General features: G+C 40.5%; 3 protein-coding genes across 3 annotated transcripts in view; 2 read left to right on the top strand and 1 right to left on the bottom strand.

Annotated features, from left to right (window-relative positions):
• The first annotated feature begins 30,938 nt into the window (after positions 1-30,938).
• On the top strand, positions 30,939-52,788 carry LOC101595971 (cysteine-rich secretory protein 3). The gene is made up of 8 exons (XM_004649443.2): positions 30,939-31,012; positions 40,719-40,792; positions 41,625-41,741; positions 42,746-42,833; positions 44,877-45,022; positions 45,586-45,680; positions 48,726-48,814; positions 51,538-52,788. Exons 1-8 carry the CDS (start codon positions 30,982-30,984, stop codon positions 51,663-51,665), a joined length of 768 nt encoding a protein of 255 aa, XP_004649500.2. The 5' UTR covers positions 30,939-30,981; the 3' UTR covers positions 51,666-52,788.
• A 7,662-nt stretch (positions 52,789-60,450) lies between these two features.
• Positions 60,451-61,734, top strand: Pgk2 (phosphoglycerate kinase 2). Its single transcript, XM_004649725.2, has one exon. The coding sequence runs from the start codon at positions 60,451-60,453 to the stop codon at positions 61,732-61,734; it is 1,284 nt and encodes a 427-aa protein (XP_004649782.2).
• Positions 61,735-70,013: 8,279 nt separating this feature from the next.
• LOC101596259 (cysteine-rich secretory protein 2-like) overlaps positions 70,014-72,089 on the bottom strand; it is a 12,672-nt gene continuing 10,596 nt past the window's right edge. Inside the window, exon 7 of the mRNA XM_004649444.2 lies at positions 70,014-70,141. Coding sequence (XP_004649501.2) covers positions 70,014-70,141 — 128 coding nt within the window. The remainder of the gene's footprint in view (positions 70,142-72,089) is intronic.

Genomic DNA, 72,089 nt, shown 5'->3' with positions numbered 1-72,089 from the left:
AACTGCCAATCCTACAAATAACATCTCAATTGACTCTAGATTTAAGGAGTTGAAGAAGGGTTTCTAGTTTTTCTCTTGGATGGCCTCAAGTATCTCTAGCTCTTCAAGAGATTACTGAGGCATAGGCAGGGAATAACTATGAACATTACAGTGGTATCTCATGAAAGTTAAATCCTACTTAAAATGGCCAAAAGCTATAGTTAGGTTCCTTCTGCTATATCAAAACTAAGGCAGGTGAGTCATATAACCATGACTCCTGCACACTGTGGAAAGTCTGTGTTCTCTGAAGATCCTGGGTTCAGTATGTCATTATCATTGTAGTTTTGACCCCACCCTGCCGCGGACTGACTCTCGGGGAGATCAGGACCGAGGGAGAACAAGGGCGAAGGCTCAAGGAGAACCCGGGATTCGGCGAGGAAATGACAGACAGACACACTCTAAGTTGAATATGCTGCTGCAATTTACTGAAGGTTTCATGAAGGTTTTATACAGATTGAACAAGGAAACTTAGCAAGCCAACAAGTGATCTCAGAAATCATTAATCTAAACAATCTTAACTACTTTCCATTCTAAGTATACATTCAGAGATATCAAGGAGGAAATGTCCATTTCTCAAGCACATCTCGCACCACTGACCACAGCAACAGTACAGCAAGGTGAACATTAGGTCACTTGTTTCTCATATGTTTTCTTAGAGCAAGTATTCCTCTTTCCATCATATTAAAATATTCCTCATATTCTTCATAAAACCATTTCCAGCCAGAGGACCACCAATATTTTAATGCTGGTGTAATATTTTCCAAGAAATCCCTTCTTCCCTGTCTAGAGTACAAGCACGAAGGCTTACAAATCCTAGCTAAGCGTTCCATAAATGGAAGAGAATGCCATAGCCTTCGTTTCCCCTCCTAATTCATCATATCTTCCCTCATAAGGGAGTGGACCTAGGTAGTTTCCAGCTCTGGGAGTCCACCTTGGTAGTGTCCACCATCTGCCTTTAATTAAATATTGAATATATCCCCCAGGAAGTTCCCTGGTGGGAATTCCTAGTCTTTGCAATCACTTTTCTGCAGAATCGTCATGCTTTTTATGAATGTTGCCGATTAGCATTTCTACTTTCACCTTCCCCGGTTCAATATCATTTTCATACATCATAAGCTGTTTTTGTTTTATTCCATCCAAAAATTGTCCTAAAGTTATCTTTTTCCTTTTAGTTAAATTATACATCTCTTCCATTGCTCTAATCATAGGAGGAACTCCTTTAATGCTCAAATTGTTCTTTGTACTTTGATTATGGGCACGATTACTAATAATTGCTAAACTAGTCATTCTTTGGCAAGCAATGAAGAGGAAACAGGAAAGAAACAAAGCACAGAAAATAGCCCATTGGCACCAGCAATTAGGTTGTTGAGCCTTCTTATTGGCAGCAGGAACCATCACAGTGGCCGACTGCCATGGGGTCACTGGGGGCATCCCTCCGAGGAGTGCTGGCCCTCTGTCCTCAGCTCTCTTCCAGTGCAGAAGCATCTCTGCTTGCTACATAGGCGAGGTCGCCGTGGACATAGCACCACCCCTTATTGGCTTTCAAGAGGATCTTGAGAAGAAATAACATAAAAAGGAGATCTGGTCTAGTGTAATTTGTGAAGGAAAAGAAGGACCACCAATCTCATGGATATACCACCCACCCCATAATCCATAAAAACATCCCATGAAGTTAACAAATCCAAGCTCTCACTGCTGCTTATTTCTCATCTTAGGTGGATCCCATAGCTTTGGGAGGTATTTTATTTTATTTACTTATTTTGGTATGGGTATCTATGTGTAGAGTAGGTGTGATGCACACGTGCCTGTATGTGAATGTGTGTGTGTGTGTGTGTGTGTATGTGATAAGTTATGTGTGGTGTATTCACATTTCTGTGCAGACATGTCTGCCTTCCACATGCAGAGACCAGAGGAGAACTTCAGATACCCTTCTCTTTTTGCCAACAAGTTATTTCTAATAAATATCCACAGATACTCCTTTTCCCACTCAGTGAAAATGATAATTTGAGGAGGTAAGAAAAAGTACGAGAGACCACCTGAGACCACAGACCCAGCAAAGCAACATCACGTAGTTTTGCAGGAAATTTGAATGATATGAGTCATAATGAAGCCACAGTGTTGGTTCCCAAATTCATAATATTTGAGTTATGAATGTCTAGGAGACTGGTATTTTAGAGCCAGTTCTTATAGCAGCTAATACTCATATGAACAATTTTTTTTCCTGAGGTTAGATCCCACATTCTTGACAAATACACATTGCACTATAATACATATGTATAAAGCTATTGCTGGTTTTATTTCATGCCATTTCCCTTGTGTGAAGACACACATTTCACTAGTAGAAGCAGAACAAACTTGAGGAACCTTTCTGACCATCTGCAAATCAGCTGCACACTGCTTACATGCTTGCACAATGAATTTAAGAAACACAGTATTACTCAAATACAAGAACATCATTATATTAGCCAAGGAATTGTCATTTGCATCTGATTTCAGTATCACTAGGATTACACCCATAAGGCTGGCAGGAAGTTGGTGGCAGAATATCAGTGTCATTGTTTTAAGCAAGATTACTATTTGCAGAATCACAGATAAATTGCAACTATAAGTAGTTGGTATTTAGCTCAACAGAAACAAAACAATTAGTAAGACTTACAGTCATACATAGTGTGCATATCAAATAAGCAGTACCCAAAACATGTGTAAACTTCTTCTCAATCCCCTCACACATGAGAAAATAAAGATGCATAGCATTAACTTTTCAAAGCATGCAGCAGTTATACATGATCAATAATTCCTGACTCTGGTTCAAAGAAGCTTGAGACTTGCCAGCAAAGGAACCTTATCAACAAATGAAACTGGATGGACCCCAGAATCATGTTTACCATAAGGATAAGAGGAGGTCATGAAAATATGCTTCCAGATCTTTAAATTGACCTACATAAACTTTTCACCTATTTACTCACAGAAATTTCCATAATCACAACTAACCAGTGTGTACAGTGCCCAGTTATTTTGGCTTTGAAAGCAAACAAACAAACAAAAAAACTGAGGAATGTTTTTGAATGCTGACTCTGTAACTCTGCTGTCTTTCTGGTCCTACTTGTCACCCAGATAAGGTGTGTAAGAAGATTGGGCAGCAGCATCTTCTGCACAAAATTAACTCACTTTCAAATCTTCCACTCCTTCCAATTCCATTACCACACACAACTGAAAGCTTTCTGGGGTTAAGGGCCATTTTTAATCTCATCATTGTATTTTTCTCATCAGTACAGAAGACATTCCTCTACAGCCAATTTGCCTGCATTCTAATCTATACCACTGTGGCCATTACTTCTTTCTTTCTTTCCTTTTTTAAAGTCTATGGCATTTTCAAATATAATTTGGTTTTGTTTTTTTGAATCCCATCCTTCCTTTCTCCCATCACTTCTTTCAACATGATCTCTGAGGGCATTTTAAATATTGTTTTATTTTGATTCATTTATTCGAGAGAGAGAAAGAGGAAATAAAGATAGAAAGATTGGGCTCACCACAGCCTCCATCCACTGCAAACAAACTCCAGACATGTGCCCAACTTGTGCATCTGGCTTACGGGGGTCCTGGGGAATTGAATTTGGGTTCTTTGGCTTTGCAGGACAAGCTCCTTAATTGCTAAGCCATCTTTCCAGCCCTGCAAGGACATTTTATATACTAGAGGCAGAAAAGGTGTCTCAACATGTGCAAAGATTTCAAGATCCTTCACCAAGTGCATTTATCTCATTTGTGACCAAGCTAAGGTAATGTATGGGTACCAGAACCTCAGAAGTTACCTGTCTGAGTGTGGGCAAGTGCCGCCCAACAACATTGTGGAAGCCAGCTAGTGACTCTTAGAAATCTCATAGAAATCACATAGAAACACAGTTGCACCATGAGATCCACACCATAGCATAAATAATATTTAAAATGCATCTGCACCAAAAAGAAAGCTGAAACTCCTTTTTAATTTATTATTTCAGTGTTTTAATCTTTAATGTCATTAAATCCCCAATTCACTTAAACACTTTTCCATCATTTTATTATCAGACACAGATTATCTCTAGGCGTGTGTGTAGGTGAGTGTATTGTATAAACACACCTACACACACACAAACACACACACGTGCCCGTGCAGCTCTCACCTGCTGTGGTCAGAAGAGGATGTCAGGTGCCCCCCTCCGTTGCTCTTCCGCCTGTCGGGATGGAGCGCAGGTACCATCTCAGGCCTCCCCCAAGCCCTCCTGCTTGCACAGAAAGTGCTCTTAGCCGCTGGGCCATCTCTCTACCTGTTTATGTGTTTGCTTATATCCAACATATTGCATATTGGGTCATATCCCCATCAGATTTACACTCTTATGTTCCCTCTTCCTGACCCCATTCCGGCGAGGACCCTCCTCAATGGGTTATGCGTATTCTCTGTGGAATGATAACACACTAGCCAGTCTCCGTGGGAGGAGCGATGCCACAGGGTACTCCTGCCCGCCCCGTGGCTCTTCACAGGCTTGCCACCTTCTCTTCCACAATGTCTTCGTCCCACTTGTTCCATATCTCTATGTCTTCATTTTCCCATGTCATAACTGCTCAACACATTCCTACTCTCTTAAAAAGCCACTTACAAAAGGAGCTGAAAACACCTGATTATTTCATGAGCTATCTGGTGTTCTCATGTAAAATGGATGCAAATAATTGCAAAGTACATGGATTATGACAAAATGACTCATGCATCTATACTCCCTATGCACCTACCATAAGGGGAGGCAGAGCCAGGACAATGCTCAAGCTTGCAGGCCAGCGGCCCTGGCATTCTTAGCCATCAAAATGAGAAAAACCCTTTGTTAAACATGGTGAAAGGAGAGGACCATCACCCTGAGGTGGATCTCTGACATTCACGAGTGTGCTATGGCACATGCACGCCTGTACACGCACATGCACATCCAACTGTAACATTTTATAAAAGTAAAAGGGACAGGGAGAAGGACTTTTTTTTAAAAGAGAAGAAAAATGGGCTGGGCATGGTAGTTGTTGCAGTCCAGTTCGCACTGCTGGTAGAAATCACCCAACCAAGAGCAGCTTCTGGGAAAAAGAGGTTTATTGTGGCTTACAGGCTCAAGGGGAAGCTCCATGATGGCAGGAAAAACGATGGCATGAGCAGAGGGTGGACATCACCCCCTGGTCAACATAAAGTGGAACACAGCAACAGGAGGGTGTGCCAAACACTGGCATGGGGAAACTGGCTATAACACCCATAAGCCCGCCCCCAACAATGCACCGCCTCCAGGAGGCATTAATTCCCAAATCTCCATCAGCTGGGAACCTAGCATTCAGAACACGTAAGTTTATGGGGGACACCTGAATCAAACCACCATAGTAGTTCACGCCTTTAATCCCAGCACTCAGGAGGCAGAGGTAGAAAAATCACCATAAGTTTGAGGCCACCCTGAGACTCCAGTGAATTCTAAGTCAGCCTGGGCCAGAGTGAGACCATACCTTGAAAAACCAAAAAGAGAGAGAGAGAGAGAGAGAGAGAGAGAGAGATCAGGCTACATATAATGTGATGTTAATTTTCTGAATTTTACTGAAAGCTGAGAAATAAAAAAAATTGAAAAATAAATAAATAACATAAATATAAAAAACAAAAAAGAGATAGGTAATTTTTTTTTTTTTTTTTTTTTTTTTAATTTTCGAGGTAGAGTTTCACTCTAGCCCAGGCTGGCCTGTAATTCACTATGGAGTCTCAGGGTGGCCTTGAACTCACAGCAATCCTCCTACCTCCCAAGTGCTGGGATTAACATGCGCCACCACACCCAGAAAGAAGTAATTTTAAAAAAAGAACAATGTATTGTGTCTGTTGGCTTGAGAAACACTCTTATCAAGCTGAGCACAATGAGGTGTTATTTCTCATTTTCTGAATCTTATTAAAGACTGTGAGAAAGGTCAGAGTGTGGAAAGGAGGTTTCATAGCATAAGGTCACCATGCCGAGCACAATCCTGGCTCTTTCCTTCATATCAGGGTCCCATCAATTCCTTTCCGAAAGGTAATGTGTCTTGGAAACTGACGAATCATCGTGTACTAGGTACTACATTGGCATCTTCCATTAGACCCTAATCTGGTTGGAGACCCTTATACCCAAAATGCCATTTGTATTTTGTATTTGGTCAAAATTTATGTATGTTGTAAATTTTGTAGAAAGTAAAATCTATGAGAAAAAAAAAATCTATGTTTCAGCAATGTAGAATATAGCAGCAAACAATTCCATCGTTGTGATTATTCTAACCGGGCTAAATGGACATATGTTTATTCACACTGAGAGTTTGAGATCACATGATATTTAATGTTCTTTTAATTATTGAAATATGATTCTACTTAGGTTTCAGTATCTCGCTGTCAGACCTTTCCTCTTTGGTCACTTCTGGATGTTATTCAATCACACTGCATCTATTCTAAGAACCCTCATCTGGTACAGAGAACCTCGGAAGAAAAGCATCACATATCAAGCTGCATCCAAACAAAGTGAGAATAAAAAGGAAGACTCCAGTTTTGGAGAAATCAACTATGGAAGTTTCAAAAAATTAATTACAGGAAAAAAATGCTCATATGTTTTATATCTTTAGAATTCTGAGAGAAGAGGTCTTTAATAAACGTGTTTAACAGTACTAATCCTGGTAGAACCCCAATGCCACCACCATAATTACTGCCCACAATGTATTAGAAGATTCTAGGCACGAGGGGGAGGGGCAGAAGCCCCGGCAGGTGTCTAGAGTACTCCCATCAGACCTCTGGCCTTTGCTCCTCTCTCGTGGGTCCCATTCAGTGTGAAGATGGCTGTCCTCATGGTTGGATCTGACTGGGCTTTGCCCAGGTTCCAGGATATGAATCCGAAACTGAACAAATGGTAGAAAGATACACGAATTTATCAGATCAAGAGGTATAGAGTGTACCAAAAAAAAAAAAAGGTGTGCATGGTGGCGCACGCCTTTAATCCCAGCACTTGGAAGGCAGAGGAAGGAGGATCACTGTGAGTTCTAGGCCACCTTGAGACTACACAGTGAATTTCCAGGTCAGACTGGGCTAGAGTGAGAGCCTACCTCGAAAAAAAAAAGGAGGTATAGAGTGACATTTCATTCAGAATTATTTTTGGAGAGGGGGGCTGTGGGGGTGTTCTGAGAGAGGAGTTTTATCCTTGTATGTTACTACCTTCCTCTTCTCAAAGGTAATTCAGCAAAACAATAAAATACTGCAACCATGGTTTTTATTACATCATTTAAAATTAATGATGTGCTTAATAAAAATCCTTTTCAGGTATAAGCAAGAAATTGAGATGTCAATGACTTAATCATGCCAAGACTCACACTATGATGGTATTACACAATTTCTGAGTCACCATGCAGGTCTGTATTTTATATATGTAAAGTAAATGAGTAATGACTGTAATTCGCTGAATTAAATGAATGGCATTGCATCATTCCTAATGCTAGGGATAATGCTTTTGTTTTGTTTTGTTTTGCTTTTTCGAGGTAGGGTCTCACTCTAGCCCAGGCTGACCTGGAAATTCACTGTGTAGTCTCAGGGTGGCCTCAAACTCACGGTGATCCTCCTACCTCTGCCTCCCAAGTGCTGGGATTAAAGGCGTGCACCACCACACCTGGGTGAATTTTCTTTATCTTACTATTTCTTCTCTTTACTATTCTTTTCTCCTCTTAAGAAACAAAATATGTCTATTCCATTTTGCTCCTAGAAGACCAAATCTTGCCTCCTTGTCAATATGTAACTTAATATTCTGAATCACAGGCAGATCAGGAGATATCAGGTCCTAGGTTCAGTCACCAGCACCACAAAATATAAAAATAAAACTGGGTCACAGACAAATGACATTTAAGATTGAGGGCTAGAGAGATGGATCAGTGGTTAAGGTACTTGCCTGCGAAGCCTAAGGACCTAGGTTTGATCCCCTAGCACCCACATACAGCCAGATAAACAAGGTGGTGCATGTATCTGGAGTTTGTTTACAGTGGCTAGAGGCCCTGAATGCCCAATCTCTCTAGCTGCCTCTTTCTATTTCTCAAATAAACAAACAAGTTAATTAAAAAATAAAATTGATGTTTACTGTCAAAGAAAGCAAACATTACTTAGAGATGATGTACTACACATTTCAAATAACTGTAGTTTATTCTAAATGTAAATGTGCCTCATGCTTTCCATAAATGTGAAGTGAAATCTCATTCTGACTTTTCTATGAAGACAAAAAGCAATGGAAATAACAATTTTTATGTATTAAGGTGTGTCTTGTGGGCAGTATTCCATATGTCTACATAGACAGTGTAATATACTCTGTGAAATGTGTCTTATGATCCTCAGTTATGGAAGAGAAAACCGAAGCAGAGCTGTGGCACTTGATGTTGCCACTAGGATGAGGTTAAGTTAAAGACAGGATACAAGGGTGCACAGTTTGTTTGTTTACTAGATAAGAAAAGGCATTTGAATGTCTATAATTCTCTTGTAAATATTTATTTATTTAAGACAGAAGGAAAAAGAATAGACAAGAGGGAGAGGGACAGAGTGAGAGACACAAAAGGTGAGAGAGAATGGGAAGACCAGGGCCTCCTGACACTGCAAATAAACTCCAAATGCATGCATGACTTTGTACGTCTGGCTTTACATGGCTACAGGAAAAGCAAACCCAGGCCATCAGTCTTTGTAAGCAAGAGCCTTTAACCACTAAGACACCTCTTCAGCCCTGAATATACATAATTAGGTTGTCAATTACCTAATGTTGTCACCATTTACCTACACACCTGCAGTCCTCAATATCATATTTAAGTCAGTGAGTGACGAGACATTATAGAGAACAAAACGTTAAATGTGTTGATAAAAATATATTTCCAGGGACTGGAGAGATGGCTTAGTGGTTAAGGCATTTACCTGCAAAGCCAAAGGACCCAGGTTCAATTCCCCAGGACCCATGTTAGCCAGATGCAAAGGAAGCACACATATCTGGAGTTCGTTTGCAGTGGCCGGAGGCTCTGATGTGCCCATTCTCTTTCTCTCTCTCTCTCTCTCTCTCTCTCTCTCTCTCTCTCTCTCTCTCTCTCTCTGTCAAATAAATAAATAAATAGAAATAAAAAATATTTTTTTAAAAAAGAATATATTTCCAAAATTTCCCATATGACTTTGATAAACCATTCCAAGACAAGAAGATAGATGTAATGGAATTTGTCTCTCATAAAAGTTTAAGACAATCAAATACATAATACATGGAGTTAATTTATGAGCTGTTAAGTGCTAAGGAGATGTTAATAATATCCATTTCAATCTTCTAATTTCCTTTGTGTGTGCATTTCCAACACTTTCAGCATTATTTAATTTAATTTTTGTCAAATAAAACTTGTTTAACGTCAGATGCATAGTCATTTGTGCAAGAACTTTTTCTGAGCAACTTGGAGGATTTATGTTTAATAACAATTTCATTGGATTCAGAGACACCTAGACCAACAAATCACACCATTGGGTGTGTCTGTGGAACTGTTTCCAGAGACAATTAACTAAAGGGACGACTCACTGAGTATGGGCAGCACCATCCAACAGTCTGGAAGCCTGCATGAAAGAAGAGGTGGAAGAAAGAAGAAGCAGTGCGGTGCATGTCCCCCTGAGCTGCTGACTCAGCGCCTTGCACCCTCACTCCGTGTTGGCCTTCCCCAGCGTAGCCCAAAGGCTGGAGACAGCCAACCACAGAAAGATGCTTCCAAAACTAGGAGGCGCATAAACCCTGCCTTGAGGAATGCTTTTGTGAGGGGAGGTGGGTGTGAAAATTGATAGTCACAGATTTAGAGGGGCCAGAAAATGCCTCTTAATGTACTATTTTAGCAGAAATTAAAGATTTGGGAGACAGTGATATCTAGTCAGAGCCCAGAAAGCATAAAGCCCCTAGATTAGTGTCTTAGATACTTTCCATTCTCTGGGACTAAATAGTCAGCCAGAAACAGCATGGGGAAGGAACAGGGCTAAACTCAGTTTGCAGTTTCAGAGGGAAGTGTCATGGCTAGGAACTTTTGCCCAGAGCAGAAAACTGGCATCGCATTGCCCCATCAGCAGGGGCTACAGGTAGAGAGAGGGATGAATGCTGCCTGTTTGGTGAGCTTTCTTCCTTTTATACAGTCCAGGAACCCAGTCCGTGTGATGTAACTACCTCACAGTTAAGGTGAGTCCTCTCACCTCAACTAATCGAACCTAGAAAAACCCTCACAGACATGTTCACAGATTTATTTCCATGGTAACACTAAATGTTGTCAAATTGGCAAGCAGAGATTAGCCATCATCATGGAGAACCAGCGTTTCCTGAGAGCCCTTGGGAGATGGTGTTCTGAGGAGAGAATTATTAGGAAAGACTGCATGAGAAACAAGTTCTGGTAGCAGAGAGTAACACTACTGAAGAACGCGTCTGGTAGAAAGTCTAAATACAAATTTTGCCAGCCAATGAAGGTCAGCAATGAGTGAGCTGAAAGCAAACCCAAAAATGATCTTGCAAGCCATCCATATAGGAGTCTTTTCCTTTACAATATTTCCCTGGGTTCAGGAACATTCTTCAAACTATAGGAACCTATGCAAAAATAAGAATATTTTAGCTGGGTGTGGCGGTGCACGCCTTTAATTCCAGCACTTGGGAGGCAGAGGCAGGAGAATCAAGGAGAGTTCAATGCTACCCTAAGACTACATAGAGAATTCTAGGTCAGCCTGAGCAAGAGTGAGGCCCTACCTCAAATAATAATAATAATAATAATAATAATAATAATAATAATAATATTTGCAGATCCAGCACAAGACAAAAGAAGGTGTTGAGACCTGGGGAATAGCATGTGTTTGTTATTCCTCCAAAACTCTGCAATTAGGAAAAGAGGACTGCCTACGTGAACTGTTCCAGGTTCAACATCACTTGAGAATATGATATGATCTAACATCACACAAAGAGAACAGCCTGTATATATTCATAATTATAAATTTGTATTCTAATATAGGCAGGTCATGCAAACCTTTGCTTTTGATCGAAGATTTCAAAAAAGTAAATATGAGTTATTTTTATTTTCACTTAACTTGTAATGAATGAGAAAAATCCCAAATTGGAAGTTAGTAACCTGATGGGGAATCATTTTTTTCTCTCCTCAACTATGGGCTGTCCAGAGAGAATGATTAACCTTTAAAATGTAGAAATACGTGATTGTAGTTATATATACAACTATAAGCTGTGTGCTGAAGCCTAGTGAGGTTTCTTCTTGACTGGGGGTGAAGAAATAGTTTCACAGCTATAATAATGGCCTTATATTGAGTCACCGATGACCTTCAGATACTAGTGAACTAAGTGAACACAAATAATCACATGCCAAAGACATCAAAGAGCCAGCTGAGGCAACAGCCAGATAAATCATAAGGTGATTTCCTTAATGCTGAAGCTTTACTTAAAGGAAGTTAACATTTGCAAAGAACTAAATGTTTTGGAGACAATGAGCCAAATGCCAAAGTAGCCATCAGCTGACCTTTGAGAGAACAGGAAGTGCTCAGGAAGACACATGCTGCAGATTAGTGAGCTCTTTGTAGATCGGAATCCTTCTGTGATGCAGGTGGTGATCCTGTATGGAGCTGGAAACACGCCCAAGGAAGAACAACCCATCAACTGCTGCGAAGTCATGCTTTGTTTTGAGAAAATAAAGGTTGGCACTTACTCGTTCCTGGTATATAGTGCTAAGTTCCTCAAACAGGCATGGATGAATAAAAGGAATCAAAATATTTCTCTTCCTCTGTCTTGTCACCTTACTAAGCAAATACTGGCACCTCCAATGACAAGTGTACTTATTTCCCTCCCAAGTTTTACTTTTGTTATGGAATGGAAACCAACCTCACTGCCATTCTATCCTGTCCACCATTTTCTTCAATGTTGAACTTTAAAAGGCATCTCATGAACACCATCTCAAGTAACTATTTGTTCATTTATGTACTTCTTAAAATAAATATTCTTTTTCTCTTAATATTTTTTAACATCTTCCATGATTATAAAAATTATCCCATGGTAATACCCTCCCTCCCCCCACTTTCCCCTTTAAAAGTCCATTCTCCATCATATTCCCTCCCCATCTCAACCAGTCTCTCTTTCATTTTGATGTCATGATCTTTTCCTCCTTTTATGATGGTCTTGTGTAGGTAGTGTCAGGCACTATGAGGTCATGAATATCCAGGCCATTTTATGTCTGGAGGGAGCACGTTGTAAGGAGTCCTACCTTCCTTTGGCTCTTACATTCTTTCCTCCACCTCTTCAGCATTAGACCCTGAGCCTTCAAAGGTATGATCAAGATGTTACTCAGTACTCCAGTCACTTCTTTCCAGCACCATGATACCTTCTGAGTAGTCCCAAGGTCACTGCCATCTGAAAAGAGAAGATTCTCTACCAAAAGTGAGAGTAGCATTAATATAAGGGTATGAATATTAAGAGAAGTGCTTACTGGGCAGTTTGATAAGCATAGTATATACCTGTATCCAGACATCAGCAGATGTTGCAACCCTAGGGTTCATGACTACCCCTGTTTTAAGTTTTCAGTATCAGGGATGTATTCCCTCCCATGTAGCAGGACTCTAGAAAATAAATATTCTTAATCTATCAATATGCACTATAGAAAACATTAATGAGTAGGAACATATGTGCCCCAAATATTACCATAATTTAGATAAGGAAGCTGTAAGAAGCCCCTTTCAAAAACCACTGATAAGAGGCAAATCTTACATAAAATGGAATCATAACAAAAAGTTCAAATCATCGTCTTAGAGGCTAGAGAAGTCAAACATGTAAAAATATACATTAGGCTCAGTTATAAACAATAAGTAGACTTTGTAAGAAGGCATATGAGAGGAGAGATGGAGAATTAGGCTATTCCATAGATAAGATAAAAAGGAACCTTGGGGGCTGGAGAGATGGCTTAGCGGTTAAGCGCTTGCCTGTGAAGCCTAAGGACCCCGGTTCGAGACTCGGTTCCCCAGGTCCCACATTAGCCAGATGCACAAGGGGGCGCACGCGTCTGGAGTTTGTTTCCAGAGGCTGGAAGCCCTGGCGCGCCCATTCTCTCTCTCTCCCTCTATCTGTCTTTCTCTCTGTGTCTGTCAATCTCAAATAAATAAATAAATAATTTTTTTAAAAAAAACGAACCATGGATTGAAGGATTTTCTTATTCCAAAAAAAGATTCTCAGTGTAGACATTCAACATATTCTATAAGTAGTACAAAACAGGAACTGTTAATTAGACTTTTGTTTTTTTTTTTAGATATTCGCAACAGAGTGGGGTCAACGAGGACACTGCTCTCTCTGTCAGTCTTCATCACAGCCACGCTCATTTGAGGGAAAGCATATGAAATTCCTGAAAGCAGGGGCGAGGGTGGTTTTGGAAGAGGGAAGGAAACTTGAAGGCTTACGACCAGCAACAAATTCCCACTGCTGTGTTTAGCGCATAGTTTTGTTGTGAATAACTTATACAATGACACAGAAGTGGAAGATAGCAGAGACAAAGGGCTCCGGTAGCAGATAACAAGATGTTCCTCTCTGAAATAAGTTCTCCTGTTTCCAGTGATTCAGGGTGTCTTTCAAAAATAGTTTACTTATGTATTTTCAAGAAGAGAGAGCATGGGCCTGCTAGAACCTCCTACCAGTGCGAACAAACTCCAGACGCATGGGCCTCTGTGCATCCGGCTTTCTGTGGATGCTGAAAAAGTGAAGGGGTCAGTCGGGCTTTGCAAAGAACCACCTTTAACCACTGAGAAATCTCTAAAGCCTATCGGAGTTTTTAAATAATATTACAAAGGCCCTGAAAACTCATCCTAACTGTACCTTCTCACTCTCTGCCCTACCCTGATATTCACATCAGAATACGTTGGAGTTCACAGGATGTACAAAGGATAAGGTGGGGATAAAATGGAGATTTTTCAGGCAGAAAAGAGGCTAAGCAAAAGGTTTCCTTGTGATTCTGCATAACTTCAGTATTAAGAAAGAGAGGTACAAACTTGCCTTTGATTGCCACTTCTTTTTCATTTGATTATTTTCCTTTTTAAGTAGAAGGTTGTATGGATACATGTGTTAGTCCCAGCATTTCCTTCCTCAGTGGGATTCCTGGGGTTCATCCTGGGTCTGCGGGTTAGGAGATGAGAGAGCATCAGTCAGTCATCGTAAGGAGAGGGCCAGCACCTTTGGACATGCCCTTCCACTCTGTGGCTCTTCCATTCTTTCCGTCCCCGTCTTCCACAAAATTCCCTGAGCCATGGTGGGTGGGTCTTAGCGTTGAACTCTCAGCAGCTTCTGGGTTTCTGCTTTGGTATGTTCTGAGTAAGGACAGTGTCTGTCTCCATGGTCCTAGCACTGGTTGACAGGCTTTCCATGGAAGCAGCAGTCTTGCTCATGGGGCCAATTCCTGTGTGGGCCCTGGCTGATGTGGTTTATCTCCCGGTTCTAGCTGCCTTCTGAAAAAACAGATTCTCCAAAGAAGACTGAGGTCAGCATAGGTTTCATGGACTATCCATTATTAATCAAGAGAGATTTTGATGGGTGTAGCCTTTCTTTTCGCTAAAGACTAGTGGGAGCTTCCTGTTGGAGTCCATGATTTGGGTCTCCATAGGATTCTGACTTGGTTCCCAGTTCCAGCTAAGGGTTCCCTTCCACTGAGTGGATCTGTTAGCCAATCAGAGAGCCGTTGGTTACCCACCTAGGCTGATTCCCACTTCTTCATGAAAAATAGTATTATTACTCTTCATAGGAAAGTTTCTTTTTTAACCTTTTTTGACATCTTCCATAAGTGAAGACAACAGAAGAGTTTCTTCTTGTGTATTGTTTCCCAGAAATGTTTACATTTTCTGTTTTGATACTACCATATTTTAAACCAAAGCACCTATTTTTAGTAATTTCACTTAGTTTTACAATAACTTGTGCCACTAATAGCATAATTATTACAATAACTGATATATTCAAACACATGATCCAAGCCTTTTTCAATGAATCTTTACCATCCATACTACACTTGCGTATTACCAATGGGATTTTGAAGTCTCACTCATTAATAGGAGAATATTAGGGATTTGCAGCATCAAAATAAAACAACAATAACAAAAAAGAAAAAACATGAGTGAGCCACTTTCCTGGCTCATTTATATTTTCTGAGTTCAACGGAAATATCATCAAACATAATAGTTCCAATTTTATTGAAAGTGCATAATTAAGAAAGTTTTTATAAGATATTTTATCATTTTGACATATGAATTTGTGTTGGAATTATAGTCAACAACTGTGACCTTATATGTGTGAATGAGTGGGACAGAGGATGGGCAGAGTATTTTCCATCCTCCACTAGTGTTCACCTTTGGTATCCCAGTCTTCCTAACATCCTCTATAATGAAGTAAACAATTACTTGTTATGGGTTGGAGAGATGGCTCAGTGGTTAAAGGCATTGCTTGCAAAGCCGACAGCCCAAGTTTGATTCCCCAGTTCCCAAGTAAAGCCAGATGTACAAAGTGGTACATGAGTCTGGAGTTTGTTTTGGAGTGGCAAGAGAGACCCCCTCTCTCTCTTTCCCTCCTCTCTCTTTCTTTCCAAATAAATGAAAATGATGAAAGCATTACTTGTTCTGAATAAATGACTCCTCTGGATCCTAGTCTTTGTGAGGCAGAAGGCACAATTTCTTAGACAGTGCTAGAGAAATTTGCAATTGGACATCCAGCAAGTTAATAACAATAATTATATCACTGTACTGATACCACAACCTACTTCAATAACTTTTTATGATCATAACAATTATTGGGATAATATGCTGTATAAATAGGTTATGTTTAGTAACATATATATTTGCAGTTATAAAACTCAAGCTTTTCAGCACCACTTATCTGTCTGATCCAATAAAACTTCAAGAAGAAAGCACTGAGAGCATAAAGCAATAGCAATGTCATTGAGCATCTCGGGTCTAGAGTTTCATGTGTGCCATAGGAACAAAGAAATCATTGAGGTGGAGAGTGGAATTTCAAAGGGGAAATTCAGGGTGGGAGGGAATTACCATGGAATATTGTCTACAATTATGGAAGTTGTCAATTAAATAAAGAAAAAGAAATATACCTGAATCTAGTTGAGTGGTGCTTTTTCCAACTTGAGAATTTCTGAACTTTAATTTCTTTGACACTTTTTCATGGGGAATTCCATAACTGCAGCACCAGCTCTTTAGTCAAAATAACCCTCAACTCATTTTCATCCAAACCTCATATATTTCTAGTCCTGTGATTTTTCTTTTCAAATATTTTTTAAGCCAAAGAAAGGGTAGGACTCCTTGCAATGCACTCTTCCAGACACAAAATGGCCTAGATATTCATGACCCCGCAGTGCCTGGCACTACCTATACAAGACCATCATAAAAGGAGGAAAAGATGATGACATCAAAATAAAAGAAAGACTGATGGAGAGGAGGAAGGGATATGATGGAGAGTAGAGTTGCAAAAGGAAAGGTGAGGGGGGAGGGAATTGTCACGGTTTATTGTCTGTAATTATGAAAGTCGTCAATAATAAAACATTTTCCCAGCACTCAGGAGGCAGAGGTAGGAGGATCACTGTGAGTTCTAGGCCACCTTGAGACTACATAGTGAATTCCAGGTCAGCCTGGGCTAGGGTGAGACCCTACCTCAGAATAGCAAAAATAATAATAATTTTTAATAAGAGAAAATTAAAAAAGAAATCATTGAGATGAAGAATTGAAAGTAAAGAAGTTGAAAGTGTTGCCTGAGCTGTGTTTCTGTCCTCTTGAAAACAAGTTGGCTCTTCATGACTGTTTTCAAGAAAAATATCATCTTGTGTCTTCATGGCTGCCTATTTAAAATCAATTGTATAAACTCATGCTAAAAAACTTATATGAACTTACTTACATTAGGACTTTAAGACTTATTTAAACATGCTTTCAGAGGAGCTGGGGAGACTGCTGTATGTGTACAGTGCTTATCACAGAAAAATAAGGACATGGGTTCCAATCCCAAGCACCCATGTAAAAATGGCAGATGTGGTATTAAGTGCATGTAATTTTAGTGCTTGGGATGGAGACAGCACCTATGTAAAAGCAAAATATTTTAGCACACATCCAGGTTCACAGAGACAAGAGGATTCCTGAGGCCTGCCTCCAAGCTAGTTCATCTAAGTGAGCCTTTTATTATTTTTTTAATTAGCATAGAAAGTATTAGGTAAATTAGACATTTCCTTAATTTTATTATTTATTTGTATGTGCATGTGTGCTACATATGTATGTATGTGGGTGTATGTATGCACATGCATGCATGTGTGAGAATCAGAGGATAACCTCAAGGTATCTGTGTTCTTCTTACACCTTTTTTCTTTCTTTTTTTTTTAGAGGTAGGGTCTCACCCTAGCCCAGGCTGACCCGGAATTCACTAAGTCGTCTCAGGGTGGCCTTGAACTCATGACAAGCCTCCTACCTCCCAAGAGCTGGGATTAAAGACATGCTCCACCAAGCCCACCCTTATACCTTTTTTGAGACAGGGCCCCTTGCTGCTATAAACAAACATCAGAACCTCCTGTCTCCACCAGCCACTGTTGTAGGCACTTTGGGATGACATCCTCATACACCGCTTTTACCCTGCTTCATGTGGGCGTGTGGAGGGATTAAACTCAGGTCTGCAGGTTTTTCAAACAAGTGCCTTTAAACACTGAGCCACCTTCCCAGCCCCAATTGTAGCATTTCCAAACATGACTTGCTCTACTTGATTCTCCTTTCTCCCTCATCTCCTCTAAACCGATCTTCCTTATGTCCTCCTTCCCCTTTTCATTTACATGGGTCCTTTTGCCCTTGTCCTTCCCTCAACCCTTCACTTACCCTCTCTTGGACTCTTCTAACTTTTCTAGCTTTGTCCACATTTGCCCCCTTATATACATTCATATAAATATTTCAGGTCAGGGTCCACACAAGAGAGACCACACTTGGTCTTCCTGAATTTGGGTCACCTTGCTTAACATAATTTTTTTTTTCCAGATTCATCCACTTTCATGGAAACTTCATAATTTCAGTTTTTCTTCACTGCTTATTGAAATTCTACTGTGCTCCACATTTTCACCACCCGTTATTTGTTGATGGGTGTGCAGGCTGATTCCAGTTTCCAGCTATTATGAATAGACCAGCAATAACCATGAATGTGCATGTACCGGGCATGTGCCCAGGAATAGCAGAGCTGAGTAATGGGGTAGATCTATCTTTGCTTTTATAAGATAGCTCTATACTGATTTCCATAGTGGCTGTGTGAGTCTATACTTCCACCAGCAATGAATAAGTTTTCCCCTTTCATCATACCCTTGACAACATTTGTTATCAGTTTTCTTGATGTTAGCCATTCTGGTTGAAGTGAGTTGACACCACAGTTGATTAGTAAATCATTAGGGGTGTTGAACACTTTTTAAAATACTTACTGCTCATTTATCATTTAGATTATATTTTAGTAACAATGAGACCATGTGACATGACATAAGCATAGGATTTATCAGAAAAATGAATTAATAGGCACAATACTCGTTTCCTAATTAGAAATATTACTGATTAAAATAAGTTTCCAACCATGTAAATCAATGTCAGGTGTTAAACTCATGTTCCTAATAAAGTAAAAATGAGGGCTGGAGAGATAGATGGCTTAGTGGTTAGGTGCTTGCCTGTGAAGCCTAAGGACCCTGGTTCGAGGCTTAATTCCCCAGGACCCACGTTAGCCAGATACACAAGGGGGCACATGCATCTGGAGTTCATTTGCAGTGACTGGAGGCCCTGAAGTGCCCATTCTCTGTCTCTCTCTCTCTACCTGCCTGTTTCTCTGCCACTCTCAAATAAACAAAATTTTTTAAAAAGTAAAAATGACAGATATTTCTCAATAAACATCTCTTCAAATGTGAAATAAGGAAGCAAAGGTGAGTGAGTACATAAAGGAAACACAATGCTCATCATCATTCAAGACTTTTTCATGGTCAAGCATATTGAATTCTTCTTGTTCAGCAACAATAATCAAATATCTCATGAACAATTTTAAAGCAAGCTTTAATGAGAATTACATTACTGTATGTATGTGTAAAAGTAAGCTGGTCAATTATACATTTTCACTGGCAAAGCTCACCGCCATTCTCATGAAAACACTGCCTAAGGGATTATGCACTAATTATTCATCATTAATTTATGATTTTTACATCCTTTTCCCCATGTGCGAGCAAGGCATTATTCATCTGTCAAAGAGAAACTATGTCATCATCAAAAATTATGCTGTCCATCTTTCAACTGCCCAGAGAATTCTCAACCTGTAAACTTCCTGATCAAGTAATAAAAGATATATCTGTTCCTTCCTCATAGTTTCTATGCAGCAACGGAGATTTAGTCTTGCTAATCGCTGACACGCACAAATGCAATTACCTTACATATTTGAAGGAAACAGCATGGATTGAGTCGATATCTGTATCCAGTGGCAGCTGTACAACTCCTTTCAATGATGCTTACATTGACAGCAGGCTTGTATGAAGGAAGCTTCCACATAAGGGTATACCAAGGCCGACATAATTTTTCACAGAACAGTTCTTAATCCTAAATGTTTTATTTCCATCTGTATTTATAATGTTCTGAAATCACAAAGATATACTCAGGTCTGCAAGGTCTTAAATGCCACTCATTTTCATCCTGAAAAAATAAATTCTTCAGAACCATATCCAAAGAATCAAGAGGAAGGTACATTTCATAAATAGTGACATATTCTCATTTTTAGGTTCTCTTTGCCATTATGGTCTCAAGTTGATGACTTCAGTAACGGGGTTTGAATTTCACATATTCCTGTATACTCATACACACGTACACACACAGGTCCCCTACGCAAATAGACGATGCTGTTTCTAGTAGCCCTGGGCTACCAAGCAATAGTTTCAGTACCTGACTTGGGATGCCAGTCTGTCATATGTTGGTCCAGAGGGTCCTCTAAACAATCCAGGCTATTGTCATGTCTCTTTGGTGCCTACTAAATTGAATAGTAACACCCAACTGCTGAAGAAAACACACTATTTGGCTGCAGTATACCGAGAAACCAAGTTGGAGCTAAGTTGGAAGCCTCTTCTGGCTAGCTTTCATGGCTCTCTGCAGGCTGCTGGTAGAGCAAAATCATCAACAACATCACTCAGCAATGAATTCTGCATTCTATAATGACCTATCGGGTGAGACACACCCTCTGGTGCAATAGTGGCATGATTGTCATGAGGGAAACTGTGATAGACAGCTGTCTACTAGGTCCCTGGGATGGAACTTTTAAACCTGGCACAGTTACAGAGGAAGGGATTTATTGAAGCTTACAGATCAAGGAGAAGTTTCATGATGGCAAAAGAAGCTGGCCCACTTTTTCAGGCCCATGCAAAGAGAAAAGCTGCCACCACCCAAACAGCAAGAACACTTTAAGAACTCCAGACCCAGCTCTAGCTCACTGTATATCTTTGGCTGGAAATTTTAGATCTTCTCCATACCTTAAGAGCTGGACCCTAGGATCTGCTTCTCTTGGGTGACATCCATTAAAACTACCCCAGTAACCAACTGCTCTCTAATTGGGATTGAGGCCAAATCCACAAATAATAATTCATACCTTTTGCTGAAGGACAGGTCAAAAGCCCGTTGCTGGGGAAACCATAGGGTATAGGCCCTGCTGTGAAGCCATTATTGTTCTATTGTTGTATTGCTAAAAAGGTGTGTTGCCAAATTGCCTTCTACATGCTTACCTTTATGCTTACATATTAGTTCTGTTATCAGCCCTTGTCAGAAAAGCTTACATGGTTAAGCAAGAGGGGAAAGAAAGTGCTGAAAATATGGGATGAGGATCAGCCCTATACTGGACATACATGTCATTCCCTCCAGGGAACAGAGAACAGCGCTGGAGAGAGGACAGACAGAAAGCTGGTGGGAAAAGAGGAGCATTGTGGAACTCCGTCTTGCAGACACGGTAACACCACTGCATTCATGAACTCACAGCAGGAGTTACCTACGCAAGCCTTCCAAATGATGGGATGGGATAACATTCTGCTGTGGATAGAGGAGGGACTTCTGAGGCCACTCCACTCCTTGAGGAGCCAAGAACAGGTAATGGTTGCCTGGGAGGAAGAGTTCTCTGTGATATAGCCACGGGCAAGTGGTAGAAATAAAATGGGGTGCAGCGGGGCTGTGGGGATAAGGTAGGGCCATGTGGGGTGCGTGTAATCAAAATGTAACATAAATGCATGGAAATACCAAGAGACAACTGAAACAGGTCACATTCAAAATTGAACTGAAAACATAGAGGAGGTAAGATTACTTGATCTGGGTGGTGAGACAGGGAGGGGGGATAAAGCCAGGCTTCCCAAAAAGCAAACGTAACACAGGGAATGAGCCTTCCAGGGTTGCCTCTCCACAAGCAGAAGAGAAAAAGGGCCAAGAGAAGAGAAGAGGCCTTCTCTTCACCCCGAGAGACCAAATCTACAGGGCACAGAAAGCTGATACGATGAGGGCTATAATATTAATTTCTATTATGGAAAATTTCACATACAGAAAAAAATCATTTAATGGCAAATTATTTTCAAAGTGCCTGTCATAATTTGTCCTTCAAGTTGATCACATTTCTATGCTGACTTTGGAGAAAATGTCTGATACCTAGGTTTTTTTTTTTTTGGAGGGGGGTTGTTTGTTCATTTGTTTGTTTTTGTTTTTCAAGGTAGGGTTCGACTCTGGCTCAGGCTGACCTGAAATTCACTCTGTAGTCTCAGGGTGGCCTCGAACTCATGGCAATCCTCCTACCTCTGCCTCCTGAGTGCTTGGATTAAAGGCATGTGCCACCACTCCTGGCTTGATACCTAGTTTTTAATAAAAATGCAAAAGCAAATATGTAAAATATAGCAAAAGTATTTAATCTAAGCATTTACTGTTTATGGAAGGTAATATAATAATAAAATTTTTCAAACCAATATTCTTTCAAAGACATTTTCATAGCATGGCCTATGGGATCATAATTATGTAACCATGAGTTTAACTTCCTACCAGATTTATAACTGATGAAATCTGAGCAATTTCCAGGATTACTACTAGCAGAAGAGATTTTGTTTCTACCTGTTCTATCAGTCCCATATTTTACTTGGAATCTTTTGTAAATTTTATTTATTTGAGAAAGAAAGAAAAAGAGGAAGAGAGAAACAGAAAGAGAGAGAATGGTCATACCAGGGCCTCCAGCCACTGCAAACAAACTATAGATGCATGTGCCTCCTCCAGCATCTGGCTTACATGGGTACTGGAGAATCGAACTTGGGTCCTTAGGCTTCACAGGCAAATGTCTTAAGTGCTAAGCCATCTCTCCAGCCCATTTCTTAGAAAATTTTTTCAAGAAATTTATCACTTTTTAAACCAAAATGTGGTAGAGGTAGGGGAGAGGGCTCAGAAGTTGAAAGCATTTGCTTGTAAATTCTATTGGCCAGTGTTCAATTCCCTACCACACATGTAAAGCCACATGGACACTCACTGGTAGTGGCAAGAGACCCTGGCATGCCCCTACCACATATACCCAATTAATAAATATTTTTCAATTCTTTTATTATTACTATTAATATTAATTTTTAAAGATTATATCCTTTCTCCCCCACCCCCATTCCACTGAGGGTCCTCCTCAGCGTGGTAAATAGAAGGTGAGAGGGAAGCATAGAGAATGGGCTTTGCAGTAATGTGGAGCTGAATGCAAGGAGTCAGCATCTTTGCCTTCTACCGTCTAGTACTTTTAAGTATAAAGCTTAAAAATGGGCACAAAACATGCACTGTAGCTAAGATTCTATTAAATAATAAATACTTTTAAGTTCAAAAAAGAAATAATAAATTCCTACTGTGTGCTTCAAATATAGAAATATATACATAGTACAGCTTGTGCTGTGTAGGAAAAGCTAGTGTGAATATTCCAATTGTGAAAAACGTTGCCTCATATATATTGTATTTGTTTACACTATATAGGTGAATATTAAGAGTGGTGGGAGAAAACAACTCTTTTGTCACCAGATTTGGATTTTTTTTTAATTGGATTAGTTTAATCAGTCCAACAGTTGCAGACATGAAAGTCAGGGAAACCAGTAGCTGCTCAGTCCAGGTGGCTGGATGCCTTAGCAGTCCCAATCCAGCACTGAAGGCCTAAAAGCTTTTCAGAGAGTTGCTGGTTTCAGTCCCTGTTGGAAGCCTGAGCAAACTTGGTTCCAATGCCGAGGAAGGACAGTAGAACAGGACAGATGCCCGGGCAAGGGAGGGCGCTCGCCAGCAGCAGCATTGGCAGCCAGGCGGGGACACAAAGAGGTCATTTCCTTTCAGAGCTTTACATACAGTCCACCGCAGCGAGGGCGTCCTGCCCTGGAGGAAGGACTTCCTCCTTCAGCCAGTCCTTCTTGGAAGCAACTCCAAAGAACTGTCATGTTGGTCCCTGCCAGGCTGGAATGAGGGGCAGACTCACTGTGGTGAGTGGGTGTTCTGGCCAGGTCACAGGGTGAAAAGAAAGGAAGAGGGAGCAATGACCCAACCTCCTCTTTATGGGTCAGACACGCAGTCCTGGCAAGCCTCGTTGTCAGACTCTGGTGTGAAAGCAAGATTTGGATATTTCTTTACTAATTACCCTTCTATAGAATTGCAGCTCAGCCAGCTAGCAGAATATCTGTCCATGTGGAATATTGTATAATATTAAGTACATTATTTATTGCTTTATAATGAGAAATATTAACCCCAATATGCACAAAATGAATTTTACAAAATCAAATTCTACATATGAAAGGATATCTTAGCAGAATTTATTATAATCTCACCATTTTACATATGCTCACAAGTGCTAGCATTTATGGGCCAGTTAGTTTTTGTAAAATACTGTCAAAATGAGTGTTGCAGTCCAGTTCACATTGCTGGTAGAAATCACCCAACCAAGAGCAGCTTCTGGGGAAAAAAGGTTTATTTGGTTTACAGGCTCAAGGGGAAGCTCCACGATGGCAGAGGAAAACAATGGCATGAGCAGAGGGTGGACATCATCCCCTGGCCAACATAAGGTCGACAACAGGAACAGGAGGGTGTGCCAAACACTGGCATGGAGAAACTGGCTATAAAGCCCATAAGCCCGCCCCCAACAATACACTCCCTCCAGGAGGCATTAATTCCCAAATATCCATCAGCTGGGAACCTAGCACTCAGAACACCTAAGTTTATGGGGACACCTGAATCAAACCACCACAATGAGTTTAGGCTGATCATACTCATTTGATTCTGACAACCTTTAGTATTATTAGGATGCCTATTATACAAGTGAGGATAGTTAATATTAGATTAAAACTATAACCAGCAATAGTTGGTGACTGAGTAAATGAATTTATCTATCTACTCTCTCATTTTTCAAAGTATATAGGTGAGTCATGTTCAAGACAAATGTCTTAACTATTCGCCACATCACCTTTACGAAATGCAGTATTCAAATGCTATTGTCTGGTAGGTAACACTAAGGTATCACACAGGATCACATGGAGGGGCAGGGACTCTGTGTCCCCAGGGTTGTATACATTGGCTACTAACTTGCCTGCATCTGACCCCATCAAGAGACTGCCCTGGGCCAAAGTGTGTCACCTTCCCAGGAAGTGTCTTTCCCCCCGACTGACATTTATGACTGAATGATTATAGTTTTGAAAATATTAGCTATTCTTTCTTGTGTGTTTTTGCTAACAAAAAAGTCACTGAGGGATGCATTGTTAAATGAGTATAATTATAATTATATAATTTTACCAAATATCTGCCCAGAAATAATGGTGGTGGTTTTTTTGTTTGTTTGTTTTGTAACTGTGTCACAGCATGCCAGGAACTTATTGTAAATCCATGGGTTTTCTGTTCAAATGCATTTTATGTGTATAAAGTGATTAATAGAGGCTGGAAGGGGCAATAAGGTGGGTGGATATTTAGTGCCTACACACAGTTCAAAATGATAAGCTGTGGTCTTCTCCTGAGCCACGATGACCGGTCATATATTTTTGGAATACAGGAGAGGAGCTGGGACGCCAAAAGTATCAAGTAATAATGATTAAGAGATGGAAATGTTAATTCCCCTGACTCAATCAGTACATGGTTTACACATGGACTGAGTTACCCTACTGTACCACATAAATCTCTACAGCTAGAAGGATAATTTTTGAAAAAGGCTGTCTGTCTGGAGCATTTGTTTTGACCAGGCTCAGTAAGACTTAACATGAGACCACATGCTTCCTTAGATTTTTCCCTTCCTTGTATAGTCTCACTCTCTCTCTCTTTTATGGGATATGGTTAAAGTGTGCATCCTCAACAAGTCATAAGAAATCTGGGATGTGTTTCCATCTACTTCTAAGGAATCTGACTTAATGAGACATGTGTCTGTGCTGAGATGTGGGCATAGCTAAATGCATCAAGCACTGATGAACAGAACGTTGCAATAATTTACAAATCAGATATTTTATTCATATAACTAGGTATACAAGTGATAAAAAGGAACTTCCCTTTACCCACAGGACTCCATATCCTACCACAGAGATAGGTGCACACCCATGTTTGTGGTTTATCTATTCACAATAAAAAGAAAATGGAATCCACCTAGACATCCATCAAGAGATGATGGGATCATTAAAATGCAGTACATATACACAATGGGATCTTATTCAATCTCAAGTAAAAATGAAATTATAGAATTTTCAGGAATGTGAGTGAAAGTGGAAAAAATATTAAGTAAAATAGCCCTGCCTCAGAAACACAGATATTGCATCTTAAATCTAGTGTGTGTGTGTGTGTATGTGTGTGTATTTTACCTTTTAATCTGTATACGCATATACTTACACAGGAGTGAGTGTAGGAAGATCTAATGAAACTATAAAAGGGTCTATAAAGGGAGAAAGAGGCTCTAAGGAAAAAGGATAGGGAGGTTAGTGGAACTTATGTGCCATGAAAGTTGGAAGGAGAATATTTGGTGCCAAAGGATACAGGTTACAGGTGGTGATGAATGGGAGAAAAAGAATGGTTTGGGGGAAGATGAACCAACACAAAATATTTTTTTTTAATTTCACAGGGAAACTATTTTGTATGCAACTAAAAATAAAATAAATTTAGCCAAGCATGGTGGCATACACTTTTAATCCCAGCACTTGGGAAGCAGAGATAAGAGTATTGCTGTGAGTTCAAGGCCAGCCTGAGACTACACAGTGAATTCCAGGTCAGCCTGAACTAAAGCAAGACCCAACCTTGAAAAAAAAAAAATTTTAAATAAAGTAAGAGAACAATGTAATGAAATAAATACACAATTTATCATTTCCTTAGAAATCAATTTCAGTACATAAAATTATAATTTTAAAGGACAAACCACCCAAATAATGACTCATTTATAAGCCACTAAGATGAACATAATTTTAATACTAATTCTGAAACACCTATGAGTCCTTGATTCCCTGGTGAGAGAACAGGGGCGCAGAGCAGTCATGTAGCATGACCACTTTTGGAGGGATAAATCTATAGGCACTTGCTCCCATAGGCACAGCACCTCTGAAGGTCTTAAGTCCAATTCCATCAAAGTCCAGCATTGGTAATCAGTGACTCAGTGGTATTTCTTACTCAGCCTGGGTGAGGGGTTGCTTGCAGACACGTGAAGACACCAAGACAGCCTTGGCATCAAGTCTCACCCCAGGATGAATGATGAACTGTGTAGATGGAGCTCCCCGTCCCTTGGTCTTTCGCCCTCTGTCTCACCCTGTGGGGGGGATGGAGTAGTAGAGCTCGTGCATCCCTGCACACAGCCAGCACGAGGGGGAACCTTAGTACCTCAGGTGAGGGTCTCATGGCCTGCCCACGCCCCTCCTTCTATGCGAGAGCATCAACAAACAACCCCGCATCTCTTGCAAGCAGTTGCAGCTATCTCTAACAAAGATGACAATACCTTTCCCCCTCAGAGGACACATCACAGAATAGTCCTTCAGTTACTAAAGTCACCCAGCAGTCTCCCATAGACCTTTACCTGGAGGGCTGGAGAGATTTCTCAATGGTTAAGGAGCTTGCCTGAAAAGCCTAAGGACCCGGGTCACATTCCCCAGTACCCACATAAATCCAGATGTACAAAGTGGCACACGCATCTGCAGTTCGTATGCCCATGCCCATTCTCATTCTGCCTCTCTCTCTCTCTCTCTCTCTCTCTCTCTCTCTCTCTCTCTCTCTCTCTCTCCCTCTGCTTACAAATAAATAAATAAAAGAATTGTACCTTGAATATTTAAATTTTTCATTAAATTATATTGGTTTTCTCTGATGACATGTAAGGGAAGAATGGGTTCTGATAAATACCCCTTGATTTAGAAATTCAATAAAACCAAATAAAAACCAGGATTGAAGGCTGGAGAGATGGCTTAGTTATTAAGGTGCTTGCCTGCAAAGCCTAAGGAGACCTACGTTTGATTCCCCAGTACCCATGTAAGCTAGATGCACAGAGTGGCACATGTGTCTGAAGTCCATTTGTGGTGGCTAGGGGCCCTGGTGAGCCCATTCCCTCTCTCTCTCTCTCTCTCTCTCTCTCTCTCTCTCTCTCTCTCTCTCTCTCTCTTTCCCCTTCTTTCTCTCTCTCTTTAAAAAAAGAAAATTAAATAGGATTGAGGAGTAATAATAGTAATTACATTTATGATCTTATGCCAAGCACTGTACCTTTAAATTATGTACTCACTATATATTTCATAGACACATTCTACATCTCTCAGTCACCCAAACAAATCTGTGATGTGAAAGTCCATAGAAAACTGAAATACATTAGAGTTCCCTGACACGACCATGTCCAATGAGCACACTATTAATCAGTTAGAACTACCGAGTTTACAACTTCAAAATGAAGGTCATAGAAAGCTGAGACATGGAAGACATATTACAGACTGGAATCCTGGCTACCTTTGCAGCAAAAAATAAGGTTGAATGATAGCACACAAATGCCAAAATGTCATTTTGTAGGTGCAAATCTGTCTTAGAATATATAGTTTGTTTTCTCCTGTTGGTTAGAATGTGCTGGACAAGGCTCTGGAATATAAGAATAATTGTGAGACATACTGTCTAACAGCAATGGCCCTATGAGATTCAATGGCATACTTCACTAAAAGATATTTGAAATTGATGTAGTATAGACATAGAAACAAACTATTGCCCATTTAACAGAGCTTAGGTAAAACAAGATTGAACATTTCCAATTCGATAATCAAGAAATGTGAGTTATAGCTGGGTGTGGTGGCACACGCCTTTAATCCTAGCACTCAGGAGACAGAGGTAGGAGGATCATCTCGAGTTTGAGGCCACCCTGAGACCACATAGTGAATTCCAGGTCAGCTTGAGCTAGAGTGAAACCTTACCTCGAAAAACCAAAAAGAAATGTGAGTTATAAAGAACTGACAATGACATACTATATGTCAGTGAAGAAAAGGTGACAGAAAGAAACTAGAAGAGATGAAGATCACTTGGTCACTTGTCTACATGTGTGTTATTATGTGGTCCATGGGGATAATATATTGTTATGTAGCTTAATGATAAAGGTATTGATGTTTACTCAATGAAATGCCTTGTATATTTTGGTTCATTTAATTTTTGTTAAGCATAATTTTTTTTAAGTGAATGAAATATGGCTGTTAAGTTAGAGTTCATTTTCCCTCTCGAAACCATTTCAAGACACCTCTTGTGGGAAGACCTCACAGAGGAACCTACAGAATTAATCAGCCTGCCTTTCATAAAGTTCACACAAAGTTCCACAGTCCACAAGTGGCAGGAGTTGCTTTGTCTAGTCACACAAGAGAGGCTCGCCACATGGGGATATGAGTTCGTGACTTCTTATCACATGGCAAGCAGCTGAAACACAGACTATTATTTTTTCACAATTAAATCAAACAGAATTTCCCATGTAAATATCAAAATATATAAACAGAAAAATAGTTGCCCAATGTACCTCAGTGCACAAATTAAGCTATTATTCATGATGCCAGAAATCTAGAACTTTTAAAAAATATGTATTTATTAATTAATTAATTAATTTAAGAGAAAAAGAGAGGGCTGGAGAGATGGCTTAGCGGTTAAGCGCTTGCCTGTGAAGCTGAAGGACCCCGGTTCGAGGCTCGGTTCCCCAGGTCCCACGTTAGCCAGATGCACAAGGGGGCGCACGCGTCTGGAGTTCGTTTGCAGAGGCTGGAAGCCCTGGCGCGCCCATTCTCTCTCTCCCTCTACCTGTCTTTCTCTCTGTGTCTGTCACTCTCAAATAAATAAATAAAAATTAAAAAAAAAAAAAGAGAAAAAGAGAGACAGAGACAGAGGGGGAGACAGGCAGAAAGAGAATGGGCACACCAGGACCTCTAGCCATATACATCTAGCTCTATGTGGGTACTGGGGAATTGAACCTGGGTCCTTTGACTTTGTAGGCAAGTGCCTTAACCACTAAGCAATCTCTACAGTCATAGACCTTTTTTTTTTTTTACACTATTTTACACAATGAGGCCACAAGGGCACAGGGAGCTCCTGGTTGCAGCCTTGCCCACACGAGCACATTCTCCACACAAAGATGATGATATGAGCATTAGATCCAAGGTACTTCAATCCAAGGATACGATTTATTTACAGAGAGCTCCTCTTTTACTTGTACTTGAAAAAAATACATATATATATATTTTTTTTTTTTTTAAGAGGTGATATGGGCTGGAGAGATGGCTCAGCATTAAGGCATTTGCCTGCAAAGCCAAAGGACCTTGGTTCGAGTCCCCAGGACCCACATAACCCAGATGCACAAGGGAGTGCATGCATCTGGAATTTGTTTGCAGTGGCTGGAGGCCCTGGTGCACCCATCCCCCCTCCCTCTTTGTCTCTCTCAAATAACTAAATAAAAATATATTTTTTAAAAAGAGGTGATGGAAGACATAGCAACAAAAATGGTATTTTTTTATGGTAAAATACACTGTGAGTTATTGGGCTGTAGAGATGGCTTAGCATTTAAAGTGCTTGGCTGTGAAACTGAAGGACCCACATTTGACTCTCCAGGTCCCACATAAGCCAGATGCACATGGTCATATGCATGCATATGGTCACACATGCACACAAGGTGGTGTACCATCTGGAGTTTGATTACAATGGCTAGAAGCCCTGGTGCACCAATTCTGTCTCTCACACTGTCTTTCATTAGAAGTACAGTTTGTTGGGCTTGCCTCGAAAAAAATAAAATGAAATAAAACTAAACCGGGTGTGGTGGTGCATGCCTTTAATCCCAGCACTCAGGAGGCAGAGGCAGGAGGATTGCTGTGAGTTTGAGGCCACCCTGAGAGTACAGAGTGAATTCCAGGTCAACCTGGGCTAGAGTGAAACCCTACCTCAAAAAAAAGAAAAGAAGAGAAAAAGGAAGCTATATTGGACATTCTAAAGCCTTGTGAAAGAATACCTTCATCCCTAGCCATCATGGTAAGAAAACCTTAAATTCTCTGGAGAACATAAAATCTATAAGCTCAGCCCTAGTTGTACAGAAGTAATCCCCAGAATCCTGATGTGATGGAAATGTTTGAGTTAAGATTTCCAAAGTAGTTATTGGCAAAATATGAATAAATCATAAGTCAATGAGCTCCAAAGATCAAAGGTATGTCATTAAAACTTAATAGTAGTTTGTTTTTGATAACCATATAAAGAATAACCAAACCATGTCCAAGCTTCAGTTAGACAATTTAGGAATGAAATCTGAGAGCATTCAAATGACAAACGGTGTGTCAAACCCTGTTGACCAAGACTTACTTGCCCAACCAGATTTTGCCAAATCAGGAAATAGATGGGGCATACATATAAGGCAGCTCTGACCTTCTCTCCTCCTTCACCTTCCTCCTTTCTGCAGATGAATGCATATTCCATCCTGCTTTGGAACCAACAGTGAGTGGCACTCTTGTCTTAAGATGAGTATCTTACAATTCCGATGCATTTTATATCATTTATCAGGGACAGAGTGAAATACTTAATAAATGCACTTACAGTATTCAAATCTCTACTGGTAATTTTATTGAGAATGACTATCAGTTTTTGAGTCAGGTAAAGCGAAATACGTAAGTAGGTCACGTATCCTAGGAAGTACTTTTAGAAAAATGTTAATTTTTTTCATTCTAAATTGGCAGTTATGTCTGCGCCTTCTGAAAATAGTCAAGACCTGTCATTCCTAGAACCATGGTTATATGTGTGCAGTATATTTTATTTCATCTACCTGTACATTTATACAAGGAGTTTTAGAATATGGATGTACTTGCCAATGATTTTAAATTGTTCCAAACATACTTATAGCAGTTACCTTGAGATATATATTATTTTACTGGTGATCAACAGAATGTTTAGTGCCATGAGATGTACTCAAAAAAAGAAAGAAAGAGAGAGAGAGAGAGGGAGAGAGAGAGAAAGAAAGAAAAGAAAGAAAGAGAGAGAGAGAGAGAGAGAGGGAGGGAGGGAGGGAGGGAGGGAGGGAGGGAGGAAGAAAGGAAGGAAGGAGGGAAGGAAGGAAGGAAGGGCCACTTATTTTTAATTCATAGAGAATCTACTCAGGCAGTTATATTATGTTATATATTAAATGTAATATTTGTTGTGTACAAATTTTATATGGGAAGAAAGTTCCACGGAGGACTTTATATTTGGTAGCAGACAAAAAATAATTCTGAGTAATATTTGGATAGCACCAATCTATTTCATATCAACAAGAAAGGGGTTCTATGCCACCAGAGGTAAGACTACTTCCAAAAAATATTATTTACTCATGTTTTCTTCCCTCGTGTTCAATGTCATTCAGGAAGGTCTTGGAATACTTACACTTCTGTCTGAAAAGCCTGGCACTGGTTCTTCGGCAAGTTAATATCTAAACTGAGCATGTCTGCCTGGCTGAGTAAACTTCTGAAGGCAGATCAAAAACAGTTAAGTTGATCACAAGTTCCCAGTCCGGGAGTTATGAGATGGTGAAGTATTGAGAGTCGAATTGTAGTCACAGAATTGAGGGAGCTGACGATTACAGTAAGTGCAAGCAAACTGCAAAAAAAGAGTGTCCAAGGTCTCAAGTAACGTAAAACAAACACAGCTCCGAGCCCCCAAGTAAAACAAAGAAGGGGTGTTTATTCCTGGGAAGAAACAAATAAATAATAGCATTTTTGGGTGTTAGGAAGGCTGCTTTCTTACTTGGTTTCCCAGATTTTGTTCATAATGGATTCTAGAAACTTTATAAATTATATATACTGACATAGGTAGCTTTCTATCTCAATAAAACATGATGGGATCAAAGAAATAAAAATGAATAAGAAGGGCGGGAGAGATTGCTCAGTGCTTAAGGTGCTTTCCTACAAAGCCTGAGGACCTGGGTTTGATTCCCCAGTACCCACATGAAGCCAGATGCAAAAGGGGGTGCATGTATCTGAAGTTTGCTTACAATGGCAAGTGGCCCATTCTTTCTTCTCTCTCTCTCATAAATACATACTTTTTTAAGTGTAGAGGAAATATTATATCTGAAGTTAGAAAGTATTAAATCAGGCAACTTGTGGTGCTGTGACTAGTTAAAATAGTGATTTTCCCTATAATACACACACTTCACACATGCACTGACATTTTAATGGCGTATTTTCTTGTATACATAATCCTTTTACTTCCTTGGCTTCAGAATAGAAGATGTGAAAGCCAAACAGTCTGGGTTTATCACTCAGTTCTCCAGCTTGAGTGCTTATGGCATTGCAGCATGATTAAATCTCTGATAAAAGGACTGCCTGTGGATAAGTTGGAATACTAAGTAATAGTACTTACCTAATGAGGCTCATAGAGAATGACATAGTTTGTCACACAGAACACATAACCATTGCATCTACTTATGTCTAGCAAAACTAGGGCAGGAGCTATGCCCCTGATATGCTCATGTAAATTATTTACACACTTAATCCATCTATATTGGCCTTTACAGGCAATGCTTAGAAAGGATCCAGCTTTATTTCTCTCCATATAAAGGATCAGTTTTCCCTAGCTTAAACATCAGTTCATCTTCTGACACTTTTTTAATTTTAGAGAGCAAGCAAGAGAGAGAGAGAATTGGCATGCCAGGGCCTCAGGCGCTGCGATCAAACTCCAGATGCTTGTGCCCCCTACTGCACCCATGAGACCTTGTGCTTGCCTCACCTTTGTGCATCCGCCTTAGGTCGGATCTGGAGAGAGATAGAACATGGGTTCTTAGGCTTCGCAGGCAAGAGCCTTAACCACGAAGCAATGCCTCCAGCCTCTCTGACAATTTTTAATTCTGCCTAGATTGCTCTGTCTCATTTTCCCATCACCACAACAGCCCACTGGCTTTTTCCTCTTGCTCTACTAACCTTACATTCATCAAGAAATGTAAATTCATCATAGTCACTGGTGTAGAAAGATGCCCCTGTTCATTCTTTGCTTAAAGCTACTCAGTTTTTCTAAAGGCAATCTGAATTTTAATTTTATTATAAATATCACCACATTAGTTTAATGAATATTAATCTTTTTATTTGTGGTAGCAACAGTTAAAAACACAAAGAAAACTCAAATTATGCAGATCTATTGTTGTGTCTTTTACTAGCATTTTAAATTTTTCTCCAAAAAAAAGGATTAGTATATTTTTGGTTGTTTCCTGGATACTTTATAGCTTTTGTTACTCGTGTGTGTGTGTGTGTGTGTGTGTGTGTGTGTGTTTTAATTTATTTCCTACTTGGCTCTTGAGGATATATAGCAATGGAATATTTTGAGTTGATAATCAATCTTAGCTTGATTGTGGTGTGTTATCTATAAAAGACTGCATTACTTTAAAACACTCAGTTTACCTCTTCACTTATAAGACTCACAAATTTCACAATACACATACACATACATTTACAGATTCCTGTGAAGGCTTTGATCAGGAACTCTCCAGAACTATATAAGTAGCAGCATTCATCATTGCTATTTTTGCTGTAAACATACAGTCTATCTTTGTTTGTATCCTGCCAAGCTTTCTACATGCTAGATTAACACTCCACTACTGTGCCAGATCCCTGGCCTAATTATATATTTTTTGCTACCAGATCACTGTTTTTGAAGCTATAGCTATGGATTGAAAATATCTGTGAAGCCTGTTCCTTTCAGTTTATTAATGTGATACGAGTTTTCTGAGATTGAATTATCCTTCCAACACTCGCATAATTACTTGATGATGGCATTGTAAATGTATTTTAATTGATGAGCTTCTTTGTCACCATTTTTGAATTTCATCTAAGAAACAGAACATATCCTTTATAGGCTCCTCTGTATTAGCCTAGGGTGGTTTGCTACATTGAAATGCCTGGAGGCGTCTTCCTCTTTATATGAAAGATTTACTTAGCTCACAGTTTGGAATGTTCCAGGTCATGGTGCTGGTATTAGCTCAGCTCTAGTACAAGCATTCTCCAATGTGTGCCATGATGGTTGGGTAGCAATGGTCAGTGCCCATTCAGCAGTGAGCAATCACATTCCCGGACCAGAGCTAGAGAGTTGGGCAACACCACGCTGGAGCCTGCATAACAACCCTGTCATGAGCACTGGCAAGGAATTGTAAGAGAACCGCTCTCACCTCTTCACTGGAGCCAGTGCTCTCAGACAATCTGAGGACCTCTTGGAGGTGACACCCTATCTCCAACACACCCCAGACAAAGGGTCCACACTCACAGCATGTAAACATTAGGGGCATTAAGCACCATGGAAATAGCAGCATTCAATCTGTTTTAGGAAGTGAACCCACTCTTGTGTGCCAAGCATGGCAGAACATGCCTATAATCCCAGCACTTGGGAGGTAGGGGGAGAAAGGTTCAAGGTTGTCTGTGGCTACATTGCAAGGCCAAAGCCATCCCAGGCTACATAACAGCCTGTCCCATAAGAAAGAGAAAGAAAGAAAGAAAGAAAGAAAGAAAGAAAGAAAGAAAGAAAGAAAGAAAGAAAGAAAGAAAGAAAGAAAGAAAGAAAGAAAGGAGGGAGGGAGGGAGGGAGGGAGGGAGGGAGGGAGGGAGGGAGGGAGGGAGGGAGGGAGGGAGGGAGGGGAAAAGAAAGACACTTGTTTCTACTTGCTGCCACTTCTTTAAAAAACATATTTATTTTTGACATTTTCACACATGTATATACTATATTTTGACCTTGTTCCTCCATGTTATCCTCTCTTATCTCCACTCCCATTAATACCCTTCTTTCCCATCAATCCCCATTTTTCTTTTATGCCTTGTCTTTAAATGCACTGAGTCAAATATTCCTGTGGCTTGCATGATCATGGGTGGAAAGTTACTTATGGTGGTTTGGGCAACTTATCAGTGGCTATACCACTCTTGAACCTGACTCCCCTTCTTTCAATAACCATTAGCTTTCAGAAGCTTCTCTGGGAGGTGTGATCTAACTGAGCTCCCCCCCCCCATCAAATAATTAGCTACTCTGGGAGGTGTGGGGTCTAATGGCCCTTTCTCCCATCAATGGTCGAATGATGTCAGACTCAGTCTTGTGCTGGAAACCACAGTTGTGAATTTAGGTGTGTAAGGGCCAAGTCCATCCAGAAGACAGTGTTTTACAGTCTCTTCACCAACCTCCTGATCTTGGATTCTTTCTGTCTCCCCTTCCAAGAGGTTCCTTGAGTCTTGGAAAGGGCAGTTTAGAAGCCCTGCTTGAGGCAAAGCACACAACAGTCATTTGTTCTCACTTTTAAATTAGCTCAAATACTGTCTCCAGGCACTATTTCATTTTCAAGTGTCACCTCAAGTAAGACTGGTAGCTGGTGAAAATTATTTGGATGAATTTCTAAAACAGACAAAGATAATAGTAAGTAACAGTAGATTCCTTTCTAAAGGAAATACAGATTAATAATTATAGAGTAAATTTTTTTAGCGGCTAGGAGAATTCACCAAGTAACCCTTTCTGCTTGATGTCAAAGGCGGGTTTTTACTGCCTCTACAAAATTAACATTAAAGAAATTAGAGAAACAAGGGGAAAAAAATGAAGTCCAAGAAACAGAAAGAACAAACGTTTAAGAATACATCATTTGTGGCCTATAGTAGTGGGTCTGCAAAGAAAGAGAGAGAGAGACAGACAGTGTGGAAGAGAGAGAGAAAGAGGGAGGCATCTGACGGCAGGAAGTAGTCTAAGGCAATAATGAGGGATGTGATGAAGTCTTTTAGTTCTGCTTTTTTCCCTAAGTACGCTTTTGCTTCCCTTTTATTGCAAAACTATTCAGCAACAGAACAAGTACTTATTCACAAAATCGACCATGTTAGGCAAGAAAGAAGTGCTTGTATAACTTCTAAATATTTTCATCAGTTAGTACACTGTGATATCATGTTACTTAAGAAAATAATGTCTTTTTTTTTTTTTTTTTTTTTTACTGTTGGTAGCACACTGGTCCTCCTAACATCAATGTGAGGGAAGTGTGATGCCACAGCTTAACTCTATGACAGACATAGTTCAGAAAGACAATTGCAATGACATAGTTGTAAACCACCAGTGTTTGATGCTGAAAATCTTTAAAATTCCTTACTTTGTCTTTTCTCTAAGCCCACATGAGGAATGACTAATACCTTGGGATGTCAATGTAGCTATATACAAAAAGGTTAAGCGGACACAAATGGGAGAAATGAGAACCTGCACATCCATGTGAAGATTGAACAGAAACAAATGCTGGCTGTGTGGACTTTAAACTCTTTTCACAAAGGATAAAATTGGTATTGCTAGAAATAGCCTGTGATTTCCTTTTCTTTTATTGGGGGGGGTGAGGGGAAACTTACAGCAATTCTTAAGCAAGTAGCTGTCCTTCGGGTTTATCACCAACCTCATCAGATGCAAAGCGTGACATGATCCAAGCAAGATAAAGACAGGAGACTGTCCTCAGTGCAGTCTGGGAGAAAGGGTACCTGGGAATGACGTCCCAGGTTGCGGTCCTCCAGGCAAGGTTCAGGAACTGTGAGGCCCAGGCGATCTGACCGGAGTCAGGTCCCACCAAAGGGTGGAGTTCATGGAAGCAGCAGTGGGCAAAAGTGGAAATTGCTCAGTGAGGACGGGAGGTTCTCGGGCGTGGCTGCCGTCTCTAGAAGAGGAAAGCGAGCCACAAACGGTACCTGCCACCCTCACTAGAGACAGGATGAGCGCGCTGGCAGGAAACAGGACCCGGGAGATGTCTGCAGCACAGGCCACTCGGGAGGAAAAATAAAATAAAACAAATCACCGAGGGATACTCACGGGTGTCACTGCTGAGGAAACAAGGCAGCAAAGATAGGCTGCAGAGGTGGCTTAGCGGTTAAGGCGCTTGCCAACAAAGCTAGAGGATCCCGGTTCGACTCTCCAGGACCCACGTTAGCCAGATGCACAAGGGGGCGCGTGCTTCTGGAGTTCATTTGCATTGGCTGGAGGCCCTGAAGCACCCATTTTCTCTCTCTCTCTCCCTCCCTCCCTCTGTCTCTCAAATAAATAAATAAATAAAAACATATATTTTTTTAAAAAGCCAGCAAAGATAGTAAAAATAGCTATGCAAATCCCAAGTCTTGTGTGTGTATACCAATTTTCATGCTCTCAAACTTCTTTTACATTACTTGTTTCCTAAAACCGTAGAAAAGTGCTATGGGGTGCCACCATTAATTAATTTTGAAAAGTAAAAAGGTTTCTAACTCCATATAGCTATTTAAAACTGATTTTGGTGCCAGGCGTGGTGGCGCACGCCTTTAATCCCAGCACTCTGGAGGCAGAGGTAGGAGGATCACTGTGAGTACAAGGCCACCCTGAGACTACATAGTGAATTCCAGGTCAGCCTGAGCCAGAGACCATACCTCGAAAAACAAAAACAAACAAAAAAATGATATTGGTAAAAGATCAGCAAAGAACAAACATTTCCCAAATTCTTAACATTGACAGTGATTATTTCCCCCTTATCATACGTGTATATGCCACTCCTTAGATCTTCTCAATACATGACCAGATGTCTCTATAATCCGAATTCTCTCCTTGCAACATTAATCTTACACGCTTGCTTAAACAAAATAAAATAATTGTCTCCTTTTTTCCTTTTAGTTCATTTGATGCTCCTTCCTGTCCCACAGTCTTACAAATAAACTATACCATTGTCAATGATTTCATTATTCCTGTTAGTGAAATCCTGGCAAAAGAGCTGAGCTTTCCAAGATAATGCTAAAACACTTTTTTAATATTATTTATGCTTTAGAGAGAGAGAAAAGAAAGCAGATGAAAGAGAGAGACAGAGAAAAAGAGAGAACGGTCACTCCAGACCCAGGTGCCACCTTGTGCATCTGGCTTATATGGGTACTGCAGAATCAAACCTGGATCCTTGGGCTTTGCAGCCAAGTGCCTTAACTGCTAAGCCATCTTTCCAGCTCCTAAGCCATTTTTTGAAAATATTTTTATTTCTTTGCAAGCAGAAAGATACAGACAGAGAGAGAAAAAGAAGGAGAGCATGCCAGGGCCTCCTGCCACTGCAAAGAGACTCCAGATACATATGCCACTTTGTGCATCTGACTTATGTGGGTCCTGGAGAATTGAACGTGGGTCGTTAGGCTTTTCCCACAAGCACCTTAACCATTGACCATTTTCTCCAGTCCTGAAACACTGTTTTTAAAAAATATTTTTATTTATTTATTTACTTGAGAGAGAGATAGGCAGAGAAAGACAAAGAGAGAGAGAGAGAGAGAATGAGCCTGCCAGGACCTCCAGCCACTGCAAATGAACTCCAGACATATGTGCTTCTGTGCATCTAGTTTATATGAACCTGAAGAGTCGAACTGGATTCTTTGGCTCTGCAGGCAAGCATCTTAACCACTAAGCCATCTCTCCAGCCCCCTAAAACACTTTTATAATTGCTATTTATTTAAGGAATATGATCCCATCAATATCAAAATTCCTATTCCAATTTCTTCCTTTGTATTAAATCTATAATAATTCTTAATTAGAGTGTTTTAGCATTTTATGAAGTTTATAATAGTGTCTAAAATGGGATGGGCTTTTAAATCCAGATAAGCATCTTAAGAAAATATTATATAAGCTCCCAAAGTAAAGGAAGTCTAATTTTTTTAATTTTGTATTTTTTATTTTTATTTACTTGAGAGACAAAGGGAGAGAGAAAGAAAGGCAAAGAGAGAGAGAGAGAGAGAGAGAGAGAGAGAGAGAAAGAAAATGGGTGCACCAGGGCCTCCAACCACTACAAACTCCAGATGCATGTGCCCCCTTGTGCATCTGGCTTACATGGGCCCTGAGGAATCAAAAAGGGATCTTTTGGCTTTGCAGGCAAATGCCTTGACTGCTAAGCCATCTCTCCAGCCCACAGAAGTCTAATTTTATGTTCATAGGACAACAGAAAAAAAAAAAACATAATGACTTTTTTGTTCTCATAAAGCTACCATATAGATATAGACTTTTATAACTAATCTACTCAATAAAAATATGTATCCCAATTTATTTAGATATTCCATTTCCCTATTGTTGGGTATGCAATGAACTTATAGCATATCTACTATTATATATAGCATCATGGTGAAAAATTTAAGATTTAAGAGTTTCAAGCCTGGTACTATGGATCAAGGTTTAAGAGCAAATAAACAAATTGCCTTCCCAGGCAAAGTTGTAAAGAGTGGTCTAAAACCATTAAAAAACTCAGTATAGTGGTGATGGCTGTATCCCAGCATATAGTACTCTGAGGCAAGAAGATTGTAAGTGAGGCAATCCTGAGCTATGGAGTGAGTTTATCATCTCAAAATAACTTGAAATTGATATTTTTAAAGCCCAAACAAATAGCATATCCTCTGTGTGTGTGTGTGTGTGTGTGTGTGTGTGTGTGTGTGTGTGTGTATTTACTTAGGGTTCTAAACATGTCAGCCAATGAGCCTGATCTTGACAGGTGAGACATGTCACATACTAAGTTCTAAATGAAATAACTGTTAATAAGGATGGATTTATAAGGTAGGCAGAGCTTAAAGTACCCAGCAAAAGTTAGTCTGCATAGAAGCCCTGTAATAGTAATTGCTGGGAACTGTTACTATACGCACAATAGAAAGAATACTTAAATTTAAAGAAAGGAGCTTTACCAGTCACAGAGTGGCAAAGGGAAGAAAATGGAGCTGCCCAGAGCTGCATTTTCAGGTGTGTGCTTGGGGGTTTCAGGCAAGCACTTTTCTTTCTTTCTTTTTTTAAATTAATTAATTAATTAGTTATGAGATACAGAGAGAGAGAGGCAGAGAGAGAGAGAGAATGGGCACGCCAGGGCCTCCAGCCACTGCAAACATACTCCAGATGCATGCACCACCTTGTGCATCTGGTCCTGGGGGATTAACCATTGACCATTCTCTCGAACCGGGGTCCTTGGGCTTCACAGGCAAGCGCTTAGCCTCTAAGCCATCTCTCCGGCCCTTCATTTCTTTCTTATTGCACCTACCGGAGGCACACTTCCAGAAGCTGATTTCGCTGCCATTCTGTTGGCACGGTAACATGTCTTCGCTAGTCACATTGTTAGTGAGCATGGGGTATGGAACTCACTACTTGCCCATACCGCCCATGTTATTCAGAAGTCCATCTAGTGAACAGTTGAATACAGGTCTTTCTTCCCTGTTTTGTTTTCCAGAAATGGCATCATCCCAAGTGCTGCTGTTCTTGGCCGCTGTGTTGCTTTCATCCTTTCCTGGCAAGGGGAACGGGGTATGGTTGAAGTTGACTCCCTTTGCAGAATAATCCAGGCAACCATGAAACATAGGAAGTTTCTAGATCAACCATCAGAAATGGAAAAGGGCTGGAGTGTCTGGTATATCTCAAAGTACTCAATGATAGCTCAGAGCAGGTAACAACTGAATCTGTGTTAAGTGTTGAATACTGGGTATGTAGAATGTCTGGATCAAGATAGGCATACATTTAAGATGCTTTGAAGTAATGCAGAAGAGGAGGTGCACACCTCATTAAAAAGTCAATGTTAATAACAAGGACATGTTGTTGTGATATAACACTTCAAAAATAAATATTGTTAATGTGGACCTTTTTATTTTCAATGTGGTCCCTCCAAAGTTAAAAATACATGGGATGCTTAAACTATATTTGCATTGGACAATGCAGGTCTTTGGTTTTGTATTGCATTAAGCCCCTCTTTTCTAAGAACTATTGATTTTATTTAATCCATTTCAATGTGCTCCCCATAGAAAATTAACATGGTTATATAATTTCAAATTAGGGTGGAAATGCTTGAAAACTAATATTGGCTTAAACTGAACCCTGTTTACAAATCACCTTTGTTACTTTGGCATTTTTCTTGCTTTTTTTGTTTGTTTGTTTGTTTGTTTGTTTTTGTTTCTGTTTTGTTTTGTTTTTGTTTTTGAGGTAGGCTCTTACTTTAGCCCAGGCTGACCTGGAACTCACTCTGTAGTCCCAGGCTGGTCTCGAACTCACAGCAACCTCTGCCCTATTCTTTGGAGCTAACCTGTCCGCTGTCACATGCAATCTTCAAATGCGCTAAAATGACGTTTACTTTACTTCCTTTTAGAATGAAGACATTGCGCCTCTGTCAACCACACTGAGGAAAGTTCAGCAGGAGATAGTAAACAAACACAATGCCCTGAGGAGATCCGTTTCTCCAAGTGCCAGCGACATGCTAAAGATGGTAAGAGGCCACAGCGCAGAGGCACGGGGTGGGCTGTGGTGCGACCAGAGAGATGAACGAACGCGCGGACATCTCTTAGGACTTGGTGGCTTCAGTCTGTCTGCTCTGGTCTGTCATCACATTTGAGTGGTGTCATGTTCAGAACGGAATTTATCACTTCCCTTTATCATAACAGTTAAGAAACCCCTCAAACAAGGTCCTGCCTGCCTATCCAGAGAGTGGTGTCCATTAATGGGTCTCCTTTTGTCCAGCAAGCTTTCTTTCTGCAATACATGGAATGCTCATTCTGAATAAAGGTCATTATGCCCCCCCCACCAGCCAAAAAAAGAAACCGCTCAAGTTTCTATAGCGATTTTCCTGACAATGACAGATCCAAACCCAAATCCTTGAACTCTGGCCTCCAGTGCAAAGCCATTGTGTTTGGAGTTCATAATCCTCTCTCTCTCCTGACAATGACACTTAATCAAAATAACATGCCAGGGCCGGGCGTGGTGGCGCACTCCTTTAATCCCAGCACTCGGGAGGCAGAGGTAGGAGGATTGCCATGAGTTCAAGGCCACCCTGAGACTACAGAGTTAATTCCAGGTCAGTCTGGACCAGAGTGAGACCCTACCTTGAAAAAAAATAAAATAAAATAATAATAATAATAACATGCCAGGTAAAATATCTGTTGATTGTGATGAACATTGAAAAGCACTTACAAGTTTTTATATATTTTTATTTGAGACAAAAAGAGGCAGAGAGAGAGAGTATGGGTACACCAGGGCTTCTTGTCACTGTAAACAAAGTCTAGATGCATATGTGCCACTTTGTGCATCTGGCTTTACGTGGGTACTGGGGAACTAAACCCAGGCCATCAGGGTTTGCAAGCAAGTGCCTTTGACCTCCGAGTCATCTCTCCAGCCCAATATCTACAATTTCGTGCTGATGTAAGCCAACCTTGTAAAGACGGGATGGTTTTGAAGTTTGACTTACACAGTTGCTATCTCCTTTCTGTCCTTTAGGAATGGAGCACTGAGTCCGCAGCAAGAGCCCAACAGTGGGCAAACCGGTGCACTTACGGACACAGCAACCGAGAGTTCAGGAAGATCAGTATGTAAACGGAGTCATTTGGTAGATTAATGGGCAAGTGAAATAATAAGGGCTCATTTATGATGTCGTGAAGAAAGTTACAAATCTTATGCTGCCTTTTAGAAGTTAAGTATCTCTGTGTGCCAAGACAGCTCTGAGAAGTACCGCCTTGTAATTCTTGAGCATTTCTAATTTTACAAAAATTGGTCACATTTGCATCTCTTATAACCACACCAAGAGAAAAGCAAGAAGTGGACTGCCGCTCTTTCCCTTTTAAAGATTAGAAAACTAGGCATCTAGAAGGAAAATGACTACTAAATATGGTTATGTAAAGGAAATTTGAGATTAGAATTTATATCTTTTAACAGAGCACATTTCATATCATGTAGCCTACTAGTATTTTAGAAACTTTTTATTTTTAAAAACTGTATTTACTTATTTACATGTGTGTATGGATGGATGTGCCAGGGTTGTTTGCTGCTGCAAACAAATGCCAGATGCTTGTGCCACTTTTTTGCCCATCTGGCTTCATATGGATGGCTTGGGGAGAAAACACAGGCAGGCAGGCTTCGAAAGTAAGTGCTTTTAACAACTGAGCCACTTTCCTAGCCGCCTTTCGCCCCGCCCCCATTTTTTAACTTTATCAAATATATTTAATTTGGCCAAATAGTTTCTCATGTTTCTCAAAAACCACCTTGAATATTTGTACTTAGGCTTACTATTTCCTTTATAATTTCTGGAGGATGATGGAGCTCTTTCTACGTAGCTCACTCAAGCTGCCCTCAAAATTATTGTCCTCCAATTTCCATTTCCTAAGTGTTGAGATTAGAAATGTGAGCCATCATACCCATCTCATTCTTAAGTTTTGATAACAGCCAGTTTTACACGTTTGGAGTTCCTGAAAGACATAGTCTATTGAATTAAATATAAACTATGAGGCAATCCTTACCTCAGTAAATATGAAAATAATGACATAAAATGCATAAAAATAAAATGTAGTGTAAAATGTTTTATTTTATTATGAAAATTATGGTGTCTACACTAATTTGAAACTAATATTACCTGAAGTTAATGTTACCTTATTTTGAAAGTAGGGCTCTGCTTATTTCTATTTTTTTAATTTTTTCATTTTGTTTTATCTTTATTTATTTATTTGAGAGTGAGAGCGAGAGAGAGGGAGAGAGAGGAAGAGAGAGGGAATGGGCATGCCAGGGCTTCTAGCACTGCAAACAAACTCCATGCGCTCCGTCATGCATCTGGCTAAAGTGGGTCCCAGGGAATTGAGCCTCGAAGCGGGGTCCTTAGGCTTCACAGGCAAGTGCTTAACCGCTAAGCCATCTCTTCAGCCCTTATTTCTATTTTTTGATAGTACAATGATAAGATTATAAAGAAGGGTTCCTATATTTAGCCAAAGATTCAAAGAATTGCTTACTTGTAGAGTTTGAAGAAAAAGATACTGAAATGTTTCTGGGCTGGAAGTCAAGTTTTTCCCAATTCTTGGTGGATATTATAATTGACTGATTAAGAAGAGACCCGTTAACTTGAAAATACTGCTCCCTCTGACTTTGTTTTCTTTATGCTTATGATTTCTAACAATCGACTATAAAAGCTTTTCAAGGTTTACATCAAACAGTAATCATATGTTCACACCTAATGATTTCTAGTGAACGTGGGCTAAAGCAGGAGAAAAGTTAATGGAGCTGTCTTTCTTGTCCCTAAAGATGACAAAATAAAGCTGAATACAGAGGAAACATGCACATGGGAAGAAGAATAGATTTTTAAGGGGAAAAATACTTCGGTGATATAGAAATCAACACATTACATGCATCATCTGCCCACGTGTGTGTTGGGCTCAAGGCATACTATTGTGCTGATGGTTCAAAGGCTTACAGCAGTCTATGCATTAACCAACCCTGACCGTGAGCACTGTAATTGATGAGCAGGATTTGTATTGTGTATTCGTGTGTGTGTGTGTGTGTGTGTGTGTGTGCGTGTGCGTGCGTGCACAGGATGGCTAGTGAGTGTTTTTATTGCTTTTCTAATACATGGTCTGTTTCTCCTTAGATATAAGCTGTGGTGAAAACCTCTATATGTCAAGTCGCCCCATCCCGTGGTCCCAAGCAATCCAAAGCTGGTATGATGAACATAACAATTTTGAGTACGCTGTAGGGCCAAAGCCAACTAATGCAGTAGTTGGACATTATACTCAGGTAAGGAGATAAAGAAATGAAAAGCTCTCTCTGGAGTGCTTGAGAAATGAATTATTTTCAAAGTTTTATTCTACAGGTGAATTTTGGCAAAGGCCTTGTTTACTTTGTTTATGAGTTTGGGTCTCACTACGTAGCCCCGGCTAACTGAATTTACTATCCCACTGACACAGCCTTCCGAGGGCTGCGATCGTAGGAACCACTTGCTGACCCAGGCGGGAGATCTTGAGAGGATATAAAATAATTTTGACAGTTTGGGGGTACTTGAGCCATCATCTTCCAGTAGTCTTCCAGATCTTTGTAAGGAAGTGTACTTGATTTTTTTTTTCTAATAGACTGAATGAATAAAGGAGTGAAATGCATGGAAATGTAGTGCTTTAAGGTTTATGGGTTTGATTTAGTAACTTAAGTACACCCAAAATAAGTGTAACAATGTTCAGTGTTTTCAGTTATGTCATGTCCCACTGTTTTTTGTTGTTGTTGTTGTTGTTGTTGTTGTTTGTTTTTGTTGTTTTGAGTTTGCTTCCTTTCTAAAATAAGTCCGTTTCTCCACTTATGCTGTGAAGATTGTTTGGAACACATCTTTCCGTGTAGGATGTGCTATCGCTTACTGTCCTCAACAGTTTTTAAAGTTCTTCATGGTTTGCCATTACTGCCCTGCGTGAGTATGCACTTCCTGTAATGCCAGATAAAATTTAGTATTTTAATTAGCCTATGGCAAGGCAGGTTATATTTTAGAAAATGAAAGAGAAATGTAATGTTCAAAGTTGTGTGTATTTTAAAACTATTTTTTGTTTGATTTTTATTTATTTATTTGAGAGCAACAGACAGAGGAAGAGGCAGATAGAGAGAGAGAATGGGCACGTCAGGGCCTCCAGCCACTGCAAAAGAACTCCAGACGCGTGCGCCCCCTTGTGCAGCTGGCTAACGTGGGTCCTGGGCGATCGAGCCTCGAACCCGGGTCCTTAGGCTTCACAGGCAAGCAATAGCTGCTAAGCCATCTCTCCAGCCCAAAGTTGTATATATTGAACCAATTTTAGAAAAGACAAACTTCTCAGTTTTAAGAATAGTATTCTGACATTTTTTTTCCTTTTGTCTAAAATGATCAAGATGGCTATTTCCTGCAGCCAGAATTACACAGTAGTGTAGGGGATTTTTTTTTTTTTTTTTAGAATTACATGATTCGTTCCTGTTAAGTTTTCATGCTAGAAAGAAAATACTTGATGTCAAATGAAGTAAGGCAGCAAATGGAGAAATGGTGAAGGCCACAAGCTGATAACGTCAGCCCTTTCAGCCAGAGCCCTGCTTCTGCTTACCTAAGTTGCTACTTTATACCTTTAAGGAATGATTAAGTCTTGGCCATGAAAGGCTTTTCGAAAGGTCCTTACTGTTCAAACAGCCAAAAAAGATGACATCTTAGCCCTTTGTTTCACAGTTTTTCCTTAGAAAAACAGAGATTTTTTTTTTCCTTAGAAAAAAAAAGAGATTTTACTACAAAATCTCTGAAAAACCCATCCATCAAGATCCTGTTTTAGAGCCAGAAAATAGCAATGTGTTTGAGTTCCAAAACCATCCTATCAGCACACTGAACATATATTCATCATCTATTTGTTAGCTTTAATTTACTATCTTTTTGAATGCCCGAAGAACTCACTGTTAGGAGAATAGAGTCTCGCCAAAACAAAGTTCCTAAATGACTTTATTTCAAGCTGTAGGTATCCCGGGTTGTGTGGAATCCAGTTCGATAAGTAAAGCATTCCAAGACATCTATGAGCAAGACTCTTGTCAGCGTGAACTAGAGAGGACTGAAAGAGCCCAGGAGACTCTCTCCACCTGTCTGGTCAGGAGAGGGCCACCTGGAGTCTGGAATCTGGAATGACAGCCCAGTGAATAGTTAAGAAAGCTGATAAGGAAACTTCCACAACACTTGACTTCCCAAGTCTCACCAATACTTGAGGAAGAATTAGGTAGCTTTATGTTCATGCAGTCAAGCCAGAGAGAGGCCCAAAGAGAGATCAAGAGATTATAGAGAGGGTTCCCAGCTGGGCAAGATGACTGCTCATTTCTCCTCACCTGACCCTCAGGGTCCTAGTACCCCATGACCTCATCTCCCTCATTCTGATGCTGTCTGAATATAGGAGAGATTTTTGTTATCCCTTCATTCTCTTCCTGAATTCCCCTAAAATAAAAGTCCCTTTCACGTTTTCCTGCATTCCCAGGCTCAGCTTCCAGCATAGGCTATCAGGCCACTTGGGTGTCCATCCCTCTCCCCTGAATAAAACTCCCCTGAATAAATGTAATGATTTGTAATCTGTCCATCTCAGTCTATTTTAATTCTTTGTTAAAACAGATAAAAACACAAAAATTTGGAGTTCATAAATTTGTCCTAAACAAAAAAATAAAACTATTTCATGCTCACGCTCAAAGGACTATACTGTTTGTGTAGAGATGGAAATTTAGCTGCAAGGCCTTGGGCACTCGCTTCAATTAGTACAATGGGGAATATGATTTCCTTGTATTTTCAGGTGATAATAAATAACAAGGTGGTAATTACAATGAAGCACAGATTAGTCACTGTAAGACCAGTATGTGCTTCAGATAGACTTTTCTTTTCCTAACAAACAGTCTCCTTTTTTATAATAAAAATCTCTCACCTATACAGCACCATTGGATAATCCCAAACCTTCTCCAAAACAACCCTCTCTTTCAGAAATATACAACTAAAAATTTGGAATATCACCACCCCTTTTGACAGGAGCTAAACTTGCTCTGATATGACAGGCATTAAGACATTTGCTCATTTCTAATTTAAATATTACATTTTATGTTAATTATAGTCTTTCGATGGCCCTATCCTCTCCCCCAGCAGTGCCTGCAGCCACTCTCAGAGATATAGCTAACCCAATATCAGCATCAAGTGCTACATTGTCTTAGCAGTTTGACTAGGTTTATTGAGAAGGGGTTGTTGTTATATTCATATATATCTAAAACTTTACATTCCACCCTATTTCATTACTCAGGTTCTAAGATTATGTTCATGGCAGAGAGTTGAATATATCTTCTTTAGTGTTGAGCTCTCCACAGCCTCTTAATTTTCTGCTTTGATGAGTTTGGAGTCCCCTCAGTCTCCAGCACCATCTCCCTGGAAGAGGTAGTCAGGCTAGCTCTGAGAGTAACACCCAGCTTTAGTATACTGCTTCCTCTGCACTTTTTTCCTGAGACCTGGAAGATGTGAAAGAGATGATTCCTCTCATGCTGGGCAGCTGGCTTTCTTTTTTTTTTTTTTTTTTTTTTTGGTGAGAGAACATTGAGAAAGAGGAGGTGGAAAGAATGTAAGGTGGAAAGGTGCACCCTGAGACACTGCCCCCCCTCACAGAGACTGGCTGGTGCATTTCATGACCCCACAGTGAACACCAATAACCCCACTGAGGTGGAATGGGGGCACAGGAGAAGGATCATAAGGATATAACTAGATAGGAATATGGCCAACTTGCAAATATGTTCATATATTAAAGTTCTCAATAGGTAAATTATTTGTTTATTTTGCATTGCTATCTGAATAGTCTTAGGAAATGTCAGTTTGGAGTTATTTGACATAATTAAAAACTTTACTATGTAAGAATGCATATATATTTAGGAATACCTTTTAATTTCAGATTGTAAGCAGAAACAAAACATGTTTGACATTTTGAATTTCACATTTCAGTGGCAATCAGTTGAGAAGACTATATAGACCTTACACCAAAGGAGAACCTTGTGCCAAGTGTCCTAATCACTGTGATAATGGGCTCTGCAGTAAGTTTTACTAACTTAATAAAATAGCTTGACATTTCCTTTTAGGAATTAGGAAGTATTTTTTTTTTCTAGGAAGTATTTTTGAAGGAATGCAACTCAGGGATAACTTTTTGCAAAATACAAAAAATATTTACTTAACAAAATGCTTTCAGGTACAAATTGTATGTTGTTCAGAATCTATGTACTAATTACTCACAATGAAAAACATACTACATTATGCATAGAAACCTCTATAATCACCATACACATGGAAATATACTGACTCTATTACTACTGGAATGTATAAAAATGTTTCTGTGGAAATAACTCAATATAATTGTGAAGTTTCTTATCCTTGAGGCTAATGAGATAATCAAATTGGCCAAACAGACACAAATCTAACAATCTGAGAGAATAGAACATGTTATCCACATATACCAATGAGTTTCACACAGTCAGTTATGCAACTCTTCCATATTGTCATTAGAATTATTAACTTTAATAACAAATTACCCTTTTTGTTTTCTAGAAAATTTTATATGCAATTTTTAAAGTCAAATTTCTATATGGTGTTAGTTCATGTAAATTTCAAATATTCCATCACTGAAAGGGAGTACAATATATCACATCTGTCTCATATTCAGTATTATTATGAATATAAATAAAAGCATAAAGACTGGCCAACCACAGTGGTGCTTGTCTGTAATCCCAATGCTCTGAAGGCAGAGGGAGGAAGATCATGAGTTCAAGCCCAGCTTGGATTGCATGTCCAGTTCAAGGTTACCCTGGGCTCAGTACAACTCAGCAAAAGAAAAGAAGATATGTTTATCTGGAATATGGAATCAAATCCTTACGAACAGTCCTTCAGAAATTCTCTGGGGTTTTAGCTCTCACATGAAGCTCCTGGATGAACTTAACTGTTCATACAGCTACACCTCAAAACAGTGCTGATACCAAAAACACAAACGAAAGAAGAGATGGCCAAGCAGTCACCGCGCTGCTGAGCTCATAGGCTGAGGAGCCTGTCCTGTTAGTGCGTGTAGAGTCAACGGGACAATCTTACACAAAAGGGGCAAGATCAAAATTGTGGCTTTGCTTCTGCTTGTTTCATATATGTTTAATTTTGAGATAGGTCCTCATTATGTAGCTCTGCCTGGTCTCAAATCCAAATCTCCCGCGTCCACCAAGTGCTGGGAGAATTGTGTTGTATCAAAAGCTCCTGGGAAAAAAAAAAAAAAAGAAATGTAAAGAAAAAAAGGGAGGAGAGCCAGGAAGGTGATAAGTTTCAACAATAAATGGACATTTTGCTGTATTAGTGCAAAAGTTATAAAAAGGAATAGATTCCACAGAGAGGAAGAAAGTGGGATAATAATCAGTCTATGTTACCAGTGCTTGTTCAGTGCTGATAAAAAAGAGAGAGGGAAGGAGAGAGCTAGGAAGAGAGGGAGTGAGGAAGGGAGGGAAGGGGAGAGAGAGAAGAAATAGGAGGAGGACGAAGAAAAGGAGGGAGAGAAGGGGCTGGGCATGGTGGTGCATGGGCCCACCGCAGAGCTTTGCAGAAGGATCAGTAAATGAGTTCGAAGGCAGCCTGGGAAACATAGTGAGACCCTGCCTCAGTAAACAATTCAAAAATGTACCGAAAATTTTTTTCTACTTTCATTTTGAATTTTGTAGTAGTTGAGGGTGTCATTTCTCTGAGGCTGGGTGAACTGAATATAGGTTCCTGGGGGAGTAGATATCAGTGACATGGCAAGCGTATAGGTAGAGTAATGAGCTTAGGATGCGATACTGTGAGGTTGTGACCAATGAGAGACACTAAAGTAGTGACATTTTTACATTTATAAAGTTGTTTCCCCAGAACATGACCTACTCCTTTGTGGTAACAGGTAACAGCAGAGTAGCTCTGAGTAACAAAACTGGCTGTAATGAAGTGTCCACATTTTCCATGTTACATACACAAGCCCCACTAGGGGCATTGGCTGTGGAGTACTTGAAATGTAATTAGTGCTGATGAATATCTAAAATCTGAACTTTAAGTTGACATTTTAGTAAACACATGTGCAGTAGATGTCATTTTGCATATTTCTAGAGAGATTCACATAAGTTAATTTTACTCACCTTTTGGGGGCAAAGAAGAAATGTCAATTCAACTTCAAAACATTTTGAAAGGGCCAGAGAGATGGCTTAGTGATCAAGGCGCTTGCCTACAAAGCCAAAGGACCCAGTTTCAATTCCTCAGGAACCATGTAAGCCAGATTCACAAGGTGGAGCATGTGTCTGGAATTCATTTGCAGTAGCTGGAGGTCCTGGCATGCCCATTCACTCCTTCTCACTCTCGCTCTCTCTCTCTCTCTCTCTCTCTCTCTCCCTCCCTCTCAATTAAATAAATAAATAATAAATTTAAAAAATTATTTTAAAAAATTTTGAAAGGCTCTAATATAAAAAGAAGCAATGGCTTCATCATTGAGTTTGACTAGGAGACATCATGCACCTCTGAAGACATGAAATAGCGCCCTTTGGGGTATCTTCATAGTAGAATGTTTACCTAGCACATGTGAAACCTTGGCTCAACTCACACACAAACACACACACACAAACATAAAGTAGTCATCATACGGTTGATATGTCATAATAATTTGGATTCATTTTCTCTCAATTCCCTTCTCATTTACACTGAATTCATTATGTCACTGTTATGGTGGAAAATAATGATGACATGGTGAATTTATTTGTTTTTCTTTCAGCCAATTCTTGTGATAAAGAAGATGTATATTCTAACTGTTCAGATTTGAAAAAATCACTATCCTGTGACAATACAATGGTCAAAGAAAGCTGCAAGGCCACCTGCAATTGTGAAGACAAAATTCATTAAATACCCAGTACTCATGAGCAGGGCTACCTGAAGACAAACCTCATCACCTACTTTGCAGGAAATATTCTATCAGGAAATTACACATATGATAACTCCAGTGATTCCAAACAGCAAAGAATTTTTTTCTTCTATATTTTCTCATTTTATTGAAACCAATTACATACAAAGAGTAGAGATTTAGTCACAAAAACCCTATGACAATACCTTTGGACTTTGACATATGACAAGTTTGATGAATTTTTTGTTGTTGTTTATTTTCAAGGTAAGGTCTCACTCTAGCTCAGGCTGACCTGGAATTCACTACATAGTCTCAGGGTGGCCTCAAACTCATGGTGATCCTCCTATCTGCCTCCTGAGTGCTGGGATTAAAGGTGTGCACCACCATGCCCAGCTTAAATTTGATGAATTTTCTAAGCTCAAGATCATGTAAGTTGCATTTCCCTATAACCAAGGCTCCTAAAAGTCCAGTCATAAAATGAGAATCATTTTTCCAGATCCAATGAAGTAAAAGAACATGAGATCATGTTGCTGTCACAGTTATCTTTCCTCATTCTACCTAAGGAGTATCTCCCAGTAAGTGTTTACCTACGCAGTCTCTAATTTCTTCTTGCCGTTCCCTCTTTTTTCCACTCATTGGAATCTCCTTCCAGCAATTAAGTTGGATATGTTATTTCTGAAATAACCCCCACTCTTATGTCTATATCAACAAAGATCCAAGTCCTCACTGGCATAACTTTACAGTAGATAAGGTTCACATCTTCCTCTCAAACCTCCCTTTTATAAAGATAAATCTTCCAGAAAAATTCAACAGAATATATGTATACACTCTCCCCCTGACAATTTAGAACTGAGCATCTTCTCTTGTGACTCTGCACTGGGGTTAGTAACTGACTTTCAGAGCCAATCGACAGAAAGAGAAAAATTCGTCACTTCATAATGGAGAGACCTCACAAATGTGGTTTTAACTTAGTGAATCGATTCCAGTCTCCAATTATGATTTTAACTGTCTGCTTTTCAAATTCCTTACTAAAATGCAACTCAAGGAACATGTTTTTTTACTCAGTGTGCCTGCCCTGAAAGCTTGATCCCCTGGTAGAAAATAAAACCTAATCTAAGCAACATACTAATCTCTCCTAGTACTTGTTTGAACTCATGATCGTTATGTTTGTAAGAATACAATACTGGGGCTGGAGGGATGGCTTAGCAGTTAAGGCCTTTGTCTGTAAAGCCAAAGGACCCAGGTTCAAATCCCCAGGACCCACATAAGCCTGATGCATGAGTGGGGCACATGCGCCTGGAGTTCATTTGTAGTGGCTGGAGCCCTGGCGCACCCATTCTCTCTCTCTCTCTCTCTCTCTCTCTCTCTCTCTCTCTCTCTCTCTCTCTCCCTGTTTCTCTGTCAAATAAATAAATAAATAAAAATAAAATACTTAAAAAGAATACAATATTGTAATATCCATAATGTCTTATTTACTAAAATTGCATTAACATTAAATTTGTTTGCCCTCATAACCCGAGCTTTCCGTGTTTAGTGTGTATCTTGATTAATAATCAGTAGCAGAAGTCTGTGGGAATTGAGGATGTGAATATTTTAAAGAAATTACTTGTGATTTTGGAAATATAGTCATTTAATTTTTGCCATATTTGCATGGGTTCTTAGTATTTTCTAAAATAACAGACAAAAAAAGCAAAATGTGAAGATAATAATTTTTACTCAACATCTATCTATATGAAAACAATGTCAAAAGTATAAATGGCTTAGTGGTTAAGCACTTGCCTGTGAAGCCTAAGGACCCCGGGTCGAGGTTCGATTCCCCAGGACCCACGTTAGCCAAATGCACAAGGGGGCACAGATGTCTGGAGTTCATTTGCAGTGGCTGGAAGCCACTTTTTCGGATCCAGCTTACTGAAGTGACTTGAGATTCAAATCCAGGTCTACAGACTTTGCAAACAAGCGCCTTTATCCACTGAGTCATCTTCCCAGGCCCCTTGTTTGTTTTTAATCCATACCAGTGACTACAGTGATTCACAGAACTATAGAGGCTCCTTCATTTCAGCATTCTGCATGGAGTAGTTCAGCACACGCTTTCATTTCCATGGAAAGGGGACATGATTAGATCTAAATTTTGGTTTTCCCAAGAGAAATAACATATTCACATTGTATCAACTTGTCAAAATCAATTTTCAAATGGTTTTTATATTACACTTATTAGTGCACACAAATTATACAAATAGATGTGATTTGTGGCAGTACAACCACACGTGTACACCTGTCATTACTATGTGCATTCTATACTGTTCTAAACCTTCACCACTTCTTCCTGCTGCTGTTCTGCATGCTGGCCCAAAACACCCAGCAACCTCTATCATTTTTTTTTATATTTTAGTTTTCACATAAAGAGGAAACATTTAATATTTGTCTTTTTCTGGCTTACTTTGCCTAACATATGGCATCTAATTCCATTCATTTTCCTCCAAATGACAGCACCACATTCTTCTTAGCAGCTGAATAATATTCAATTTAAAATACCATATTTTCTTTATCCTTTTATTGGTCGGTAGGGACCTAAGCTGATTCCATACCATAGCTATACACCTTGCCATACTGAACAATGGGTATGTAAGTTGCCCTTAAGTATGCTGACTCATTTCCTTCTGATGCATACCCAGAAGTGGTATGGCTAGACCAGGTGATTATTTTTTTTAATTTGTTTATTTGACAGAGAAAGAGGGGAGGAGAATGGGCACCACAGGGCCTCCAGCCCCTGCAAAGGAACTCCATGCTCATGCACCCCCTTGTGCATCTGGCTAAATGTGGGTCCTGGGGAATTGAACCTGGTTCCTTTGGCTTTGCAGGCAAGTGCCTTAACCACTAAGCCATCCCTCCAGCTAATTTTATTTTTAGCTGCTTTGGAGACCTCACTGCTATGTTCTGTAAGGGCTCCACTAATTTAAATTTTCACCAACAGTTTATAAGAGCTCCATATCTTCATGAACATTGTCTTTATAATAGTAACAAGACCCATTTCAACTTGGGCAAGATGGAATCTCATTATAGTTTTCATCGGCACTTCCTGGTATCTGATGAGCTTTTGTTCACTCATTTGTGGCTCTTTGCTGTTTCTTTGAATAGAGAAATTCAGATCTTTTGGCCATTTTAATTGGGTTACCTTGGGTTTGTTTGTTTTTTTTTTTTTTAACAGTTTCAGACGTTCTTTACATATCCTGAATGCTAATCCTCTCTCAGAAGAATAGCAAGCAAAACCGTCTCCTATTATTTAGTTGTATTAGTCAGGGTTCTCTAGAGGAACAAAAGTGATAGAAGGAATAATATTCAAAAGGGGGATTTAACAGATTGGTTTACATGATAGGGGGTTGGCAGTCCAACCACGGCTGTCTGCAGGCTCTAGAGAGTCTGAGAGCAAAGGAGCTGCTCGGTCCACCAGGCTGGATGCCTCAGTAGTTCCAATCTGGGGCTAAAGGCTTGAAGATTCCCCAGAGAGCCACCCGTCTTCAGTCCACTCTGGAAAGCTAAAGAAGCTAGATGCTGGTCCCCAAGAAGGGTATTTGCGACAGGATAACAAGGGCAGCCAGGCAAAGACGCTGCCGTGTCCTGGAACCTGTCTATATATAGGCTGCCACTGGAAGGCCTGCCCTCTCTGTGGAAAGGTCTTCCTCCTTCCATTAATCTTCACCTTCAGAGACTTGTCCAAGAGGTGTGTCTCTTGATTCCTGATCTGGTCAGGTGACGATAGAGTTTGAAAGGTCACAGTAGGTTCTCTATGCACACTGTTGATTGTTTCCCCTGATGAGTTCTTCCTTTAATTTCCTGTGCTTTTAGAACCCTATCTAAAACATCATTGTCTAGATGAAGATCTTGAGGTGCTTCCCAGTGTTTTGCCCTGGTATCTTTAGAGTTTTAGGTGATATGTTAAGATTTTTTTTTTTTATTTTTGTTTTTTATTTTTGAAAGGGAAAGAGGGGGAGGAGAGAGAGAGAGAGAATGAATGGGCATCAAGGGCCTTTCAGCCTCTGTGCACGAACTTCAGCCGCAACATTGCGTGATTGCATCACAGTATCTGGCTAAGTGGGACCTGGAGAGTCGAACATGTGTTCTTGGGTTTCTCTGGCAGGTGCCTTAACTGCTAAGCCACCTCTCCAGCCCATGTTAAGATTTTTGATACGTACTTAATTAACTTCATAAATTTTGGCAGACTCTAGTCTAGCTTTCATCATCTGCATGTGAACACCCTGCTTTCACAGCACCACACTTGTAAAGGCTGTTCTTTTCCCAATGTACCCCTGTCATACCTTTGTGGAGAATAAGGATCAGTTGTCAGTAGGTGTGTGGATTTATTCTGGGTTCTCACAGTGATCCATGTGTCTGTTTTTATACCAATGCCATGTTTTTAGTTACTGTGGCTCAGTAGTATGTCTAGAAATCAGTTCTTGTGTTTCCAGCTCTACTCTTTGTATTACAAAGTGCTTTGTATGACCCAAGTCTTCTTACTGTCATCAGAATTTTAGGACTGTATTTTCTAGTTCTAGAAAGAATACCATTTGAGCTGGAGAGATTACTCAGTGGTTAAGGTGCTTGTTTGCAAAACCTAACAACTGGAGTTCAATTCCCCATATGAAGCCAGATGCACAATGTGCTAGAGGCCCTGGTGCACCCATTCTCTCTCCCTCCCTCACTCTCTTTCTCTCTCCCCCTTTCTCTCTGGTTGCAAATAAATAAAAAATATATATATTTAAAAAGAGAGAATGCCACTTGTTTTTAATGGGAAATACATTGAATCTGAAAATTGGTTTAGGAAACATGGACATTTTAACAATATTAATTCTGCTAATTCATGAACTTGGCAGATCACTCTGGCTTTCAGTTTCTTCAATTTCCTTCTTCAGTGTTGTATAGTTTTAACAGTAGGGTCTTAGGTGCTTTCTGTATATGTTGTCATTCTGGATAAGACTTCATTTCCAGATTTTTAAAAATATTTTTATTGATAACTTCTATACTTACAGACAATAACCCATGATATTTCCCTTCCATCTCCCATTTTCCCCTTCACAATTCTGCTATCCATCATATTTCCCCCCTCTCTCCATTAGTCTCTCTTTTATTTTTATGACATTATCTTTTTCTCCTATTATGAGGGACTTGTGAAGGTATTTCTAAGCATTGTGAGGTCATGGATATGGAGGCTAATTTCTGACTGGACAATTGCATTATAAGGAGTCCTACCCTTCCTTTGGCTATTACATTCTTTCTGCCACCTCTTCTGCAATGTACTTGAGCCTTGGAGGGTGTGATAGAGATGTTTCAGGGCTGCACAGTCCTCTGTCACTTCTCAGCATGATGTTGCCTTTTGGGTCATCCCAGTGGTCATTGCCATATGAAAAGAGAAGCTTCTCTAACCAAAAGTGAGAGTAGCATTAATATATGGATATGAACATTAAGTGTGGTGCTTTCAAGGCAGTTTGGTAAGACTAATACATGCATTTAGCCAGACAAGAGCAGGATTTATACCCTTAAGTTTTTTGTTGTTGTTTAGTTTTTTTTTATTTTTTTGAAACATAGTTTTGGTATATAGAACAGGTTGGCTTCAGCATTATCCTCTTGCCATAGCTTGCTGACTGTTGGAATTATAAGTGTACATCATCACACCAGCTTAATTTCCTGAGTTCTCTACTTAGTAAATCATTTGTATTTAGAAAAGTGATTGGGCAGAGGCCAGTAAGTTAAAAAGGAGACATAAAGGGAAGGGAAAGGAAGGGAGGAGGGTACTTAATAGGTTGATATTGTATATATGTAAGTACAATGATTGTCATGGGGTGGTAATATGATGGAGAATGGAATTTCAAAGGAGAAAGTGGGGGGGGGGAGGGAGGGAATTAACTTGGGATTTTTTTATAATCATGGAAAATGCTAATAAAAATTAAAAAAAAAAAGAAAAGTGATTGGTCATTGTATATGTATTTTGTGTCCGGCTACTTTATTGAACATGTCCTCACGCTCTAATAGTTTTGGCCATTATCTTCAAGTTTTTCTTTGTAGAGAATCATGCAATTGGCAAACAAAGATAATTGGACATCCTTGTTTCATATTTGAGTGCCTTTTATTTCTTTTGTTTCCATAACCATTCTGCGTGTGGAAGCTAGAGAACATCAGCTTCCCTCCTCTACCACTTACCCACATACTTTCTTGAGAAGGAGTTTCTCACTGCATCTGGAGCTGCTGTTTTCAATCAGGTTGGTTGACCAGAAATCCCAATGATTCTACCGTCTCCACAGCCTCTGGGCCCAGTATTATAGATAGGCCATGCCTAGCTGTTTATATGTGTAAGCAGAGAATCGAACTCAGAAGATCTTGAGCCCTCTGAGGACCTTCTGCTTTCACAAAGAGCACTCTTAAATAGCCCCTTCTCATTTATATGCAATTTTATCTAATCAGGCTTTTAGTTTTCAGTCTGTCAGTACAACTGAGGTTGAGGACTCACTTACCAGAGTCTGGATTCTGTACTGAGGTTCTTCATTGTGCTGGTTCATTTTGGACTTGCATTCCTTGTAGATTATTTTCTAAGCTGTATAGGCTTATTAATTTTTTTATTTTTTTTAATTTTTTTATTTTTTGGGTTTTCGAGGTAGGAGGTAGGGTTTCACTCTAGCTCAGGCTGACCTGGAATTCACTATGGAGTCTCAGGTGACCTCGAACTCACTGCAATCCTCCTACCTCTGCCTCCCGAGTGCTGGGATTAAAGGAGTACGCCACCGTGCCCAGCTAAGCTTATTAATTTTGACAGGTATGGAGAAGCAGATATCTGTCCCTCCAGCACCACACAGAAAAGGTGTTGGTAGCACACAAAATATCTCCAGAGCTTCCCCATGATAGTTAATAATTCTCTCTCGCTCTAACATGTGACAAATGCTGAGCTGTTTTCTAACCTTATACTTCTTATCTGTTTCCAAATGTCATGTGAATGGAATTATGTCTCATCCCTGGCTTTGTTGAGGTAGCAAGATATATTTAAGTTCCAACTAAGATTTTGTTGTACAAAATAGCATATTTTTGTTATATATTCTATCATATGAGTCTGTTATACTTTATACACTCACCACTTGAAATTTATATAATTGTTAATAAATTTATTCTAAATATCTGCATACAGAAATTTGAAGGAATATGGGCTTCTTATGTATTTGGATAAACACTAATGGATATTGCTGATGACTCAGATAGTAGGTTTATATTCATATATAAGTGTCAGATTTTTGGATAGCAATTTTACAATGAGCACAGTAAAATCAGTGATAAATTAAATCAATAAAAATGAGTTGAATTTCTGGGTAATAAATAAAATCAATACAAAGGAATTAAGTGGTATGTTTCATCTTTTAATGTTTCTAAGAAATGCCAAATTACTTTCTAAAGAGCCAGCACTATTTCACATTCATACCACTGCTATGCATGGATTTGAATTTGTCCACATGGTTGTAAGTGTTTGCTCACAGACATTCTGGCAGTGGCTCCTGAAATGCAATGCTGTGGAACCTTGACTCGACATAGTTACTTCATATAACTAGTGGAAAAGATTGAAGAAACTGCCAAAAAAAAAAAAAAAAACAGTTTTTGTTATTCAACCTATCAGTCAAATATAATTGCCCTTTCACTTTCAATAGTATTTTTCACCACAAGAAATGAACAACCCGGGGCTGGAGAGATGGCTTAGCGGTTAAGCGCTTGCCTGTGAAGCCTAAGGACCCCGGTTCGAGGCTCGATTCCCCAGGACCCACGTTAGCCAGATGCACAAGGGGGCGCACGTGTCTGGAGTTTGTTTGTCGTGGCTGGAGGCCCTGGCGCGCCCATTCTCTCTCTCTGCTCTTCTCTCTCTCTGTCACTCTCAAATAAATAAATAAAAATGAACAAAATTTTTTTAAAAATTATAAAAAAAAGAAATGAACAACCCTTTTCAGCTTGATTTCTGAGTTGTGCAAGTTTGAAGGAAAGACTTAGAAGAGCAAAGTTACGAGGCACAGTCATGAGTTTGTGACCAGTATATTCTTACTGATACTGTCTTTTCCCCTGATCCTCCAAAAATGGAATATATATATATACACACACACACATACACACATACATACATATACATATGTGTATATGTGTATATATATATATATGTGTATATATATATATATATATATATATATATAGTTAATTCCCATATCAAACCAGAATATATCTTAATCCGAAGTCTAACAGCAAGCCTTGCTAATCTACAGAGATATATATGGGGGGGGGGCAGTCCCCTAGTACGCTTCCTTTAAATAAGATTTCCAACTTCCTTGTATCAAGCATGCAGAGGACTTTATACGTCAATACAATTAGAGATTAGATGTGGGGAACGACTATGCACGACTTTTGGTAGACTTGATTTGAAGAACAATTTTTGAAAAGGGGAGGCGTGAAAAAAAAAAAAAACACACACACACACACATCAGAGGTTTTCCATTTCCCCAGCTCTATCCGGAAGCCCTGGCTTCTTCCTTCCTCAGCCCGGGAGCTGGAGGTTGAGCCTGCCCCGCTCTCCAAGCTCAGACTGACAGGACCACGGACCAATGACAGAGCTGGATTTCCCTTCCTCCGCCTCACAATGGCTGTCTCGAGGAGGGGGTGGGACAAAGCCCCGGGCGTTAAAACATCGCCAGCCTCCGAGCCTCCCAGCGGCCAGGAAGGTGGTTCTGAGCCTCCGCGGTCCAGGGCTCCGCCTGTGCCCTCCACTCTGTCAAGATGTCTCTCTGTAAGAAGATGACGCTGGATAAAGTGGATGTTAAGGGGAAGCGAGTGATCATGAGGGTCGACTTCAACGTCCCCATGAAGCAGAACCAGATCACGAACAACCAGAGGATCAAGGAGACCATCCCAAGCCTCAAATACTGCCTGGACAATGGTGCCAAGTCGGTCGTCCTCATGAGTCACCTTGGCCGGCCGGATGGTGTGCCCATGCCGGACAAGTACTCCTTAAATCCCGTGGCCGCCGAGCTGAAGTCTTTGCTGGGCATCGACGTGCTCTTCCTGAACGACTGCGTGGGCCCAGAAGTGGAGAAAGCCTGCGCCAACCCGCCCCAAGGCTCGGTCATCTTGCTGGAGAACTTGCGCTTTCACGTCGAGGAAGAAGGGAAGGGCCAGGACCCTTCCGGAAAGAAGATCAAGGCTGACCCAGAGAAAGTGAAAGCTTTCCGGGAGTCCCTCTCCAAGCTCGGGGACATCTACGTCAATGACGCCTTTGGCACTGCGCACCGCGCTCACAGCTCCATGGTCGGCGTGAATTTGCCCATAAAGGCGTCGGGGTTCCTCATGAAGAAAGAACTGGATTACTTTGCCAAAGCCTTGGAACACCCAGAGAGACCCTTCCTGGCCATCCTCGGTGGAGCCAAAGTGGCAGACAAGATCCAGCTCATCAAAAACATGCTGGACAAGGTCAATTTCATGATCATTGGTGGCGGGATGGCCTACACCTTCCTCAAGGTGCTCCAGAACATGGAGATTGGCTCGTCCCTGTTCGACGAAGAGGGCGCCAAGATTGTCAAAGAGATCATGGCCAAAGCAGAAAAGAACCAGGTGAAGATGACCTTTCCGGTTGACTTCGTCACTGCCAACAAGTTCGAGGAGAATGCCGAGGTTGGACAAGCCACCGTGCAGTCCGGCATCCCTGCCGGCTGGATGGGTTTGGACTGTGGTCCTGAGAGCATCAAACTGAACGCCCAGATTGTGGCCCAGGCGAAGCTGATTGTCTGGAATGGACCTCTAGGGGTATTTGAGTGGGATGCGTTTGCGAAGGGAACCAAAGCTCTTATGGACGAGGTCGTGAAAGCCACTTCCAGGGGCTGCATTACCATTATAGGGGGTGGAGACACTGCCACCTGCTGCGCCAAATGGGGCACTGAAAACAATGTCAGCCACGTGAGCACTGGAGGCGGGGCCAGCCTTGAGCTTCTGGAAGGGAAAGTCCTGCCTGGAGTAGATGCCCTCACCAGTTTGGAGGGGCCAGCATATTGCCCCGACAACAATTAACCCATCTTAGTCCTGTTACATCTCCATTTATCTTGGTTAATGTCTGCCACATATCAAGAGCCAGGTAATGTGCAGGCAGGGGGCCTTCAGTAACTCATAACATCAGCAAACCAGTTTGATTCGTGTTAGTTATGTCATGCATGTACCTACTGTGCTACGTTGGGAGGTAACATCCTTAACATCTGTTAAAGTGAGGTGAATAACTGAATCTTTTGTTGTTGTTCTTATTGTTACAGTCAAGTTATTTCTCTGTCTGAAACAAAGAAACAAGATAAAACCAGTTACTGGGGGAAATTGGGTAAAGGTTGACAAAGGGTTAAACAATGAGATTGTTCAAACAAGCAGAAAAATAATCACACGTCCAGGGAGCATATGCATAATTAGAACTCTGCTAAGAGAAATTTTATTTCTAAGTAAGAAAAAAATAAATAAAACAAAAAATACGCACCGGGGTGATGGCCCAGCAGTTAAGGCACTGGCCTGCAAAGCTGAATGAGCCCAGGGTTCGATACCCCAGTGCTCACGTAAATCCAGATGCACAAAGCGGCACATGCATCTGAAGTTTGTTTGCCGCCTCTCGAAGTCCTGACATGCTCATTCTTTTTCTCCCTCTCTCTTTCTCCTTACAAATAAATAGTTTCTTTTTAATGTACTTATTAAACGCAAGGAATTGAAGGAAGGAATAAAGAAACCCTAAGTTTACCACTTACCTGTGAATGGATGCAAATACCCATGTCCCTCTGCTGATGAGGGACCTAGAATTTACACTCAGGTTGGAATTGAAGAAAAATTTTAAAGTACAAGTCATTTACTAATAAACGAAAAGCTTATGAAAAACATCATATAAAATATAAATATTTCAGGATTTGAAAAAATATGTCTATGATAATTTCCTTTTAGGAAACTGAAAGCAACAAGTGTAGAAAAAAAAAAAAAAACAGAAATAATCATTGGAAAATACCTGGCCTAATTCTGGATTCAAAGAGATGATACATGAAAATATTTTCAACTAAGTATGAAAATACTTTTTCCCGGCTGCTCTCTCCTATGTCCCATAAGCCCAAAGCAGCTTCCTGTGTTCAGTATCCCAGATAGTAGAGCTTCAAATATCAATCTTTCAGCAACCAAGATTTCAACCTATTTTAAGGGGAATATTAATGGTTCTCTGGTAAGCCCAAAGAAGGTGTAGGAGTTAGTTAAGGCGTAAGCTTACAAAGAAGGAGGGAGAAAAGGAAGAAGGGAGGGAGGCAAGAAGGACAACCTAAAATTTCAGTGACTCAAACAAGAATAAAGCATGTTGTGGTGTCACATAAAAGGGCAGGGCAGGGCTGAAGAGATGGTTCAGCAGTTAAAGGCACTTGCTTGCAAAGCTTAACAGCCTGGGTTCAATTCCCCAGTACCCATATAAAGCCATATGCACAAAGTGCACATGCATCTGGATTTCGTTTGCAGGGTAAGGAGGCCCTGGTATATCTATACCCTCGGTGTGTGTTTGCCTCTTTCTCCCAAGTAAATCAATACAATTTTTAAAATATTTTTTAATTTTTATTTACTTATTTATTTGGGAGAGAGGGAAGAAAGAGAATGGGCACACCAGGACCTCCAGCCACTGCAAACGAACTCCAGAAATATGCACCACTGTGTGCATTTCACTTACTTGGGTCCTGGGAAATCGTACCTGGGTCCTTTGGCTCTGCAGATAAGTGCCTTAACCACTAAGCCATCCTCCAGCCAGCAATTTTAAAAAAAAGATAAGGACAAAAATGTGAACTCTTCAGCATCAGACCATTTAAGGAATGAAACCAGTGATACAAAGCTGTGGTTTTCAATGGTGAGATCAATACAAACCTTAGGTGTCTATCAGAAAATTTGAGGCCAGAATAAGACACTTCGTTATTTAATTATACAACTAGTTAATTATAACAATAACTATTTTGTTAATTATAAAAATAAAGAAGTGGGAACCTACCTTCCCCAATAGAACAGCAATTGCCCTGCCCCTGTTACTGCGTCCTGATCCTATGAGACATGCCTGGATGATGACCACTCCTTTCCATGTGTTCCCCAGGGGAACCCAGCAGACTCCAACCCCAAAAGCACAGCCTTAGTTTTCATTCTTCCCACGCCCTTCACCTTTGCACACTCAGTACAAAAAAAGTAGAATAGTTATACTCAATGAAAATACACCAACCACTCATCATAATCGTGAAATAAGGTATGTTCAGTCAGAACTTTATGAACTCAAGGGCTGGAGAGATGCCTTAGAAGTTACGGGTCTTGTGTGCAAAGCCAAAGGGCCCAGGTTCGGTTCCCCAGGAGCCATGTAAAATCAGATGCACAAGGTGGTACATGCGTCTGGAGTTCATTTGCAGTGGCTGGAAGCTCTGGTTCGCCCATTCTCTCACTACCTACTTCTCTACCTCTCTCAAATAAAATAAAATAGAATTTCATGAACTTCCTGACTTAGCAGTGGACGAAATTGCTCCACTAAGCTGAATCTTGTCCATTGAAGGAATTTGCCATCTTTCCCCTCGTGCTTCCTTTGAACAATTGCAATACTGTGCTGTTCCCCTAACTTCCGAACCTTGTGAAGAAGTTGGAGGCCTGACACACAGAAGGATATCCTAGCTTCTTCTTTGATAGGCCATTTGTAGGATGCTAAGGATATACATGGTACAACTCTAAGCCATTTAGGGCCAGAGTACTGGTTTCTCAACCTACTCCAACATCAAGAGTCCCAGTGTAGAGCCGGGCGTGGTGGCGCACGCCTTTAATCCCAGCACTCGGGAGGTAGAGGAAGGAGGACCGCCGTGAGTTCAAGACCACCCTGAGACTCCATAGTGAATTCCAGGTCAGCGTGGGCCAGAGTGAGACCCTACTTGGAAAAAAAAAAAAAAAAAAAGGTGTCCCAGTCTATTTTCATTCCACGAAATAGAATATCTAACACATCTCCAAGTCAGAGCCAGCAGCACAGCAAGGAACGGTGCAAACCTCCGGCACCCCGCGCACCAGTCTCCCGCGCAGCCATGACCGCAGGTAAAGACCACACTCAGGTTGTGCGGCCCAACCAGTCGGGAAGGGGGTCCTGTGGAGTGGACAGTCTTTTCTTCAAGTCCCAGGGTTCAAAGCACGCTCGCACTTGTCAGGCCTTCCTTCAGACTCGTGGGCCCGATGTTTCAGAGCGGCGGGTGACACAGCATCTGTCTCTCTCCAGGAAGTCAGGGCCGCTGCCAGGTTTCATTGTGCATGATCCTGACGTGGCACTGCCCCTGGGGGATTCCTCGCCCAGTGCCTCTGTGTCTACTTTCAGCTGCCCTTTCGAACGGTTTACATCACAGTCAGCCTCGGCTTTCATGATGCCGAGCTCCATGCAGATGCCTTTGTTTTGTTTATTTGTTTACTTTGAGAGAGAAAGAGCATCACCCCCCCATCCCCCAGCAGGAGGTCCCAGGTAATTGAGAAAGTTGACGCCTTGAGCACTGAGGAGGTAGAGCACGTGGAAACCAGCGTGCCAACCGCGCCTGTCCCATCTTGGGACACGGCCAAGGCCACAGTGAGAAGTGGGCCATCCCCAGGAAATGGCCTAACCTGCTGAATTTCAAGATAGGTCCCGCGAGCTGCTCCTCAGCCCCCAGGTCTTGCTTGGCATCCTCCAGCAAGAAATACCAGCCAGCAGTGGCATAGGCCCGAGTCAGGGAGCACGGAGCTCTCCTGGGTCTTTGCTCTCCAGTTCTCAGGGGGAGCTAGCAAGCAGGAGGCTGGTTGGGGCTGGACCCAGGCCGGTTCCATCAGCTTGGTCCTTGGCTCTCATTTCTTCCCGCCAGCGCGTGGACTTGGTGATAGGGACTTTCTCCACGCTGATGCTGCTGCTGCTGCTGCTGCTGGTGGTGGTGGTGACAGGCACCCTGGCAGGCCCAGGCTCCCATGGGGTGGGTGGCTCCGCTTTCCATTTCTTCTTCTGGCTCTGCTTGGTGGTCCTTGGATACACCAGGAGCATCTCTGGCCACCCGCTTAATGACCTCCTCATCCCTGCCCTGATGAAAGGCTCCTTGTCTAGTGTCACGATGCAGAAGGAGAATTTTTGCCCACTGCGGCTCTCCCCAAGCACCGTGTCTGTCACTGGTTCACGCCGGTGGTGCCCTGAGAGAGGGCGGTAGGCATCTTACCAGAGCACGGTGCGGGAGGCCCTGCTAGGAAAAGATGAAGAACCTGCCACCGTTTCCGAGTCAGGGGCACTGGGCTGTCAAAGTTGGTACTGTCTGGAGCATTATCTCCTTTCTCTTTCTTTTTTTTTTTTTTTTTTTTGGTTTTCCAAGGTAGGGTCAGTCTGGATTCACTATGCAGTCTCCGGGTGGCCTCGAACTCACAGCAGTCCTCCTACCTCTGCCTCCCGAGTGCTGGGATTAAAGACGTGCATCACCACACCTGGCTTCGTTTCTTAAAGAAGGTCAGTGGTTTACGTGGGTACCAGAGAATCGAACCTGGGTCCTTAGGCTTTGCAGGTAAGCATCTTAACCGCTGTTACGTAAACCAGATGCACAAGGCAGTGCATCATCTGCAGTTCATTTACAGTGGCTGGAGACCCTGCTGTGCTCATTCCCTCCTGCCCCCCCCCTCTTTCTGCCTCTCCCTTTATCTATCTCTCAAATAAATAAATAATTTTTTTAAGAAAAACAATAGGCCATTGGTGCATTTATTTGCTAAGTCACCCATTGTTGTTTTCTTGGTATTAATACAGTTTTCAGTTTGTAAGACAGAAAAGTAATACTTAAAGCAGGAAGGATAAAGTAAACTTAATTTAAAGCCAACTATATTTAGCATTATGGTATACTATAGTAAGTAACAAATGCTAACGGTTAAGAGTATGTACGAAAGGTCATGACGTCAAAATAAAAGAGAGACTGATTGAGATGGGGAGGGGATATGATGGAGAGTGGAGTTTCAAAGGGGAAAGTGGAGGGAGGGAGGGTATTACCATGGGATATTTTTTATAATCACAGAAAATGTTAATAAAAATTGAGAAAAAATATGTACAAAAGGGTTAAATTAGATAGATTAAATAATTATTTTTTAAAATTAATTAAGGAAAATCAGGTGGCAACCAGTCAGACAGGGAGCATGAATGTGATACATTTTGAGTTGAAAAAGGAAACACAGACAAGTATGAATGAGGGAGAGATTAAGTCACAGTCTCTTGAGAATGGTGAAAGCAAAACCCAAGAGGGAAAGGAGGATATTGCTGGTTGGGGAATGACAATATTGGGCATCACGTCAGGAAGGGATGGATGGGAGAATTCTGTTTTTCTAGCTCTTATACTATGATAACAGAGAACGGCAGTGCCCGTTATTTGAAGGCAGCAAATCCCAGGTCTTATACTGACACAATATTCCTTTTAAAAAAAATCTTTGTACAGGGCTGGAGAGATGATTCACAGGTTACGGTGCTTGCCTACAAAGCCTAACGACCTGGGTTTGATTCCTCAGTACCCACATAAAGCCAGATGCACAAAATGGCACATGTATTTGAAGTTTGTTTGCAACAGCTGGAGATTCTGGCATGACCATTATGACTGTCTCTCTTCTCTCTCCTCTCTCTGTCTCACTCTCTTTTCCTCTCTCTCAATACAAATAAATAATTTTTAAATCTTTTTATTGGCTATTTTCATACATGTATGCAATGTGTTTGACCATCACACCTCTTGTTACCTTGTCTTGCATACCTCCCACATCACGTCTCCCTGAACTCCTTCTTTTCAAGCAGTTATTCTTTTTTAAAAAAATTTTTGTTCATTTTTACTTATTTATTTGAGAGTAACAGAGAGAGAGAGAAAGACACACACACACACACAGAGAGAGAGAGAGAGAGAGAGAGAGGCAGAAAGAGAGAGAATGGGAGCACCAGAGCCTCCAGTCCCCTTGTGCATCTGGCTAACTTGGGTCCTGGGGAGCAGAGCCTTGAACCAGGGTCCTTAGGCTTCACAGGAAAGTGCTTAACCACTAAGCCATCTCTCCAGCATGGTTCTTCTTCTCTTTTACTTTATTTTTTTTTGCTCTTCTCCACCATCCATCGTGGAGTGTTGATGGGCCAAATATTGTTGACGCAACTCTTTATTTTGTAACAGTTGACAGTTTAGCTTTTCCCGGGGTATGTTAGATAGCTGTCTCACTGCTGTAAAAAAAATAAGTCATAGAAATTCAAATCCAAGGAGGAAATATTCAGGTTAGCTGATGAATTCTGAGGACTGAGTCCATGATCACATAATCTGACTGTACTTAACCCTGCCATGGAGAAGCACCTCATGGTGGAAGCAGGAGACGGAACACAGTCCTTAGGTCATGGTGGCCAGGGAGCAGACAGACAGAGGGGACAGATTAACAATGAGCATGCCTAAGGGCACGTTCCTGGTAACCTACTTCTCCCAACTACATTCTACCTTTGAAAGTCTGTAACCGTAAAAGAGATCAATAAGCTAAAATTCATAAGTGCATGATCAAATCTCCCCTACATTCTTTTTGTCTTTCCCTCAAAATTCAACTAATGGCTGCTTTGGGCTTCTGATTCATCGTCCAATAACCATGCAGTTCTTTCTCAAAATTTAACTCCTTCTAAATTAAGATACAAAGAATAAACAAATGCTTTACTGATTGACCAGGTTCTTGACCCTAGCTAGCTCTCAATACATACCTCACTCTGTAACATGTAACCCATTCACGTTTGTTCATTGTCAGATTGACTCAATATGAGCGAATCTTTGTGACTATGAAAAAATGTCTAAAGCTTCATTCAAAAAGGATTCTTTTTTTTTTTTTTTTTTTTTTTTTGCTTTTCGAGGTAGGGTCTCACTCTAGCCCAGGCTGACATGGAATTCACTATGGAGTCTCAGGGTGACCTCAAACTCACAGCAATCCTACCGCTGCCTCCCAAGTGCTGGGATTAAAGGCATGCGCCACCACACCTGACTGAGAATTCTTATTTGCATTAAAGGCAAATAAAAATAAAGTTTCTAAATTAAATGTAGTTGCCTGTTGCTACATTTTAATTAAGTAATTACTTCTGGAATATTCAAAGCAAGAAATCTAGGCTTCATTAGAGTACTACCTTCCAGAATTGAATTTTGTAACTCATTTTAAGTTACACAAAAATGAGCCATATTCATTTCACCTTAATCTGAAATCAAAGGCAAAAGTTTTCATAACTTACTTGGTTTTAGAACACACAAAAAATTACAGCTTTGTGTATGCTGATCCCTTTATTTAATATCAGATCATGTTATTTATTCTAAATATTGCCCTAGGAAAAATTCTTATTCTTAAAAAAATACTAGCTGCATGTGGTGACACTCACCTTTAATCCCAGCACTCAGAAGGCAGAGGTAGGAGGATCACTGTGAGTTCGAGGCCAGCCTGAGACTCCATAGTGAATTCCAGGTCAGCCTGGGTTACAGCAAGAGCCTACCTTGAAAACCAAAAGATAAAATAAAATACTGTTCTTATTTTATCAGATGGCCATGCTTACCTATCATGTTGAATTGTGCCCATTGTAAATTAGACACTTGAATGTCAAAAAGGGAAATGAAAGAAGAGAATTTTTATTTCTGTTAAAACTTAATTTTACAGGTACATATTTGGAAGATTATCCTTATGTAATAATTTATCTGGCCTTAGTTATCTGAGGCTAATGAGATAACGAATGAGATAAAATTTAAGTTTTCGGACACATATTTGGAAGATTTTCCTGTCTTGCCTTAGTTATCTCGGTTTTATAAGAACTATGATGATATCGCATCAAAGTCATACACATGTAGTTGCTTCAGTAAGTTCTTTATTTTAAAAGCTGGTTACATTTATGCAAATGAAGGGCCACGAGAAAAACACAGACATGAGGCTTCGTTCTCTATGCCAGTAACCACAACTAGTCGATAGGGCAGCAGTTATCAGTGTGTTCGTTTTTTTTTCTTTCTAAGCATGTTGCATAAGGAGACATATAATTATTCTTCTTCAAAGAACTTTCAAGCTTCTCAGTTTGATTCGACTTGCTCAATTCAAAGCATCAAATTTACATCCAAGTCAAAAGTTATCATCATAGATGGTGCTGCTTTTTTTTTTTTTTAATTGCTATATTCAAGCAATTACTGTAAAAAAAAAAAAAAAATCCAGGAGACAAAGAAGCGCTGTCATTTGTAATCACATCCGGAAGTTCCGTGCACTTTCCCCTAGTATGTCTCATCTAAATGCGCAGCCCTTTCCCACGTGGTCCCGTGGGCTGGTTACGGGGTGCCTCAGTAGATTTTGCCATCACACAGGCAAGTGGCCTTGCACTTTTCCTTCAGAAGCTCGTGTTCGCAGCCGGCAGTGTTCTTCAAGGATTCGCAGTTACTGAGGAGGTCTTCAAACTCACAACTATTGGCTGTAATGAAAACAGATTCAAGGGTCTTAATTTTGTGCAGTGACAACAGAACAATCCACAAATCAACATGTATGGGGAACAAAAGAGGGAGCGGACTCATCAGTGTAGCGCCCACTTCCATGGGTCCCCAGGGACATCAGGGGGCCCTCAGGTGAGGCGCACTTATGTGCTGATCGTTTTAATTTTAAATTCAGAGTTATGCTTTTAGTCTAAACTCATCACACTAAGCTTGATGAATCTTGGGTATGGTCTCTCCCACCGTCTCTCCAACAACCCTGTATTTAAGCCTGGCACTGGATCCAAGAACAGCTTTTATTCTCCCCCACCCCCCACCCTGTTTTTTGCTCACAATCACTCAACCAGCACTCAAACACTAACTGTTCTTTCACTTTTCTCACACTGCAACAATGACCACCCATCACAGTTAAAAGTACATTTTCCAACACTTTCCTAGCTTGCATCCAGTTGCTCATTTCTACATGTGATTGCCGGGAGTCTGTGTAAAACTTGACTGATCGCTTCTGGGCCTTTTGGCTGAGACGATGTGTACACAACCTCACTGACTGCATCACCCTTTTGTTTAAAAGCTTCCACTGAATGCTCAGAGTTAACAGTCTGATTTTCACACTAACTAGCAGATAGCACTCAGCAGTCATCTGTGCATTCAGCTGGTTTTCTGCCTGGATGATTTATAGCTCTGACATTAACATTTGGAATTACTGGATCAGGATTTGATCAGAACAGGAGTTCTGACCTGGTCCGTTTCTGGCCTGGGCCGGTTCACCCCTCCTTAGGCAACCTGGTGGTCCCCTGCTCCCAGGAGGTGACCATATTGATGCCCAACTTAGCGCCGACACCCAATCGATCAGCAGAGTGCACGACAGCCCAGCACTCTTGGACTCAAGCGATCCTCCTGCCTCAGCCTCCCAAGTAGCTGGGACCACAGGCTCTCACCATAGCACCCAGCTGGATCAGGATTTGAAAGAATGCGCTTGAAATATAAAATCCTTGAGCTGGGCGTGGTGGCACACGCCTTTAATCCCAGCACTTGGGAGGCAGTGGTAGGAGGATCGCCATGAGTTCGAGGCCACCCTGAGACTACATAGTGAATTTCAGGTCAGCCTGGGCCAGAGTGATACACTACCTCAAAAAAAAAAATAAAATAAAATAAAAAAAGAAATATAAAATCCTTGAAATATAAAAAATATAAGTGCCTCATATGATGGAGAATAGAATTTCAAATGGGAAAGTGTGGGGGTGGGGAGGGAGGGAATTACCATGGGATATATTTTATAATCATGGAAAATGTTAATAAAAATTTTAAAAAAACATATATATATATATATACATATATATATATATATATATATATATATATATATATATATATGTGCCTCAATTCTTTATAACAATTTTACTTAATAATATCCCAGATACAGAAAGCCAGGTTGTTTTTATTTCTATTCATAACAAAAAAGTAAATAAATAATAAGGTATATGACATGGTTTTATTTCTTCATCCATGCAGTACTTCTTCTGGGAGCCCGTATTGTAGGTACAATGAATTGTATCATAAAAAGTATGCTCACAAGATTATACATCTGGCTCAGCAGTTAAAGGCACTTGCTTTCAAAGCCTGATGGCCCAGGTTCAATTTCCCAGGACTCACATAAAGCCAGATGCACAAAAGTGGCACATGCATCTGGAGTTCACTTGTGGCAGCTGGAGGCCCTGATGCACTGTCTTGCTCTCTCAAATAAATAAATAAGTAAATATTTTTTAAAAAATAAAGAAAGAAAAGAGCTCCAGGGCTGGAGAAATGGCTTAGTGGCTAAGGTGCTTGCTTGCAAAACCTAAGGTCTCATGTGACTCTACAGGTCCTACTTAAGCCAGATGCAGTGAAGTGAGCAATGCCGCACATGTGCACAAGGGGGCGCAAGTGTCTGGC

This window comes from Jaculus jaculus, chromosome 8 (assembly GCF_020740685.1).
Source record: "Jaculus jaculus isolate mJacJac1 chromosome 8, mJacJac1.mat.Y.cur, whole genome shotgun sequence".
Classification (NCBI taxonomy): Eukaryota; Metazoa; Chordata; class Mammalia; order Rodentia; family Dipodidae; genus Jaculus; species Jaculus jaculus.
Note: the sequence above shows the minus strand (reverse complement) of the source record. Positions and strands in the feature narration are given on the sequence as shown.

Bases quoted from the DNA above. Each gene is read 5' to 3' on its own strand.
- Pgk2 (XM_004649725.2), top strand. From the start codon at position 60,451: ATGTCTCTCTGTAAGAAGATGACGCTGGATAAAGTGGATGTTAAGGGG.
- LOC101595971 (XM_004649443.2), top strand. From the start codon at position 30,982: ATGCATATTCCATCCTGCTTTGGAACCAACA. The intron at 45,681-48,725 runs GTGAGTATGCAC...TTCACATTTCAG, and splicing joins GTTTGCCATTACTGCCCTGC to TGGCAATCAGTTGAGAAGAC. The intron at 48,815-51,537 runs GTAAGTTTTACT...TTTTTCTTTCAG, and splicing joins CTGTGATAATGGGCTCTGCA to CCAATTCTTGTGATAAAGAA.